At 44.1% G+C, this 63312-nt stretch overlaps 1 protein-coding gene and 1 pseudogene across 1 annotated transcript; one reads left to right on the forward strand and one right to left on the reverse strand.

Moving 5' to 3' along the window:
* Positions 1 to 17280: 17280 nt before the first annotated feature.
* Positions 17281 to 23957, reverse strand: LOC137165040 (collagen alpha-2(I) chain-like). Its single transcript, XM_067566142.1, has 3 exons — positions 23944 to 23957; positions 21374 to 22733; positions 17281 to 19894 (listed from the first exon to the last, which is right to left on the reverse strand). The coding sequence occupies exons 1-3, from the start codon at positions 23955 to 23957 to the stop codon at positions 19880 to 19882; spliced, it is 1389 nt and encodes a 462-aa protein (XP_067422243.1). The 3' UTR covers positions 17281 to 19879.
* Positions 23958 to 33450: 9493 nt separating this feature from the next.
* Positions 33451 to 34205, forward strand: LOC137165041 (rho GTPase-activating protein 6 pseudogene; annotated as a pseudogene).
* The last annotated feature ends 29107 nt before the right edge of the window (positions 34206 to 63312 follow it).

Genomic DNA, 63312 nt, shown 5'->3' on the forward strand with positions numbered 1-63312 from the left:
TTGCATGAACTCAAGCACCCTAATGAATACGTGAATCACCAATGAAAGCAGTCAAGCATGCAAGCACACGAGTGCTATACTATCTGCAACAGCTTCCTGCCCACGTAACTTGTGTCAACCAGAGTTTGCACTGTAGACATGCCTTAATATCTGGAGTCCTGGTTATAAAAAGGGACTTGTGACCTCATCCACGTTAGCTCTTTCTATGGCTCGTTAAAGGTGTAAGGACCTTTCCATACCTAGAGTGATCTCAAGAGATTACATGGAACTGCCCCCTCATCCTAGTTCTATAGTTACACTGTATTGTATTGGTAATTAATGACTTCTTCTGCAAACACTTTAGTAACTTCTTAACCTTTAGCACACAAGTAGTTCCTATGACTCCAAGGGAACTACTCAGATGTTTAAGGATAAGCATTTATCTAAGAGTGTGCAGGAGCAATGCCTCAGTTAGTAAGAGAGTTGGGTAGTTTGAGCCATTCCATGCTTAATTTTTATCTGCTCCAAAGTTCTCTAACCTTTTTGGTCAGGGCCAATCAAGCTACCAAACATAAGATGAGGACACATTTAAGAGGTGTGAACCATGCCCATCCACCTTAGTGAAGGTTCTCATGCTTTCCCATTTCATGTGACATTAACTACTGCTGACATTTCAAGTGCTGTAGAAGTACAGAAGTTTATGCTGCAGTACAGAAAGCCATGTATATTGCAATGTTACTATCACAGGATGACTGACCCTTTAAGGGAGTTGGGTCTAACCTGGCACTACCACACACCATCTGCCTTCCAGCTGATACTGTGAGGCCAGGGATCAGGTGATATCTTGAATATCATCTGGTCCTCATAAAAGCCAGCAAGTAGCTCATTTGAAGTGCAGGGAGTAGGAAGGTTTTTGCAGGAATCCACGGATCAGAAGAAAGAATTCAGTTCAGAAGCATCTCCCTGGTGGATAGCCTGTGGAGTGTAATCCTGCAAGAAGCAAGCTAGAGAGAAGAAGGGAGCAGAGAAGCTTATTTTAGCTCTTACCTTAAATCTAGATGGCCTTGGAGCAGCTTAGGAAGGAGTGTAAGAGCTGTAGGGAGTGGATAGGCTTCTGTAGAAGACTTTGGGTCGGGGGGAAGGGACATGATTGAGATTTTGAACTTGTGTTAAATGCTTGTACTTTGAAGAAATAAAACTGGAGCCCTGAACCAAAGGGGGACTGAAATCCTGTTGCTGGAGCATGTTCTTTGGTGCATTGGGTGATATGATAGCCCACTGGCTTATAGTTACCTTCAGAAATAGTTATCTGCTGACCATACATTTTCTATCTCCAATCTTGATCCCTTATCATCTGTTTTGCACTAATTATTGTACCTAAAGTCTCTCAGTCTCTCCTCTTATTCTTTCAAGGTGCATCTGTCTGTCATTTCAGTGTTTGCTAGTGGATAGTTTGATTATTTTCAGTGATCTCACGAACCAAAGATTCCTGAAAGGTCTGGTTAACATCCTCCCAATAGTCAAAGAACCCTTTTCATCACATGACCTTAACCTGGTACTGACAAGATTGATGAACTCACTTTTTGGGCCCTTGGAAAAGCACTGTTTATTCCATTAGTTACTAAAGACAACAGGTCAGACGCTCAGACAATGGAGCTATGCCAATTTATACCAAAGACCTGATCCAAAGCACAGTGAAGTCAAAGGAAAAACTCCCATTGACTTCACTGTGCATTGGATCATACTCTAGCTGAGGAGCTGCTCATTTTATTTAAAAAAAGAATTGAAACTCAAAACTATTATGCGATAGATTTGGTAATTTAAGTAGCTTTTAAATAGCAAAGTACTTCCATTTTTATTAAGAGAACTATATTAATTTTATTTTCACAGGTAAAATGTTGCACAACTAACTGATCCTGGAACATAATATATCAGGCATTAAGAACTGGGATTTAAATTTTAAGTGTCAGATTTTAAATAAAGCTTAAAACGAGATTTCTTTACTAATGCTTTCTTTATAAAGAGCAATACAACATGATTGTTCTTTTGTTCATGTATTAGTTCTTGAAAGAATATGAAAGGAACGTGATGTGATACCTTTAATCAAACCAACACCTAGCCCTTAAGGAGAGCCCTGTATAAAGCAAATGTCTAACACACTATTAGCAGAGATGATTCCTAGATTATGGATTTCAAACACTTCAAAATATGGGGGAGTTTGGAGCTGGGTTTTGGTTTGTCTCACGTCTCATTACAGTGACATGGTGGACCAACCACCAGATGCTTTTTGTCTGGTTTCCGATCTGAGTATTGTCTTAGTTTGCATCAAAGTGATGTGCTTCAGAGGTTCATATCTGATGGTGTGCGTGTTTAAAACAAAAAATTAAACCCTCCACAAAGTTGCTGTACCATTCTGTTGTTGTTGTTGGTTTTGGAGTGAGTTTCTTTAAATTGCCTTCTGAAATGTAAGAGCTTGCCAGACCAAGTGGGGCCCTGCTTATCAACGTAGACCAGGATGTTTCATATGAGAGAGTTCAGATGAGATTGCATTACCTCATCATTCCACATAGTCACCAGTGCCCACATAACTGCTTCTGGCAAGAAACTCAGAAGAAGGATTCCTCTGAGACATGGTTAAGTTACTACAAATTTAGTAGCTTGCTGTGGAAGAAATTGATGCTGATAAAATGTCAGGCAAATCTTTGCAAGCGCTATTTGTACGAGTGGGTTCCAGCAATCTCTAGCTCTCTATGGTACAATGCAGACACAAGATCCCATAGGCTGCCTAAGATTAGATTGTAAACTATTGGTGGCAGGGACTGACTTTTTGTTCTATGTTTGTACAGTGCCTAGCACTGCGGGATCCTGGTCCATGTCTGGAGCTCTTTGGCACTACAGTCATAGCTAAGCAATGACCAGTGCACTATGAATAGGTAATAGGAACACTGTTTGTGTAAGTAGGATTATTGTGACAATGATCTCCCCTGTATACAGCCATCACATTGGCAGAGAGTAGCATGGTGAAGACCCACGTGAGGGCTAGCTTTGCTCAAAGTACATTGAGTCCAAACAGAGGTTAAGTCTGACACTGTGCACCACTGGGAACACTTTTGTGTGTGGATCTGTGGCATAACAAGCAGGCTAAGGGACCAAACAGTGATATCACATGCCACATTTCTCTAGCGGAGACAAGGCCATGTCTTGCACTGTAGAAGAAAGAGCCCAACTGTTGAAAGAAGGCGTGTCTCATATTGCTCAACAGCAGCCACAGTAATGGAGCACAAAACATGTTCTCAAAAAGATAGTCCTGTCTATTTTTCCTTGGCCACAAAGCCCAAGTAGCCTTGAAACCAACCCTGTAAAGTGTGTGTGTGTGCAAACTTGGGATGATTCTCAGCAATAGTAACACACATTCAGAGCTGGGCAAGGAGCTTATTTAATGATTTGTTAGTCCTGACTGAGGAAACAAAGACTGGCTACAATATTAAATATCTTTAGCTTCACCTGAGCACCTTCACTCCTGTTATTCACCTTACATTTGAGATTTCTGTGAAGCCAATGTCCAAGAGCTAAATTATGGCTACCCCACCTGTGCAGGGAGCAGCTATAATATGTTGGGCTGGTTGAAAATTTTCAAAATCAGGAATTTGGATAAAGAACAGGTCAAAATTTTTGCCAAAATGTTGTCCAATTTTTCATCCAGCTTTAATACTTGGCTGAATGAAGTGAGGCCTACATTCAGTTTGATGGCATTTCTCTCTGCGTCTGTCTGTCTGTCTGTTTGTAACATGATTACTTTTGAATGCCGCATCTGATCAATTTCAAAATTTCCGGGAATGTTCTAGGTATCATTGGGCAGAACCCTATTGATTTTGGTGACAAGGGAGAGCACTCAGAGCCCCTGGCCTGAGTCAGGAATTTGGTGGGATTGCAGGGAGTCCCTGAAACAGAGGGGGATGGGAGGGTGCAACAAAGGGAGCTAGTGAAGTGGAATAGAGGGATGAAAGAGCCCCAGGTGTGTGGAATACACGAAGCCTACAGAAGTAAAAACGTGTGTGACTCTCCGCTCCATAATACCTGCACTCCCTGGGTGTGGAGTGGGGGTGTCCCACTGACAACAGGGCTCAATATCCCAGAGACGGCTTGCTTTGATAGTGGGTATGTGGCAATGTCTTCACCCACCTCATGCAGCAGTTTGCAGCTAGAGGGCTGTGCGTGGGAAGTGCATGCCATGTTTTTTCCAAAGGCGTACAAGGGCTGCTGCTGAGTACCTTTCCCCAAAGCAAGTCAGGAGTCACTGTACTTGCTTTTGGCCATCAAAGGTGTAAGATCTTCAGACACATTGTAGTGTATCTCCCCTCCTCCACTGTGTGGATCTGAGAAGCAAAAGTGGGCCCTTAAGAATTCAATCTACAAGTATACTTTAGCTGAGCTCAGCCCACCTGGGAAAGAGTGGCATGCCAAATTTCTGCCCCCATCATGGTTGTTCTAAATTATGCTAGTTTGAAACTGAACCTTTATGCCAACAGTGATCATTAGGTTATGCTGTAGCCATGTTCTCTTCACTCTAGTACATCTCTTGTGTTGGTCCAACATGGAGAGGGAACCATGAGAGAATTGTGTAGAGCCAGCGACACTGACTCACACACACCAAGGCGTCTCCCACACTAAGCCCTTGGTCTACGCTACATATTTATGTCGGTATAACTATGTCACTCAGGAATGTGGAAAAGGCACATTCCTGAGCGATGCAGTTATACCAGCCAAACTCCCAGTGTAGGCAGTGCTGTGTTAATGGGCGGGCTGCTTTCGTCAATATAGCTACCACCTCTCAGGGTAGTGGAGTACCTACGCTGATGCAGAAGCTCTCCCATTGGCATAGGCAGCATCTTCACTAAGCGTTACAGCGGCGCAGCTGCACCAATGCAGCACTGTAAGTGTAGACAAGCCCTAAATTAATCCTCATCCAATCTTCAAACAGCACAAAGGAGACTTTTCATGGACCAGGATCTGGTCCTAAACATCTAATTTATTTTCGCTTACATTTAGAATCCCTTAAGCCTATTTTTCACAAATACCAGAAGCTGTCCATTTATCAATTCGCTATAACAGTGAATTTATGAAGTTAGAGAATAAATCAAACAGCAAACTTACCAACTTTGTATATTTTCCATTAGACAACAAAATAACCAGCTAGTCAGTGTACAAGATGTTATTTAATTGAAAAAAAAAGGATCAAAATTAGCAATCCATCAAATTTAACTACCTAAATATATCACTACAGTTTATCTCCCATTGGTTATACAGTACAAAATATATTATCCTATTCAAATACTTATGCTATCTGAAAATACAAATGTTAATTGTTTTAGTTAGATAATGGCATAAAGGTAGTTGATAGAAAGAACGGACAGATTGTGTGTGTGCTCTCCCTAGATTTGATATGTATGTCTAGTTCATGCATGCATTCTAAGATAAACAGTTGCATTCCACTTTCCAGTTTGGGTTGCTGATAACTCATGATTTCCATTCCAATTCTCTTATTTATTTTGTTTATCCCTTCCTGTCTTTTTCCCATGGGAGATGGCTATTCTCGGCTAGAATTCTCCCAATTCATAACTGCAGTAAGTTCCAACTAATTTTTTTTGGCTAGAATGACAATCTATTTAACATGCTGATATGTTTTCCTAACACAAAAATTACCTACTAAAATTTTGCACAATGAAAGCACTCAGTATTTATTTTGTGCTACAGTTCATTATAACATCTAACAGCAGCAAATGAGAGATTACATTATTGCCTCAGGAGGATATGATGATTTTTGCTATTCAGGTAAGAAAGGTTTATATTTAGTATGTAGAAAACTAATTGATACCGATGTGAGTACATACAGTTAGAAAGATGTGTCCTGTTTTAAAAATGCAATAAATATTTTTTTGGCAGTGGAAAGTCTTTCTGGGGTATTATGATGATATGCAGCAAGAGAGTAATCAAAAGATTCCCCCTCTTACAAACTGTCTATGATCTATTTTGTCATCCATGTTCAAATTATCCAATTTAGCATGACAACAAATCCTGGAAGCTTAAGCAATTTACAGCACACATATATATCTACAGTAGTGATGGTAAATGTATGGCATAAAATGGAGTGCAGGTGGCACTTGCACCAAATGTATTTTAAGACTGTGAAAAGCTGGGACTAGTGATGTAACCAGCACACACAACACATCCCATGTCCACTAAGGGTCCGACATCAAGGAAGGCTACCTTTCAGATAGAAACTTCTAAATGGCATTTAGCTCTGATATTTATGTGGGAATAAAGTATAGCCTGGTCTACACTGGCAATGTAGGTTGATGGAAAGTGGCTTACGTCGACCACGTAAAGTATGCGTCTCCACTGGCATGTCAGTTCCGCCAACCTAAATCGCGGTAAAATTCGACTTAATAAAACCACCTCCACAAGTGGTGTAGTGCTGAAGTTGAATTGTGTAGGTCGAATGAGCATCAGTGTAGGCAGAGCGCAATGTAAATCAATGTCATTGGCCTCCGGGAGGTATCCCATAATGTTCCGTTGTGACCGCTCTGGACATTCGCACTCTGCTGCACCGTGGCCACGTGGACAGGAAACAGCCCCTCCCCTGAAGCCCCAGGAAAGTTTGAATTCCCAATTTCCTATTTTGTCAGCATGGAGAGAGTTTGTAGCTGAACTGCATATGATGACTGCATGCCCCAAACACGCTCCAGCATGGAGTTGACCTGAGGTGTTGGATCTCATCAGCCTGTGGGGTGTCTGTTCTGGCTCAGCTCTGAGCCAGCAAAATAAATTTGGATATCTATGAGAAGATAACGCATGGTATGGTGGAGAAGGGCCACAACAGATCAAAGAGCTGAGGCAGGCATATCAGAAAACTAGGGAGGTGAACAGTCGTTCTGGCTCATCACCGAAGACATGCCACTTTTATGAGAAGCTGCATGCGATTCTCGGCAGTGACCCCACCACTGTACCACCACGCAGCATAAATGCCTCCATAGAATCCCAGTCCAGGATGAATGAGGAATACTCTGTGGATAAGGAGGAGGAAGATGAGGAGAACAGGGGGCAGGTGAGCGGGGTATCCATTCTCCCTGAGAGCCAGGACCTGTTTGTTACCCCCAGAGCAGCCCAGCTGGACACAGAACAACGTGACTGATGCCGGGGAAGGCATATCTGGTGACTGTGTATTGCAAATCGCATTTCTGTGGTTATAGCCCCAGTGAACCTTTTTATTTCTTGGAAAAAAGGAGTTTGTGTTTTTGTGGGGATCTGGGTATTGGTCCACATAAGTGGAGGGTTACCCCCAGAACAGACTATTTATGTGCATGGGGATGCTCCGTGGATATCTCCAGGAAATTTGCAGAAGGTTTCTGGGGAGGGCAACCTTATTTCTTCTGCCAAGGTAGGACACTTTTCCCCACCACTCTGCTATTAAACGAGCAGGCCTCATTGCGGAACACAGCATAGCAGCATAAGGGCCAGGCCTGTACGCAACTGCTTGTAGCAAATCTTCCCTTTCCATTTCTGTGACCCTCAGGAGACTGATATTACACATCATCACCTAGGGAAGATGACGCGAGTTTACAGTACCCGAACAATATAGCCACTGTGTGTTATTCCCCTGCAATGGGCAGTGTCCTGAGCCTCAACACAGACAATTCCTAGCCATGACATTGTGCCCCTATTTTTTCTCCAGCAACACTTTACCCACACCCTCCTTCAATCTCTTTGGACCACCTCCTCCCAAACCGGTTTTTGGGATGTAAAGGGGAGCCCAATGATCCTGCTCCTTGGTTAAGTGTGGATTGGGGAATTTAGTGCTACTGAGACCTCACTATAATGGATGCAAGGGCCCCTTACTTACCATGGCTGGAAGGCCACTCTGACCCATGCAAAAGGCACAGAGTAGTATGCGGGTCTAGCTTTGCCTTGTGAATATGAAGGGGAGTTCTTTTTACATTGTAAAAAGTTTCTTTTCATCCATAGGTCCAGCTAACAGTGGAAACTTTGTGCTTTGCTTTCCTTACAGTGGACACCTCGGCCTTCACCCCATCTTCTACTCCTGCAGAGCGCCTTTCCCAGATCAGAAGGCGAAAAAAAAAAATCGGGATGACATGTTCAACAACTAATGAACGCCTCCGTTCATTGAATGCTGACACAGAGCTCAGAGTCAGGAGGATGTCATTGTCAGAAAAACTGAACATGGACATGGAAAACAGAAAATCAGCCCAGGAGCAGAAGCATGCAATGCAACAGGAGATGTGGTGTATTATGAGGGATCAGTCAGACATGCTGAGGTGTCTGGTAGAGCTCCAGAAAGAGCAGCAGCAGGACAGACTCCCTCTGCATCCACTGCAAAACGCTCAACCAACAAGTTATTTCCCAGCCCCCACCCTCAAGCACTCTAGGAGGAGGTTGAGCAGGGTGCAGTATGTGCTCCACTCCACACCGGTGGAGGGGGCAGAAAGAGGTGACAGCCCCTTTAAGAACTGGGAATGTGCATGCTTTGCTGTTTGCACAGTCACACTTTGCTCTGGATGCCCAAGCAGTCTTATGAGAATGTTAAATTATCATCCTTTCCCCCCCGCCATAACGGATCACCAATAAAACTTTATTGCTTTAAAAAACATTTATTCAGTCGGGGACTGTCAGCAGTGAAAGAAGGGGAGAGGAATGATGGTGCGAGGGTGGGAGATGGGAAGGGAAGGCACAGCACTGACAGAGATGTACATTACTGTGGTTCATTGCAAAAATGGATTTTCAATGTTTCTCTGAGGCTCAGCATTCTGGGGTTTTCTCTCACTGTAGCATTGGTATTTGGATGTTCAAAATTTGTGGCAAACCTATCAGCCTCCATGACCCAACCCTGTGGGAACCTTTCCCACTTTGTTTCACACGCATTATGGAGCACACAGCATGCAGAGATAACAGTGGCGATGTTGTGCTCACTGAGGTCTAAACTAGTGAGCAAACTACATCATCTTGCCTTTAAGCGGCCAAATGCACATTCCACCACCATTCTGCATTTGCTGAGCCTATTATTGAAATGCTCTTTCTCGTTATTCAGGTGCCTGGTGTAGGGCTTCATTAGCTAGGGGAGCAAGAGTTAGGCAGAATCCCCCAGAATCACTACTGACATTTCAACATTGCCAATATTTATTTTTTGGTCAGGGAAGAAAGTGCCCATCTGCATCTTTCTGAACAGACCAGAGTTCCTAAAGATGCATGCATCATGCACCATTCCAGACCAACTCACAATGATGTCTGTGAAACATCCCCTGTGATCCACAAGGGCCTGCAACACCATTGAGAAGTATCCATTTCAGTTTATGTATTCTGTGGCAAGGTGGTCCGGTGCTAAGATAGGGATATGTGTGCCACCAATTAGCCCGCCAGTTTGGGAACCCCATTGTGGAAAACCCATCCACTATGTCCTGCACATTTCCAAAAGTCATTACCCTTCTTAGCAGAAGTCTATTGATTGTCCTGCACACTTGCATCACAGCAGCTCCCATGGTGGATTTACCGACTCTGAAATGATTCCCAACTGACTGGTAGCAGTCTGGAATTGCTAGCTTCCACAAAGCGATGGCACCTCTCTTCTCTACTGCCAGAACTGGTCTCAAGTGAGTATTCATGCGCTTCAGGGCTGGGAACAGCTCTGCGCAAAGTTCAGTGAAAGTGGCCTTTTGCATACAAAAGTTCTGCAACCACTGCTCATCATCCCACACCTTCATAACGATGCAATCCCACCAGTCACTGCTTGTTTCATGGGACCAGAAGCGGCGCTCTACCGACAGCATGCAGCAAACGGGAATTGTTTTGCTCTATGGCTTGTAGGAGGGCACCTTCAGTAACATCGCAATTTTCAGTGCTACGGCTGCTGTCTCGCCCCTGAAAATACTGCAGGATAAGTTGGGAGGTGTTTGTGATGCTCACAATGATAGTGTCCATCTGAGTGAGTCCATGCCTCTCCAGCAATGGCGTGCACGTAGCAAAGATGGGTTTGGAAAAATGGTGTGAAAAAACATTCATCTGTTTGTTTTGGACAAGGGGGGGGGGAGCATGTTGCATCATGGGAGGACGACAACCTTCCCTAAAGGCACTGTGGGTAGTTGCACTATGGGATAACTACCTATGGTGCACCGCTCTAATTATTGATGCAAGCACGGCTGGTGGAGACGCAAAACCCCAGCTCAATGTGTGTGGTGTGATCACACGCCTCCAACTTTGTAAATTCGGCGGGTGAGTTGACTGAGATTAAATCATCTTCACTGCGCAGTGTAGACATACTCTATGAGGAAGCATTAGGAAACTCCACTGAGACAATTCTGAGCTACATATACATGAAAAACAGTAAAAACAATGAGCGTTCTGTTGCACTTTAAAGACTAACAAATTTAATATTTGCAGGCATAAGCTTTCGAGAGACTTCAGCTCTCTTCTTCAGATGCAGTAATACAGAAAATAGCTAACACAAAGGCATCTTATAGATATCCAGGTGCATTGAGAACAATGGGAGAGGTGGAGTCCAGTACCTAAGACCTAATGACGACCATTGAATAGGAGGTAAGAATGGGTGAGCATAGTAATTTACCTTCGGTAGTAAGACAGCCACTCCAAGTCTCTGTTTAAACCCAGTTTGAATGTGTCAAGTTTGCAGATCATTTCTAACTAAGCAGTTTCTCTTTGAAGTCTGTTTTTGGAGTTTTTTTGGAGAAGTACAGCAACTTTCAGGTCAGAGACAGAATGCCCTGGGGAATTAAAGTGGTCTCCCTCTGGTTTATGGATGTTATTATTTTTTATGTCTGATTTGTGTCCATTTATCCTTTTGCGAAGTGATAGTCCAGTTTGGCCAATGTACATGGCAGAGGGGCATTCTTGGCACATGATGGCATATATAACACTAGTGGATGTGCAGGTGAATGAGCCCCTATGGTGTGATTGATGTGGTTAGGACCAGTGATGCTGTCACTAGAGTCGATGTGTGGGCAGAGCTGGCAACGGGGTTTGTTGCAGGGATAGGTTCCTGGGTAGGATTTTTTGTAGGGTGTATGGTTGCTGGTGAGTATTTGCTTCAGGTTGGGGGACTGTCTGTAAGCCAGGATGGGTCTGCCGCCCACTGCCTGAGTGAGAGATGGATCATCTGCTAGGATAGGTTGTAGATCTTTAATGATGTGCTGGAGAGATTTTAGCTGGGGACTGTAGGTGGTGACCAGTGGGGTTCTGTTGTTTTCTTTGTTGGGTCTGTCCTGTAGTAGGTGACTTCTGGGTACCCGTCTGGCTCTGTCAATTTGTTTCTTTACTTCTCCAGGTGGGTATTGTAGTTTTAGGAATGTTTCATAGAGATCCTGTAGGTGTTTGTCTCTGTCTAAGGGATCAGTGGTTTGGACCCTTTTTTTTTTTTTTGCTCAGATAATTAAAAAAAAAGTGTAATTATTTAAACTTAATGTATAGTCCTGTATATTTGTGAGAGGAAAGGAACATACCAAAGCGGGATGTTTTCAACTCCTCACAACTACAGACAATAGTTTCTGTGATTGTTCTCACAGCCACGAGTGATTTTAGCCATCATCACAGTTAGGCTAAGGGTGAGTTAAACTGACTGATCTTTCATACCGAGACAGCTTCCTGGATATCAACAATTACAATGCATGGGGTGGACTCCTGTGCCTATGGAAAGCCCCTATAGGGCTGTGTGTGGGTACAACAGTATGCCTGAGTGTTGTAAAATGCAAGACTGGGGCCTAAACTCATACCTAAAATGCTGAGCCCTCTTCTTCAGAATGAGCCACACTCTTTTCCTGCAACAAAAATTCTCTTTAACGTTTCAGTCTGTCATCCATTCTTCCTAAAAGTCCAAGTCATGGACCAGGACTCCATCATGCTATCAGTGGTTCTTAACCTTTCCAAACTACTGTACCCCTGAAGCCTGAGTCCCACCCCCACGGGACTGAGGCATGTAACTTAGTTTCATGGCGCCCCTGTGGCTCCAGGCAATTGCCTTTCTTGCCACCCCCAATACCAGCTCTGCACTTGCGACCCCTCTAAAACCCCAGGTTAAGAAACACTGTGCTAAGTGCTGTAAAAACATAGCACTAGAAAGAATTGGATACGTTCATGGAGGATAAATCTACCAATGCTATTAGCCAAGATGATCAGGGATGCAACCACAAGCTCTTGGTGGCCCTAAACCTCTGACTGCCAGAAGCTGGGACTCAACGACAGGGAATGGATCACTCAATAAATGCCATTTTCTATCCATTCACTCTGAAGCATTTGGCACCAGCCACTGTTGGCAGACAGGATACTAGCCTATATGGACCACTGGACCCAGGGTGACCATTCTTACTTCCATGTTCTTATCAGCAGTTTTGGATTGTATAATCCATTCCAGGAAGGCCCTTCTCCCAGGATAACTATAAGTAAGAGATACTGCAGTCCTGTATAGCCATACTAACATGGAGCTAGAGGGGTTAGCACCATGGACTAGGTCCAGTGCAAAGACACTAGGCCTTCACACATATCCACAGGGCCCTCCAAATTCAGGGCAGGCCCTATGGTCTTTTCTGCAGAGAGAACCGCAAGGGATGAATTCTTCAAGCAGGTCCTTGGATGTTTCCTCTGAAGATTTCACTACTATGTGAACTTTTGATTAAAATACAAAATTAATCATGTTCATGAGCAGATGGGCGGATATCACAGCATGAATAGCTGATGTTTAGAACTTATAACATTGTCTCAGGGTGACTGGTCCCTTTAAAAGGATATGGGGCCAGCCGTTCCTGTCCTATAATTAATTAGCTCCTTCCCAGCCTGAGGGGTGGGGCTAAAAGGGTCAGGTAATAGTTTAATGGAGAGCTGGGCATTATAAAAGGACAGAACTCAATCAGGGGTTAGAAACAGAGGCAGTCGGTAGGCTCTTATGGGAATTAGCTATGGTCTGCAGGAGGGTACTTCAGGGGAACCAGCCTGGGACCCAGTGCCCTTTCCTGGAGCAGGAAAGGTTGTAAGGAACAGAGTGCAACACAGAAATCAGCCTAGGGGCTGAATGCTCTAGCCTAGAGCCAGAGAGACTCTTAATGGTAGCTTACAAAGGGGCTAAGAATAGGGCACAGAGGACAGGCTGAAGAGATGCCCCAAAGGTCAGAAGAATCTTTTGCTTATTTGGGTTTTTGTTATGGTGGAAGGGGTTAAGTTTTGTTTGTGACTTGGCCCTAGGGCCAAGCCACATCTCCAACACAGACAAGAGTGTGGAGAGCAAAAACCACCTACTTTGAGGAAGGAAACTAAAGCAGGGAATGACTGCAGTACCAGGCTCACTCAGCAGAGGGAGATATGGGGGCAAGCATACCTCACAACAAATATCAGTACCACAACTTTTAGTTGTATTTATTACCACACAAGTCATTCTTACGTGTGCGGTAATAAATACATTCTAGAATTTTGATATCTCATTTGTTAAATGACAATGAACATTTTCTACATCCTGATTGAATTATTCACTAATCCTAGTCTAAAATAATTCACCTAAACAAAGTTGAGGTCTTATTTTTAATACACAAGATTTTGTTCCAGAAGCTTTACATGGAACTAAAATGAGAATCAAATTAAACGGTGGTTGAATTAAGTGGAAAGCATTCTATGGCTACAACTGTTTGCAATTAAAAAAAACCAACTTTGTTTGGATGTAAACTTTCCCCTGCTGCACTAGAAACCCTAACGTAGGAATATTGTGCTGGGGCATGAGACATGGAAAGTGTTCATTAAACAAAGAGTAAATATAGGGAAAAAAAAACAATTAAAAAAATATTCAGTTTTTATTATTGAAGAAATTCCATCATAGAAAAAAATTTCTTAAAAATCTCATCTGTTCCTTCGCTAAATGCCCACAAACGTGCAGAACAGCAAGATGTTATTTTGGATCCGTGATAAACAGTATTTTCCAGGAGGAAAAAAAAAAAAGATCAAATACCAAATGGAAATGTGTTATGCCCCAAAAGGAGATTAGTCTGATGCCAGTGCATAAACTAAAGATGAATGTTTTATTTGGCTTGACTAATGTTTTGCGGGCTTTGTGATACTTTGCTTTACTGACTAAGGTCCAAACCTACAAACACTTACTCATGCAAAGAGGAGTAGAATCCAACCCTATACATACTTTTCTATCTTGACTGGCAAAATCATATAATACAAGGTCTAGATCTCTTATAGAAAAGGAGAATAGCACCATAAAACATCACTCACAGTTGAGCCATCTCAGAGTACTACTTGCTACTGTCCCTGCAAGAGCAGAGATAGCAAAGCTTAGACTTGGCACCTTTCCAGCAAACACTTGAACTGTGGGTGCTGACAGAAAACAAGCCAAGAGTTCCAGTGTGAAAGAAAAAAAGAGCACTTCAGAGTAGCAGTTGAAGTCCCATCCAAATCATATATGGTCCTCGCTTTGCCTCCCATATACTAGAGCTCAAAGGTTATCACTTCGCTAGAGTCAAGTGTTTGGAGAGCAGAGTTTCCCCAGATATAGCTCATTCAGCAAAAGAGAGAATGATAAGACAAGTCACCTTATCAGCCAGGTCAGGATAATGTCAATATTATTTCATTTTTCAAATGCTCAAAATTAATCTATCCAAATTATTTGAGAAGTAACCAAAGGTGTTTCTACAGTGAAGAAACGCCATTAAGTTGATGCTGCCTTTATTGTAACCTCACTCTTTTAACCAATTGACAGTATCTGCTAGCTCAAAGAAAAATCCCTTTGGCCACTTGAATTTTTCTCTGTCTTATGCTGCACAAGAGACACAATAGATTTGGTGTTGTGAGAGTCATGTTGCATCTGGCACTTCTTCTATTTTCAGAGTTTTTAATTTGCCTTTGGAACAACCATCAATGTCAAACCTGAACACTGAAAAGCACATCCGTGAAAACAAGTTCTCTATCTTGCTAGAAATCAGTAACAAACTATCTGCAATTATCTCAAGAAGTACATGCCCCTTGGTCCTGCTCGACTACTTCAAATACCATAACTCTCCAATGGTGCTGATTCTCCCAAGCAAGTCAGCTAATGCAAACTCAGGTCCCAAGCATTTAAAAATATTTCCAACGGGAGATTCCATCTGTCTTGCTGGGTGGTTGGGGGGGAGAGCATTTGTAATATTGTTTGACATCAGTATGTCAAAATCATAATTCATGTGAAATATGCCATGTCAGGTACTGTTAGAAAGGTTATAATATGCTAAGTCAGATGATAATGCTTATGTGCATGTGTTAAATCTGTAATGGAAGTTACGGACATATTTGAGATATCTGTATTTCAAATTGTGCTGCCTGGGCAACATTCCAGATAGGACGACGGCAGGACAATAGCTTGCTTAATGGTCCATTAAGACACTCACGGATGCAAAGGGCCAGGAAGAAAATAAAGGCATACCTGAAGAGTTACCAGGATTGGCCCATGTGACTCTGGACTCCATTTTAGTTCTTGTAATATTCCACAAGACTGCATGGCCAGGGCCAGAGGGTATATAAGGCCAAGCCATAGAAACCATTTTGCCTTTGTTCCTGTTCAGTTACTGACATATACCTGCCTCTGGATCAATTCCCTTGCAACTGAACCAAAGGACTAAGGCCCATGCAGGTGTTGGATGTATACCAGAGGAACTGTACAAGCCTGCATCTCCACATTTCTTCTAGAAACTTGATGTATATGGACTTTCAATCATTTGTATGTATCTGATTTGCTTTGACCAGTTAACATTTCTCTTATGGTTTATTTCTTTCTTTAGGTTTGGTTACTAAAGGATTGGCTGGCAGCATGGTATTTTAGGTAAGATCCAAACTTATATTGAACTGGTGCTGTGGGTGACCCCTTGGGGTCAGAGGGAACCTCTGTAGTAAAGGGAATAGAGTTCAAACAACTAGTCTCTTTACTGGACCTAGTGCTGATTTGGGAGCCAGGAGCTGAAATGCAGTAAAGGGGCTGTGTGTATTTGTATACTGGCTTCTATGGGGATTCAGCAGCACAGTATGTGGCTGGGTTGGGAAGTCTGGCTTCAGTGCCACCCACCAGTGCTGGGAGAATCTGCTCTCCGTTTGCAGCCTGCCCTGACCTTGGCATTTTCAGGTGGCTAGGCTGGGCACAGGATGGGTATCACCATCATATTTGGTGAAAGTTTGCAAAGAAAAAAAAATGTTGCGCAACCAAGTGGCATGGTTACTCACCAATGGCATGGTGACTTTAATGTCCCTAAGGGAAAAGGCCAGTCATGCCCATGGACAGAAGTCTTATCACGTGCCTGTCCACCAGAGAATAGCTGATCAAGCTCATCAAGGTGAGCCATATAAGTAACTAATTATTGAGGGTAGTAGGAGGCTGTTGAAGGCAGAGTTGAGTAAGTTCAGGGGGAAATTTAAATATTGGAGGGTAATTAAGTGTGGAAGCAGTGGTAAGGCTATGTATTTTCCCCTTTTGCCATAACCCCGAGAGGAACACCTGTACCGCTCCTACATAGTGCTTCTCCAGCAGAAGAGCCACGGATGATGGCATCAGTGTTAACAAGCCTTTCCCCAGTCAGCACCTGCAGCAATAGCTGTGGATGGGAGAAAACAATTGCTGAGCAGAGGAATTTCAACACAAGCAGGAAGGAGAGTAGAGAACAGGAAAATATGGCACCCAGAGCCTGCCTTCCTTAAGCACCTGGACAACACAATTAAAACATGCCTTTTCAGTCTCTAGTTATAAAACTACAAATGGCATTTTACAGTATTAGGTGGTACACTGATTACTGGAGTACTTGCAGGAGTCCTTGTTTTGGGACTTTCAAAGTATTACTGTCTCAAGTACAGCATGAATTATCCAAGCAGAACTATAAGCCATATCACCTTCTGGACAACAGCAGGCAGATCAGCAGGTGGTGTAACCTATCAGAGCTCCACGAGGTCAGTGGAACTAGGAGAATTTACACCAGTTTAGGATCAGCCTCCAGAAAGAACAGTTACTGCACTCAGGAAATCCTTGTAAAACACACACAGCCTATTACAAAGGAAACAAATAGCTCCGTGTCCAAAGTATTTTCTGCAGATGATCCTAGTTAAATTTCCTTCTATGCCCAAAAAGGTTCCGCTGCACCCTCACAATGAAAATAAAATAAAAAGGGTCCAAGAGACCTAATGCAAGACCAGGAAAAGGGACATGGGAAGCAGGAAGGCAATTAGAGGGGATCTGGCAATGCAAGAACCAAAAAAAAAAAAGTCTAAGGCTAAAAGTTAAGCACTATATTTTTATATAAAAAAATTTATTTAGATGAGGTCTCAAAACATTTTTAATATGAATTTACAAACATTTCAAGTTAGTGCATAATATTGTGACAACCAAGAAAGGGAAAACAGTACAGATAATGGTAGATTTTCTGAGACAGCCAATGGCATGGCCTCACCACTGTGCGATATAGTATCATATACCTAATATCACCTTGATCATATACCCTAGTATCTGAGGGAAGAGGGAGAAATGGAAAACAGAACACTGAAAAACCATATAAAATCATTAAGCCATGATCCAGCTAATCTAACTTTCATTGGCACCAGAGGATAACCATATTTTTATTTACAATTATATTATTTACAATGATATTTACAATGCTAGATATGCTATTGGGATACCTGAAAGAGTAATTTATGTCATCTCTAAGCGTGGTCAGGAAGCTAGGTATGTATGACTGCCCCGTGGCTTTTTTGAAAGTGCCAATGGAAGTTAATGCATTTTTTCCCCCAGAGGAATAAAAGAGGAAATATTGTGTGAATCTTATAAAATAACTGTCAAGAGCCTCTGATATAATGAATGTTGGATATTATTTCAATTCAGTACATGTTGTTGCATTTTTTCATGAAATGGCAAAGTTAACAATTATTTTAAAACTTTTTTTTTAAACAAGTGTAGTACATAGGTTTTGAAATATTCAGTTGTGATCTTTTAAGGGACCCCAACAGCACAAAATAGTTTGCTTGTATGAAAAGGGACTAGCTGGTAATTACAACGTTCACTTTAAATTTATACTTTCAATGTAGTATTTTGGTAGGATTTCCCTTCTGGAAGTTGTTTCAGACTCCATTCAACTGACGTTCAACTCATTCACCCTCCTGAATCTTTACCCTCTTTGGACAGTCTGTGCCAAATGCTGCACTGTAAGTATTCCTACTGTCCAACAAACTGGCTTGATTGTAGTCCATTGCTACAACTGCTGGTTGGGTAAAATGAATTTCCTATGTCTTCTTTAGCACAGAATGCAATGTATCAGAAGCAGAGGTAAATGGATGCATAAGAATACTTGAGCTCCACTTAGATAACATTGGAGTCAGGCTGTTGGTACCTATAAAAAATTCTGTATTTAACAAATGAGCACACATTTAAAATTTAGAGAGTTAGTCATATATAGTATATAACTCACCAATTTAGTTCGACTGCCCTTCCAACTAGCTTTCTCCTTGAATGTGGTATAAAAAAAATAGAGAATTACCTAAAATTTACCTAGACATAAGTTTCAAGAATTTGTCTCAGATGACTGCATTGACACCAACTATCAAGTTCAATACCAAAATATCATTTCTCACCCAAAACCTTAAAAAAGAGTTTCTGGTTTGCTTCTTTATGAAGTAAAGAGTGCCTCGAGTGTTTTGGGGTTTTAAAGTTCTTCTCATTTTTACATTTATAGTATCAAGTCTTGATTTTGTTCTAGCTGCCCTCTGCAGGACAGGAGAGATAGGGGGATACAAACATTACAAGAAACTGAAATCTAAGATGTAATCTTCAATCGCCTTTAATTGTAAAAGGAAGGTTTAGTCACACTGCTTAAAACTGAGTTTTTTATTGTTTTGTTTTTATGAAACAACAACAACAAAATATTCAAACAAACAGCTAGGAGAAAAGCTCCCTGGGAAAAGACAGCATTCCCTCCTGTCATTTGAGAATGGAAAAGATGTAAAGTTTATGGTGATGTTGCTATTCCATTTAGTTCTATAATCTTCAAGCACAAACAGACAAGCCACAACTTTTTATTTCTTGGAGACCTTCTTTATACATCATAAAGGAGCAATAAATAGCACAGGAAAATAAATGTTTTCTTTTTCAAGTCACCTATAAGTAAAGGAACTCCACCACACTTTTGTGCCTTCATCAGTGCCCTGCCATGGAAGCCTCGCACTTTAGGTATAGATCAGACCTAAGTTAATTATCCTGACATAGCTATTTCAGTTAGGAGTGCTTTCTTTTAACTTAAACAGTTATACCAGTATATGCTCCAGTGTGGATGCAGTTATATCGGTATAAAAGGCTTATTCCCATATGGGTGGCTACACTGGTATAAACCCTTTTATGCCAATACAACTACATCCATGCTAACGGCAGCTATACCACTTTAACTATACTTGTTGAGTTAACCATTTTTATTTTAGACAAGCCCTTAGTCTAAAATACCAACATAAACTGTTTAACTGAACCCATTTAAAAGAACCCCCCCGCTCCCACCACACACACATTTAACACTTTTGTAAATGCTAGTAAGTTCTGACAGCTTCCTCAAAGCCTTAGGAAAACTCTGCAAATTTGAGCTGAATCCTATTCCTGCTGAAATCAAAGGGAATTTTGCCATTGACTTCAATAGGAAGAGGATCAGGACCTCTGGTGCTAATACAACTTCTGTTCCATACCCACTATTAATAGTTAGAATAACCTATAACGGAATTAAGAGTCTGATTAAGGTTACATGCTGCAAATCCAATTTTTAACAAGATTAAAATATGTCTAATATGTTATATTTAGAGTACTCACATAAGATCTGCAGTGAAGTAAAAACTGATCTGCTACATTTCAGAAATGAGAAGTCTGAAGAGAGATGTCAGAACAAACTGCATAAGCATAGAGTATTATCATTACAAAACGTACTAATGCCACAATAGCTGCACTGGGAGCTATTATGGTATTCATTATTTGGTACACAGTCCATGGTATTCACTGCCACTGTTTTTGCAGTTGGCTTAGACAAACCAGTTTTGAGATGGTACAAAACATATGACTTAGTGTGACTGATTAATAACTTCTAGGGGATTTGCAAGGTATCTATTTCCAGATCATGCTAGTACAGTCCAATCCTTTAACAGCTCTGTGCCAACAGTCACTATAAAATATAATACAGAACAGAATAGCAAGGAATCCAAAAGAATGCACCAAAAATTAGTTTGCCTCCTAGGGTCCTCAAGACAATTTAAAAAGAATAGCAAATGTATTACTAAAGCTTTTCAACTAGCATACATTTGACAGGAGACTCAATATTCAGTCTTTGACCTTGAATATATCGCCTGCACTTGTCCAGTCATACTAATCACTGTAATGAAATCTCTAATGTACACAGATAAAACTGCTATATGTACCTGTGGAAGAGCTCACCCCTGCCTGAAATGGAATAAGCATCATCATCAGGGCAAACAGTCAGCCTGTGTACATTAGAGGTTGTACCAGTCCAGTTACACTGATGACTGTAATAATGACAAATCCTTAATGTAGACAAGGCCTTAGCCTGCACAAGGCGGGCTAAACCTTTTGTGGATTCAATCTGTTGAATCCCTAGTTTGACTTGAATTCTCTAATCCTTAGCAATGGTGCAAAAACTATGTCCACCAAAACTGTGGTTTATCTAATTTTCATTGATGTGCATCCTTGTCCAGCTTTTATCTTCCACCCCGCCGTCAGGTGCTAAATCCTCCCAAAATGACAACAGCAAAATCTCATGCACATTCTGTTTTGTTATATGAATAATTCTATCATTAGGAACATTTATTTTAAGATAATTAGAGAAGTCATTTCTCCTGGGGTTTTTTTATCCCAGATTTCTTGGGAAGCAACGTATTTTTTACAAAGAGAAAAAATTGATTGGGGGGGGGGGGGGGGGTGAAGGACACTCATTTCTGTTGAGTAGTAGCATATCCCTAAAAATAATACAAGTAGGGAACATATTTTGTAATAAGCGTTCTATTCTAACCTCCTGGAGCTATGTTTACACGCTACACCATGTGCATCAGTCAACTAAGAATCCATAGCAGACTTTTTTCAGCCAAATAATCTGTGTCTGTTTGAAAATCTCTAGTCTATTTGGAGTGAGGCCCTGTCTCAACTCGAGTGACATTCTGACCATTGCTTCTCTTCTGCTTTCCATGGTTTTTCTACGTTCCCTCCTTCCTCTTCCCCTTCCCCTTTGGATGCACAGCATGCATGGGCAGCACCCTGATGCCCCTGGCACCTGGTACATTTCTGCTTTAATGGGCACACAGTGTTGGAGCATGTGCCACTGTTGCAAGCCTGGCACACCTGACTTTTATCATCCATCCTGGGATTCTGAGGCCGCGGCGGAGCCTGCTGGTCACCCGCAGCCTGTAACTGCCTGGTTGCTGGTGGCTTCAGCGGAGCCATCCACTTCATCCAGAGCGTCAAGTCCACATCCCCCCAGGCCATGGTGGGGTCCTTGGCCGCCAGCCGCCTGAAATCCTCGTCGTAGTGCAGCCACGAGGTGCCGCCGTAGGTGGCGTGGAATTTGCGGATGACATCCAGGTATTTGAACATGGCCCCGCACCTGCTGGGGTGCTTCTCGCACAGCACGCTGGCATACACCAGGAAGGCGGAGACCCACTGGTCCAGCGTGTCCCCCAGTCCCTGGCCGGGCTCGTGCTCCGGGGCCAGCTCTGTGTGGAGCAAGGAGAACAGGTCAATGAACTCCCCCCTCCAGATCCGCTCTTTGGTGGCCTTGGCCAGCTGGTAGCCCAGGGGCCTGCGCAGCCCCACGTAGGGACTCGCTGCCTCCGGGCAGGGCTCGCCCTGGCCGGCAGGCGGAGGCCCCGGCGAGGCGCTCGCCGCTTCCAGGCCCTGGGGCCCAGCAGCCGGGCCTTCCGGGGCCGCCGCCAAGGCCGCCTGCCGCTCCAGCCACCGGGGGTTCACGTACACGGTCCTCAGCCGCGGCGCCGCCCCCGCTCGGCTGCCGCCGGGCCCCGGCTCCCGCGCCAGCCCGGCCAGCTCCCGGAAGATGCCCAGCGCGGCGGGCAGGCCGCAGCCCTGCGCCCGGGGGGCCGGCAGCAGGGCGGGGGCGGCCCACGGGTGGGAGCCCCCGGCGGGCCCCACCGCGCTGCCGGGCAGCGGCAGGGGCAGGGCCGGGGCCAGCCCCGCTAGGCCCAGCTCGCCCAGGGCCCCGGGCGCCTCCTCCCTCGGGGCCCAGCGAGGCGGGCCGGCCCCCGCCCGCTCCCGGGAGCCCCCCGCCTCTCTGCGCCCGGCCAGCGGCGCCCCCTGCGCCAGGGGCAGGCCCGCGGCTCCCAGCCGGCGGCGGCGGCGGCTCCTCCGCCTCCCACGTGGCATCGGCGCGGCTCCAAGCCCAGGGTAGGGCCGGGCCGGGGCGGCAGGAGCCAGCAGCGGCGGCCGCCGCTCAGCCAGCCAGCCCGCAGCCAGCCCGCAGCGCACAGGCTCCGCCAGCCCCGCGCCGCTGGGCCGCTGGGGCGGGGCCCGGGCCGGGGCGGACGGTGCTTCCTTCCTGCCTTCCTCCGCCCTGCCTGCAGCCGTCGGCCGGTCCAGGGCCCAAGGCAGGCCAGTGATTCCCTCCCCGGAACAAGGAGGACCCCGCAGGGCCGGCCCCGCCTCCCCGGTGCAGGCAGGGCTCAGCTCCGCCCGTTTCCGGCCCGCGGTGCTGGGATTCCCCAAACTTTTTTTTTTTTACACAAACACCCTCAGAGGCACCCTCTCCCTCTGACAGGGAGCTGCTGGGCTGCCTGTGTCCCGGCCGGGGTCCAAAGCCAGCGCAGTTGCCCTGTGTGGTGTAGACAGGACCCGGCTGTGTCCCCGTTTCATGTCCATAGCTTTTTTAACTTAATTCAAGACAGAGGGGTAGCTCCTGTCCACACAATGGAGCTGCGGCGTTGTACTGGGTATAAGCGGGTCCCCAAGAGACTCTTGTTGCAGTCAGGACTGTTTTAAGACCCCACTTGGGGAAGCAAGTGCTTGCTGAAACAGTTTAGCTATGCCTGGACTGTCCATCCCAAATCATGTTAAAAAAAAAAAACCACACACACAACAAGTTAGCTAAGGTGCTATGTACACAAAGCAGTTATGTATTAACCTAGTTCAAATGTGATTGTGGCAGGTGTAGGCTAAAGCGTGGTTTGGTTAGTCAGGATGGACAGGGCCAGTGTGAACTCCGTCTGTACCTGAGCTAATGCTTCTTTTAAAAACCTGATTATAACACAGTTTGGCTCCTGCCACACTATCCAGCAAACTCTGTTATAACTAAATACAGCTGTTAAGCTGGTTGCTTGCCTTATATAGATGTGGGTCTAGCTTGGTTAAAAACTAGGACCAGATGTCGATGGGTCCTTAGTCACAGGCAGCTCCATTCTACTGAGACTAAGCAGTTTAAAGGGATGTGGACCCATATCCTGAGCGGGGACCATTCATCCCACGACACGGTAGTTTACAGCCAAACACTTTCATGTGTGTGATACACAAGTGTGCGAGCTGCCAGTGATTTAGAGAACACTTCACAGTAAATGACATTTAAAACATTGCTGTGAGTTTTTATTTGCAGTGTCATTTCACTCTTTTTCTTGGTTAGTAAGACTTCATTTCCTGTTGGAGTTATCTGTTCATCTGAACCTCTTGGCTGAATAAGGTAATATGTTGGGAGTGTTTGATTTAGAGTGTAAAGCCTATTACTGAAAGACTATATCTAATCTATAACAAAAATATTATGTGGGGCCCCACAGTTATTCCCAATCCTTATTTATCTCATTTAAATATGAATTTGTATTCTCTGTAGAGAATTTGTGTTTTGAAATATAATGTCCTTATGGATCAGGCTCTAGCAGATGAGCTGCTGGTATGAGTGAAGTCTGCTGACATACTTTAGGGGTACCATAGCAACTTATCTGTGGAGTTCTGAGCCAGGTAAGGAGTTAGTAAATGCAAGGACTAAGGAGGGAGCCAGGGTCCTCCTATAATCAGTTTCAGTTCCAATCATGTCCAAGCCTTTCAGTATTGGGATGGCCCAGTCCTGTTCTCATTGAGGTCATTAACAAACTGAAAGGTATTTGAGCCTAAATGCTCAAAGATATTTAATCACCTAACTCCCATTGATTTCATTCATTTCTGTGATTTCAATGGGAGGTAAGAGCCTAAACACCTTTGAGGATCTGGGACATGGTTACTACCATGCATGGACGTTATGTTCATCCACTGTCTGCAGACTTGCTTTCACAGCACACCCCAGTCGAGTGGCAGTTCTGAACAGGGTTAGACAACAAGGTGGTAAAAACGCCTATGTATTGGCATATGCTACCAGTTGCACCATGGTGTAGACAAGGCAACTTAACAGACTTAACAACTCTTCCTTTTTCAACTAAGGACTAGGAAAGCTGGATTTTAGGTATCGGTCTGTTGTGACATCACTGTTTTATTTAAAACCTCCACTCATCCAATCAGTCCTCTGACAAAATTCATTCATTCAAGACTTTGAGTTTCTAATGTAAGAAAGAAGCAGGGAAGAGAAAAAAAACAAGTTAACTATATATTTTCTTAAGCCTATCTTGGTACATCCTACAGCAGTAATAAAGGGTGCAAATCCTTTTTCTTTTGCTTTCCAATTCATTTTAACTTGTTTAACCAAGTTTTAGTCACAATAGCAGAAGGCTCTGTGTTTAATTCCTTGAATGAATAAGTTCATATTTTGTAGCGACTTTTCATTCATTTTCTATAGTGACTATGAGGAAAAATTACTGCTGGCATAAGTAGATGCAACTCTGTTAATGGGTTTTTAAACATTTTGTTTTTAAATTCCTCTCAAGTAATTAAAAAAAACCCCAAAACCAACAACCTCTTACTAACTCTGGATTAAGCAAACTGGGGCATTAGTCTAATCAGAATTTGTTGAAAGTTTTGTACAGCACAATAATTTTTCTAAAACTTGTCTTGTACAGCTTGCTAGCATGTAGTAGTAGGATCTATTCAGTGTTTATACTGACTCTTTAAAGGTTTCCAGAGATTGAGGTTTTCTTGACTTTTGGTCCAGATCTTTTCTCGTTCATATTTGGTTAACTCCTTTTGAAAGTGTCATTCATATGCCATTACATTAAATAAATCTTTTTCAGTTCCGACAGTTTTAAGTAATATGTTTTTAAAGTTATGCATTATATGTTAGGTTTGGCTGGCTCTAGGTAATATGAGTTTAAAAAATAGTAATTTTCTGGTTTAAGATATCTTTTTGTGTTGGTAGAACTCAAATATGACTTTGACTTAAAAAAATAACAATTGGCAAATTCTGTGATCCAGTGGCACATGCAGGCTGGAATTATGATAGTCAAAGGGCCTTGAGAAAATATATCTTTAGGTAAGCAAGAGGATAATGGTTTCTTAGGTCTGTCTGCAGCATGGCCCAGGGCAAAACTCCATTTGTGGGGACTGAAGCTGATTCAGAATGAAACTGATGAGTGGAAAGGAAAAAGTCATAACAATCAACTTCATCCCTCAGAATTTCTCTCTCCACATTCCCATTGTGTTAGTAGTCCATATTAATCCTACTCTTTTTTTTCTTTTTTTAATATACATTTTAAAACTTGAAGTACCTTCAGACTCAGACTGGCTGGTCAACTATTGAATGAGATAGCAACAGGATGAGTTCAGACATTAAGATTAAGATAGGGCAAATAATAAACATTCCTTCTGGAGCAGGGGACCCAAGTAATAGTTCTTGCAGAATTTAAGCTTTCATTTTAAACATATTCAGATAACCTGTCAAATGAGAATTGGAGCTTCATTGTCTGTGCTGCTGTTCATAATTTACTAAAGACTGTAGACCTAGACCTACTCTACATTTATAGTGGCATAGCTATGTTGGTCAGGGATGTGAAAAACCACACCCCCTAGCATCATAGTTGTGCCAATAAAACCCCCAGTGTACACACAAAAGGGAGTTTCTGTTGGCATACCTAACATTCAGGTACTTGGTGTTCCTACACCAGAAGAATTTCGGCATACATTGCGTCTCCACTAGGAGCTATGCGCACATAGGCTCTGTAGTGTAGACATAGTCCTATGCTACCATTGAAAATTCTGTGGGCAGCAAAATAACCAGCAATCATGCCATATTACCAGCATAAACAGCAGTCAGTGTCATGTTACTGTTTCTTGAGAAAGCTGTAAGCAGCAGCAAAGACAAACACTAAAACTGTTCACATTGGTCTTTTTTTTGAGTTGCTTCCACACCCTCTGTTTTGACAATAATACCAGCCTTATCTGCTTGTATATCAGCTTCTCACACAAGCCTCCTGGCATCTGCCCTTTACTCACAGAACTCCTTCTCTAAAGTAATCCGTAAATCCCTTAGCCACTCCTCTTTCAGATCTTTCCTCAAAACCCACATCTGACATGAAACCTGTAAGACATCAGCTAACTAACAATGACTAGATGCGGGGGGAGGTGGCAAATGCAGACACTTGGCACCTACTTCATTGATAGCCTTAAATAAAACCCACATACATGTTCATATCATTGTATTTATTTGAGAGTGTCTCTCCCACACATGGTTCATATGTCCATTTTCTAAGGCCCTGATTCTGCAACTGCCTCTGTGTGGATCTGCCACCTGTGTGGAAGAGCCGTGTAAGCTCTTCTAAGCAAGAAATGGATCGTTGTTTATGTTTGTTCAGCACCTAGCACAACAGGGCCCTGATTCTGATTGGGGCTTTGTCCACTAGTACAACATAAATAAATAATAATAATAATAATGATGCAGAAGAATAAATAAACTGGAAGTGAGAGAAAGGGTAGAGTATCAGAGAAAGCTCCTGTAACTGCCAATAAGCTAGTAGGGGAAGGATAGGAATAGTAATGACATTCAACTACCAGGGAGGTCTGGGTGGGATAGAAAGAAAAAACAAAAAAACAAAAACGCTCGTTCACCAAGCAGGTAGAAGGGAGCTGGTCTTCAAATTTATCAGATACCTACTACCAAAGAGTCACGCAAAAGAGCAGAGGTCAAAAATAGCAACCTGATAGGAATCTTAGTACCTTTCCAACCAGGCTTCTCAGCAGCTTACAAATGTCCCTAAAAAAAAAAGAGGTTATCAACTAGTAAGTGTCTGGTACATTTTTCACACTCTGCGGTAATGGAGTTTGAGCTGAGTGGAAGTTAGGTGCTGAGCGGTAAATTCAGATAGTAGCTAGCAGAGGTAGAGTTAATAAATACGACACATTGACAATTTTAGTCATGCAGTAAACAGCAGGTATCAAAAAAGGAAATTTTGGATGCAGTAGTGTCATTACATTAGCAGGTTGTAACGAGTGACAAGATGTGCTAAAGAGCAAAGCAAAAATTGATAGAGTGGTTAATGAAGAATCCAAAGAGTCTAGATGTGAAACATGCAAGATTCCTGTTTACTATTGAATGACGATGAAGGATATATGTAGTGCAATTTGTATTCTGTTGCAGAGAGACATGCATGTCAGTTGAAGTCTTAAGCTTGGTCTCCACTACAAAATATTACCTTCTGAACATGGCTGTGAACATTTGTGCTGATAAAATGTGGACATGATGTAGCAGTCAACACAGATCAGGCCAAATCATGTTCAGCTTCATGGTTTCTAATAGTGTTTAAACCTTACTTGTTGAGCTGAGTTTAAATCACTGGTTGCAACCGTGACCTGGTCTGCACTACAGGGTTAGGTCAATGTAAGCTGCCTGGCATCGACCTAGCTGTGGAAGTGTCTCCACTTAAATTTGGCTCCCATCGATAATAAGTGCCTCTCTACGCTGATTTAGTAACACCACTTCTCTGAGCGGCGTAGAGTCATGGTTGATATAATTAGCTCGATGCAATATCAGTGTAGACGTTACTTATGTCGTCTGTTACTGGCTTTCAGGAGCTGTCCCACAATGGCCCAAGCTGACAATACAATTGTCCCTGGTGTGAGGGCATGCATTGACAGCACAAAGAGTCAAGTGTGCACGTACACAAGCAATTTAATAACTGTGGTGGCTGTATGCCTCTGTAAGTTAGATCAATGTAATTTTGTAGAACAGACCTGGCCTATGAGTCTGATGATCCATTGGCGAGTTGCTGAACCAGCACTTGTGACTGGCAATCCAAAATTGGATTACTCACTGGAGATAGGCAGATAGTATACAGGGCAGCCTTAAGTAGGGGAGATAGAACCATGGAACCCTTTCCCCACTTTGTGGACAAGTGCAAGGGGAAACAACCTGTGACCCTCTCAGGAACAGCAGTCTAGGCAGCCCCTTCCCCAGTGAGGGAGAATTGGGGAGGGTATGAGAGGAGATTCAGGCTGCATTTTACAACTGGATTATCTGGATGACAATGTCCAGGTGCATTTCCCAGAGAATTATTGGGGCAAGCATAACTTAATTCTGCTCCTGATGCAGCTTTAATTCCCAGCATCTCTACCTCTCCCACTTTCCTTGTCCCAGTAATGTTCCTTGATAAGTCTGGAGGAGGGGGAGAGGAAGAGAGCTGATAGCTGCAGCTCCATCAGGCATGCAGCTATCAGCTCTGCAAAGAAGTCTGCACACTGCAAATAGGTTCCAATATTGGACTGCTAGCACCCTGTCATGCAGTTCCAAAACCAAGGTCAAATAACTATTCATATTATATTTTCTTTTTGTTCCACATGTAACCCTTCGGCCAGGTGGCGCTGACAGCAACCGGGGCCTGGGTTCAATATCTAGGGGTTCCTCTTAACATTACAAAACAGAACCAGCTCTACCCCCATCCAGAAATATGGGAAAACTAAACACTACTCCCTGGCACCTCTAAAAGGCAATACTTCCGCACTCACAAGCACTGTATATAACAAAAGAAAACTTTTTTTAAGAGCAGAAGGAAGTCAGTATTAATTTGGGAAAATATTTTACCAATGATTCGAAAGTATGCAAATCATAAGTAAACACTGACCCAGCAGTAGTTTGGACAGTGTCCTTTGCCTTAGTTTCTCACATACCGGTGTGAAAGTCTGATGGACTAATGTCCTTTTAACAGACCACTCCATTGCACCACGTTCACAGTTGGTTGTCCAGTCAGCAAAGTCGGAGAATTCAAGGGTGCATTCACGTGGATTCCCCTCCCACGCCTGAAGTAACACCTCTGCTGTTGCTAACTGCTGTCACTGTTGTCTTTGTCACTGCTTGTCACTACCACCTTTGTTGCTTCTCACTGCTGTCTCTGCTGCACTTGTCATTTGTTGCCATATTTGCCACTGCTCACTGCTGTCTCTCCCATCTCTGCCTCTAGCTGCAAAACCAGCTCCTAATGATTTCAGCAGGTAGTAAGGAACCAACCTCAGACCTCAATGTTACTACATCCCCTGTGTTGTCTTTCATTACAAAAGTATCCCCACAGTTTATCAGTGATTTAAGCTCTGATAACCACTGAGCAGACACAAAGACTCTAAACCAAGTCTGATCATCTGTCTTTAAGCATGAGAAGTTAAAAATCAAATCTTTGAATCTAGGGTTCTTCAGACAAAGGCTTTAACAGCAGTTACTCACCCCTTCTGACTTACACTTGAATTTGGCATCACTACCCCTTGCTTAGCAAGTGAGGTTGAAGTTAGGCCTAAATGAAGGCATATTATGTACAGTTCTGCTACCCTTTACTCATATGATAAAGATAACAACATTTAACTGTGCATTCAAGACCAAAGTGAATTTTAAACCAACACAGCCAAAATTGATCACTTTGGCAAAGCAGGTCTGTCTGCTAATCACCCAGGCAACGTAGGTGTGTCTAAGGTCTGCTCCCGAGGTCTTTCCTCCCATGTTACAGTTCAAGGGAACTGAACCTGTATTTCTCCTCAGTGTCCCAACCAGGGCACCCATTCTCAGGCTTCTGACTCCCCTGCTATCACTTCTCTTGGGTGAAGATAGACATCTCTCTCCCTTCTGACCAGGGTATTTCCAGGCTGCACAGTCCCCTACCTTCACTGTGTATGTCCCAGCACAGATATTTTGCCCAAAGGCACCTGGTTGCTTTCTCTTCAGAGATGGTTAACCGGGATAATTGCTATAGTTATAAGTACCACATAGTTGTTTCTATGCAAGCCTATTTTATTCTTAAGGTAAAAAGTATTACAGAGAAAAAATACGAAAAACAATAAAATAACCTACATGCATGCTAATAAGCTTGTCAGAATTAACCCCAACCCTCATATGGATTCTGGCAGGCCCAGTCCTTCCAGCCCTACCCGAAGGATTAAGGTTCTGTCTGTTTGCTGCTTCAGGAAGAAGGTCATAAGATAAGTTGAAAACTAGGCTATTTGTCCAAAAAGCCTTTGCTTTGTCTGTTGGTTACTGGACAAACCCGTATATTTTTCCATGGGGATGGTTTCTCTGGAGAGGTTACAACCTGAGTGAGTTTGCTTAATCACCCTGGCTGTTCTCGTATTTACCCTTCTCATGGAAATACATATAACAACACATACACAATTGCATTTTTAATACAATGGACCCCAAATCTATTAGCCTAATTAAATCAAATTTAATTCCATAAAGTTCATTTTGTATATTGCAGGAAATTGCCTGCACATCCCTGTCAGTCTGTCACACCCCAGTTCATCACTAGGTGGCAAGAAAGAACTCATTCAGATGTTAGCTTATATCTGCATGAGACTGAAGGCATAAGTTAGTAAATTTAGCTTTATATAGAAACTTAACTGCAATGTTAACTATGGAGTAACAGCACAGCTCCATAATTAAGTAGGCTCTCATGAGAAGTGGGAGAAGCTTCTTCTAAAGACTTAAAAAAAGAACCCAATAGTGGATAAAGCACTTGAAAAACAGTGTAGAGAGAATCCTTCATTTGAAGGCTCAGTATGCCTTCTCTTTGTAAGTCCAATGGCCAAAAGCTTCAGAGCGGAAAGTGCTCTACTACCTCTATTGCTGAAAAGAGAAAATTCCTCTAGTGACAATTGGGAAGTCACCATAATTATACATGAACTTAGATTTCATGGGATTGTGGGCTCCCAGAAAAGCTTGAGAGGGTAAAGAGCTGGTTTTCAAGCAGGCAGGGATCTACTGAGGTCCCATGTGCTCTTGGGTCTTCTTTTGTGGGGTTTTTTTGCAAGAGGCAATGCAGGCTGATTACTATGGGGAGAGAAGATATAGAGGACAGTGAAGAACTAAGCATGCTCCAGTGAGGTCCTGCTTTTCCAGCACCTTAATAAAGCTGAATCACTAAGATGGGGTAGGCAGTTATGCCTCCAGACAAGCATCTCTCTTAGGACTGGAGACGAATATACAGAGAAGCTCTATTGCTACTTCCAGATCCCAGCTATGGGTGGAATTTGGTGGATGAGTGAGGTGGTACGCTCAAGGCACTGTTAATATCTGTGAGACATTCTCACTAGTGGGTGGGATGGGAATTAGAATGATTGCTGGAAATGGGGAGAATTTTACTCTTTATTTGCATGTGTGTGTGTGTATAATGTTGCTGTGTTTTTCCAAGCTCATGGCTGTGTTCCCCTTCCCCTAATAAAGATGTCCTTGTTTGTACACAGTCCCAGACTATGTTTTGGAGTGGGGAAGTTCTGCTTGTTAAGGGAGGTTGTTGTTTTCCCATGTTTTTGAGTGGGGTTAGTTATGTGTGCGGTTTCATTATTTGTCAAGAGTGACCCCAGATATATTGACCCTGGCCCTTTTTGCTGTTATTAATCATGTAGAAAAGGTTTATATGTCTTGAATTATAATTACTATAATAATGCTTTCAGTCTTACTTCTGTTACCCATGCCATCCCTATGGACTCTGGTCCACATGCCTCTTCTAAGTGATATTATTCTGCTGGATGCTGTCAATGAGAGGAAGCAGAGTCTGAACTTCCTCCCACTGATCAAACAAAATGGAAGAACCTTCTCAGTTGGTACAGGATGGCAAAAAAGGAACTCAAAAGCAGAGGCTTTACACCAATTCACATCAACTGAGGATCTGACCATATAGATATCTGCTATATGTAGAAGGCACCTTGCATGTCACAGTAGCCCTGTTTTTAAAATATCAAGGTGAAAGAGAGAGCACCATAATGGAAATGTATAGTTAGAAGCAAGGGGACCAGAGGACACACATCCCACTTATTCTGAGCAAATTTGTTCTCCATAATATTTATAAGAGATTATAATCAGATGGAAATGTGCCAAGTCACTTGATATGGATCATTTACTGGGCTTTATTCAACCACGTATTTGAGACAATAAGTTTAGGCCGAAAAAAAAAAGTGTTCGTTTTTAAACACCCACCGAAAACTCTTTGAAGCTAATTTAATTTCCAATATAACAAAATTCTAGCAAAATACTGGCAAATAAACTTAAATCGAGTACTTTTTCCTACGCAGTAAAACGATTTTTCATTTTACTCCCCGTAAGTAGCAATAGGTTCAGTGGAAGGTAAGTGACAAATCCAACCCCCCCCCCCCAAACATCATTCTGTGCTGTCGTCAGCCGGAGTACGAAGCAGCGAGAAAACCAGCCCTAAATTGGGCATCCCACACGAGATCCCCCCTGGCAGTCCGCGGCTCTGGGCGACCATGCTCTCGAGAGGCCCCGGCAGGGACAGCCGTGGGGCGAGCGGCAGGACTGCGTGGCAATTTGCAGAGCACCTGCTGCTCTATCAGACCTGGCTCAGCTCTTGTTTTAGGGTTCCCGACTCTCAGGAGCAAGGACCGTCATTGGTAACCGTGCATAACAAGGGAAGGGGCCAGGCACGTTCTGGTCTCAAACCGCCTTGTCCCGAAGTGGGAAAACGCATAACACGTGGAATGAAATCCTGGAGCTCAAGCCCGGCTCCCAAATGCGTAAACATCCTGCAATGAAACCCAATAGCTGTGGGATAGCTGACAAGGGACTACAACCAGCGAAACAACACGGGTGGCGGCGGGGGCGGGGGGATGAACATCACTTGCACCCAGGGACGAGGATGGCCCATTATTAGGACCTCCTTCCCCTAATCAGACAGGCGGCGGTTGGGGGAGGTGGGGGTCCTCTTCATGTGGTCACCGTGATCACTGGCAGTGCACTTCCCTGATGGTCACATGCCTGGGGAAGTTGCACCCGCCTTTGGACGCCCCCTCCCCTAGGAGTTCGCCCCGCTGAGCTGCGAGCGGTGCTCAGGGCTGCGAGGAGCTGGAGCGCCCGGCCGGGCTGGGGGAGCCCCCAGCTGCCCTCCCCTCCCGCCGCGCCCTAAGGGGACTGGGCTGCGGCGGGCAGATCCCGTGCGCCTCGCTGGCTGCCGCGCGGGGGGGGAGTGACTCTGGCAAGCTGCGATAAAAGCTCCCGCGGCTGCCGCCTCCTTCCCTCCCCTTTTCCCGGCTGCTGCTAACCCTGTCCATCCCCCCCCACACCCGGAGCCGGCGAAGTGACCGCGGCGGCTGCAGCCCCAGCGCACACAGGGCGCCCTGCGGCCAGCATGAGCCTCCCGCTGCCCGCGCCGGAACGGGCCCCCGCGGGCTCCGCAGCGCCAGCAGCCCGGCGCGGCTCGGGCGCCCGCTGATCCTCCAGCTCCGGGACCCGGAGTCGCCGCTCTCTCCGCGGGGACACACACGCCCCGGGGCGGCCGCCACCATGTCCGCCCAGAGCCTGCTGAACAGCGTCTTCTCCTGCTCCTCCCCGGCCGCCGCCACCGCCGCCGCCTCCTCCTCCTCCTCCAAGAGCCTCTCCAAGCGGAGGCTCCGCCAGACCCGCAGCCTGGACCCAGCCATCATCGGCAGCTACAGCCGGGAAGAGGGGGACGGCCCGGGCAGGACGCCCCGGGCCAGGGCGGCCGCCGGCGGCCCCTCGGCGGAGTGCTTAGCCGCCTCCTCCTCCCGCGCCCTGCTGCGCCCGGCGGGCGGCCCGCTCTGCGGCTCGCTCTCCACTCCCAGCACCCCGCTGGAGAAGTCGCCCTCGGGCAGCTTCCACTTCGAGTACGAGAGCCCGCGGGGCAAGAGGAACACGGCCTGGGAGCTGCCCTTCCTAGCGCGCACGCCCTCCGCCTCGGCCCTCAGCGCCCCCGGCGGCGGCACCGGCACCAACAGCATCTTTTCCTCCCCGAGGAAGTGGCTCCAGCAGCGGAAGGGGCAGCAGGCGCCCAGCAGCAGCCACCCCTCCGCCTACATCGTGTGGAAATCCGAGGTAGGACTCCCTCCCCCCCCTCCAGAGCCAGAGCCAGAGCCCTCCCCCTAGGCCAGCCGCTGTGCTGAGAGAGGGGGCAGGAGAGACCCTCCCCGCGGTATAGAGTTCCCTGGGAATCCCCAGCGTCCTCGGGTCCCTTCTGCCCTGAGGACAGGCTGCCTAGGTCCTACGGAGGTGGGTCTCCCTTTCCCTCAGGGGATTTCCTGCTCCTGCTCCTTACTGGGAAAGGGTCCCTGCTCATCTCTCTCTTCCCACGTTGCTGACCTATCCGAGATCTCTTTGTTCAGATATTTGGGGCATTTGGCTGCAGCTGCTATTAGAGGTCCAAGAAGGAGTTGTGTGAATGAGGAGAGTCCCATGGCTGGGGTTTCTGGCAGGTGCCCTTTTTGATCCATCAGTGAGGATGGGAGAAGACTTGCCAGATTCGGCCGACAGAGTGCACCTAGAGCGCTTAGGGAGAGTTTTGAGTGGTTGTGCTCTGCGTTTCCAGCCTTGGCTGAGTCCGGGAAAGCTGCGTCTTACTGGTGGTTCTTTAAGAACTGAAATATCTGTGAGTCACAGCATCTGAGTATTTTTCTTCTTATTTGTGCTTGTAGTAGAACCAAACAAGAACCAAGCATACAAACACACAGAGGATTAGAAATGTTTATGAGTAACTGTTGAATCAAGCATACAAACACGGATACACACAGAATTAGACATGTTTATGAGTAACTGTAGATATTAACTCTTCAGAAAAATCACACACAGTGTGTCACAGATATGTCTTTAAAGAATGTACAGGGGTTTTAAAGTTAAACTCGTTGATCTCTTTTGTTGGCAGGGTAAATTTTTATATTTGACGTTGCTAAGATTAATTCCATATATAGTTGTTTTGGGCACATAAAACTTTGCCCTCCCACTCTAATACCTCATAAATTTGAATATGTAATGGCTTCTAACAAGATAGGCACTTTTGTTTTAATGCGCACACCCAGTGATCTCCGTTTATCTGACCACATAGATGTGTTAGAGCCACATGAGGAGCCACCGCATTTCAAAACAAATCTAGTTTAACAATGCTAATATTTATTTGTTTAGTTTAGATGTCTTATGCGCTGTAGTTGTCATAGATAGTTGACAAAGCTATTAAAATAAGCTGGCATTGTTAATTGATTGAATTGGTTTGATTGATTAAGTAAAGCTGTAAACTACTTAAGTTAAGATATGGCACAAGTTCTCCTTTCTATTTTTGGTACATAGTTTTTATTTTGTTAACTATTTGTGTTGATAGTTTTTGATGCATTCAGATTGCAATTACAAGGTAACCTTTCTCCATAAGAACAATGAGGTAGAGATATAAGGTACATTTCCCACTCCTGAAGAAGAACTTTGTGTGTGGAAAGGGTGTCTCTGTCACTAACAGAAGATGGTCCAATAAAATATATTACTTCACCCACCTTGTGTCTCTGCTAGAGAGACATTCGGCTATTATATATAACCATCTCTATAGCAGCTAATGGAATCTCATCCATCATTCCAGTACTGATGTAGAATTCTTAAGTAAAATGCTTAATGTGAGTATGATTTGTGGTTCAAAAGGAAGCTGAAAACTATCATGACAGAGGAATACAAGATAATTGTAAGAACAAAATATAACAGTAAACATAAAAGCTCTCAACAAATGCTGTATGGTGACAAAGAACTGCATACTTGGATGTAAAGGAGACTAGGGATTTTATATATGGTTCGGAAAATAGAAACATTAAAAGTTTTGGTTAGAAGTTATTCCTAATTTCCTAGATGTGTTTACATTTTAAGTAGTTTAGAAGTTACATTAAGCAAACATCAAAGATAATGTATGGGAGTAGCGGCTTTAGTAGCAAAAACATGCATAATGAGACACTGGACAAAGTAATCTGGATTTTATATGACAGAATAAATTAAGGTTAAGAATGCATGTCATGATGAGTTCTGAACTGATAAATAACACTTTATATGATAATTAAAGTGTGTGGCTCCATTCCAGGAGTACCTAATCTAGTCCAGGATTTAGGCAGACCATGGTCCTCCATCCTGCAAGGAGATCTACGTAGGTAGATCCTGCATCCCCACCAAGCCATAGTGAAATCAGTGGGGTTCTGTGTGGCTGAAGGGATGTCTGCATGGAGGTCTTGCAGGATGGAGGCAGTATGTGGTGAAGCTGTGCAGCACAGGAAGTGTTCCTGCAAGCTAAAGAGCAAGGGGGATTGACAGGGTTGGTGTGTATCTGGCATCCTTAAATAAAGAATCCTTTTTTTCCCCCATTCATTAGTGGTCTTATAGCACTTTACCATGAGGGATTTTACAACGTGGGATGCTTAGTTGAACTCAGTATGGTTTCATATGCTGTATGTTATAATGCTGTTCTTTTCCTCATTTTTATTTGATTCCATGAAATGTGAATACTCTATATCTATAGCTAACTTTTATAAGGATAAGAAAATGAGTACCTTAATAAGAAGTCATCTCTTACTTTCTGAGGAAGTCATTTTGACAAGGGAAGATTTTTAGAGAGAAACAGATACACACGTGTTTAATGATGCACTTTATATGCTCTTTTCTTTTTTAATTTACCCTAAGGGTGAGACAATATGCATGAAATTTCAGTGCAAAGAAAGGGATTTGAGGACGCATCCAGCAGTTCAAAATACAAGTTTAGCGGCCCCAGTCCTTTAAGGAAATACATGTGTCCAGCCCTAGAGCAGACTCTTATGAGGCTTACTAGAGCTCTGTGGGAGTACAAGGGTCTGTCCATGTGAAGCCCTTGGCAGGACTGGGGGCTTGGAATGAAAATTTCTTTTCAACCATAGCCATAGCATTTGCGACGGATGAATGCTGGCAATGTAGAGATATGATACATTGAATCTAATAAGCAAGTTGACTTGGAGTTTGAATGTGAAAACTGAAGTGCATGAGGTGGCAGGGTTATATGAAGATCATTCCCATACAATAATAATACTTAACAGCTAGATAGCACTTTATATGGTCAAGGAGCTGTGCAAACATTAATTACTCACCCATATAGTCAGCCATTAAAAATATAAATAACTTTAATCTATATATTTAAAAAAATGTATGCAAGTAATCTTCCCATTGAAGAAATTAGTAAAACTTCTATTTACAGGCATTAATACTATTTCAACTATTGTAATGGGTATTCAGTCTAGTTTCATCAGGAAATAGTGTTTATAAATAAAGAACATTTAAATATTTCATATTTGTTATTTATTAATTAAAGACTTATTCCTAGTCTGGGAAAGAAATAATTCTGTTTTTACAGTGCAACACCCTACCTCTGGCAAAATAAGATGCTTTATATGTGAGAGTAGAATGATCTGAATGGGTGAACATGAGGTCATTATTTATAACACTGTAACTTCAAAATGTGCAAAATCTAAATTATCACATCCCTTATAAAATCATAGAATCACAGAATATTAGAGTTGTAAGGGACCTCAGGAGGTCATCTAGTCCAACCCCCTGCTCAAAGCAGGACTAACCTCAGCTATATCATCCCAGCCAGGGCTTTGTCAAGCCTCAGCTTAAAAACCTCTAAAGATGGAGATTCCACCACCTCTCTAGGTAACCCATTCCAGTGCTTCACCACCCTCCTAGTGAAAAACTTTTTCCTAATACCCAACCTAGACCTCCCGCCCTGCAACTTGAGACCATTGCTCCTTGTTCTGTCATCTGCCACCACCGAGAACAGCCTAGCCCCATCCTCTCTGGAACCCCCTTTCAGGTAGTTAAAGGCCGCTATCAAATCCCCCCCTCATTCTTCTCTTTTGCAGACTAAACAAGCCCAGTTCCCTCAGCCTCTCCTCATAAGTCCAGTGCTCCAGCTCCCTAATCATTTTTGTTGCCCTCCGCTGGACTCTCTCCAACTTGTCCACATCCTTTTTGTAGTGGGGGGCCCAAAACTGGACACAATATTCTAAATGCGGCCTTACCAATGCCGAATAGAGGAGAATAATCACTTCCCGTGACCTGCTGGCAATACCCCTCCTAATGCAGCCCAATATGCCATTAGCCTTCTTGACAACCAGGGCACGCTGCTGACTCATATCCAGCTTTTTATCCACTGTTACCCCCAGGTCCCTTTCTGCAGAGCTGCTGCCCAGTTCGTTGGTCCCCAGTCTATAGCTGTGCATGGGATTCTTCCTTCCTAAGTGGAGGACTCTGCACTTTTCTTTGTTGAACCTCATTAGATTTCTTTTGGCCCAATCCTCCAGTTTGTTTAGGTCACTCTGTATCCTATTCCTACCTTCCAGGGTATCTACCACTGCCCCCAGCTTAGTGTCATCCGCAAACTTGCTGAGGGTGCAATCTACCCCATCCTCCAGATCATTAATAAAGATGTTGAACAAAACCGGCCCCAGGACCGACCCCTGGGGAACGCCGCTTGTGACCGGTTGCCAGCTAGACATGGAGCCATTGATCACTACTCGTTGAGCCCTATGTTCTAGCCAGTTCTCTATCCATTTTATAGTCCATTCATCCAACCCATACTTCTTTAACTTTCTGATAAGAATACTGTGAGAGACAGTATCAAAAGCTTTGCTAAAGTCAAGGTATATCACATCCACTGCCTTCCCTACATCCACAGAACCAGTCACCTCATCATAGAAAGCAATCAGGTTGGTCAGGCATGACTTTCCCTTGGTGAATCCGTGTTGACTGTTCCTGATCACCTTCCTCTCTTCCAAGTGCCTTAAAATGGATTCCTTAAGGACCTGCTCCATGATTTTTCCAGGGATTGAAGTGAGGCTGACCGGTCTGTAGTTCCCTGGATCCTCTTTCCTCCTTTTTTGAAGATGGGCACTACATTTGCTTTTTTCCAGTCCTCAGGGACCGCCCCCTGTTGCCACGAGCTTTCAAAGATAATAGCCAATGGCTCTGAAATCACCTCAGCCAACTCCCTCAGCACCCTTGGGTGCATTGCATCCGGCCCCATGGACTTGTGTATGTCCAATCCTTCTAAATAGTCTTGAACCTGTTCCTTCAGCACTGCGGGATGTTCGCCTCCTTCCCATTCTGTGCCACCCAGTACAGTAGTCTGGGAGCTGATCTTGTCTGTGAAGACAGAAGCAAAAAAGGCATTGAGTACCTCAGCTTTCTCCACATCCTCGGTCACTAGGTCGCCTCCCTCATTCTCTAAGAGGCCCACACTTTCCCTAATCTTCCTCTTGTTGGCAACATGCCTGTAGAAATCCTTCTTGTTCTCCTTCACGTCCCTTGCTAGCTGCAATTCCAATTGTGCTTTGGTCTTCCTGATTTCATTCCTGCATGTTCGAGCAGTGTTTTTATAATCCTCCCTTGTCATCTGACCAAGCTTCCACTTCTTGTAAGCTTCTTTTTTGCGTTTAAGTTCGCCAAGGACATCTTTGTTAAGCCAAGCTGGACGCCCACCATATTTGCTATTCTTTCTGTACATCGGGATGGTTTGCTCCTGTGCCCTCAATAAGGTCTCTTTAAAATACAACCAGCTCTCTTGGGTTCCTTTCCCCCTCATATTAGCCCCCTAGGGAATCCTGCCCATCAGTTCCCTGAGGGAGTCAAAGTCCACTTTTCTGAAGTCCATGGTCCGTATCCTGCTGTTCTCCTTTCTTCCTTTTGTCAGGATTCTGAACTCGACCATCTCATGGTCACTGCTGCCTAGGTTGCCACCCACTTCTACTTCCCCTACCAAATCTTCCCTGTTTGTGAGCAGCAGGTCAAGAGAAGCACGGCCCCTAGTTGGTTGCTCCAGCACTTGCACCAGGAAATTGTCTGCGACACTCTCCAAAAACTTCCTGGATTGTTTGTGCTCTGCTGTATTGCTCTTCCAGCAGATGTCAGGGTGATTGAAGTCTCCCATGAGAATCAGGTCCTGTGAACTGGAAACTTTCCCTAGTTGAGTAAAGAAAGCCTCATCTACCTCATCCTCCTGGTCTGGTGGTCTGTAACAGACACCCACCACGACATCACGCTTATTGTTCTTGCTTCTAAGCTTAACCCAGAGACACTCAACTGACTTATCTCCAGTTTCATACTGGAGCTCAGAGCAGTCATAGTGCTCTCTAACATACAGTGCAACTCCTCCACCCTTTCGCCCCTGCCTGTCCTTCCTGAACAGTTTATACCCATCCGTGATAGTGCTCCAATCGTGAGAGTTATTCCAATCATGTTGTAGTTTCTTGACTGTGCCAGGACTTCCAGTTCCTCCTGCTTGTTTCCCAGGCTTCTTGCATTTGTGTACAGGCACTTGAGATAAGTAGCCGATTGGCCTACTTTCACAGTATGAATCGGGAGGCCGCCCCTGCTGCACCCTTCTCCTTCTGCTTCCTTGTGGTGTCCCTCTTCCCCACTTACCTTCAGGCTTAGGTCCCCGTCCCCCGTCGAAACTAGTTTAAAGCCCTCCTCACTAGGTTAGCCAGCCTGTCTGCGAAGATACTCTTCCCTGTCTTCGTTAGATGAATCCCGTCTCTTCCTAGTAATCCTTCTTCCTGGAACAACATTCCATGATCGAAGAATCCAAAGCCCTCTCTTCGACACCACCTGCATAACCACGCATTTACTTCCACAATGCGACGGTCCCTACCTGGGCCTTTTCCCTGAACAGGGAGGATGGATGAGAACACCACTTGCGCTTCAAACTCCTTTATCTCTTTTCCCAGAGCCACATAGTCCGCAGTGATCTGCTCAAGATCATTCTTGGCAGTATCATTGGTGCCCACGTGGAGAAGTAGGAAGGGGTAGCGGTCTGAGGACTTGATAAGTTTTGGCAGTCTCTCCGTCACATCTGTAATCCTAGCTCCAGGCAAGCAGCACATCTGTATGTTAGATGGAAAAAGGAAGTTCATACTAGATGAGAGTTTACTCAGCTAAACACAGGCATATATATGTAACTTCCAGTTTATTAGTTTTAGGATTATAAAATGAATTACAAATACTTTTTATTTTACTCCTACATCTTTGATATAATTACACTTTTTGGTAAGTGTTCAGAGAGAAACAATGGTCTAGTGGTTAGGGCAGTAACCCAGGACTTGGGAGACCTGCTCCACGTCAACAGACTTCCTGTGTGGCCTTGAGTAAGCCACTTAGTCTCTCTGTGTCTCAGTTCTCCATCTGTAAAATTGGGATAACAGCATTGCCCTACCTCACATGAGTGTTGTGAGGACAAATACATTCAAGATATGAGGTACTCTGATTCTATGGTGATGAGAGCCATGTAAGTACCTGAAGAAGAGGCCTAAATATTTCCCCTTATGCACAGAGCAAAGAGCTGGGCTATACTAGAGTGTTTCTAGAGGAGAAGTACATATTCTTCCTACCTCTCACCAGGCAATTCCATAGCTGCTTGCTCCAGTCTCCTTTGTTGTCAGGTGGGGAAAGAAAAGTAGATGGGCAGTCAGAGGATCTGCTTCCAATCAAATGGTAGGTATTAAAAAAATAACTTTGGAGTAGGATACCCTGCATCTGCCCCAAATCCCAGCTGTGTACTGATGTGCAGAGAGCCCCTATGGAAATAGGCTGCCACAGTGTACAGTATGTGTGAAAACCCTTGTGCTAGATCTTCATATTCTTCTGTCCCTCGAATTCTATTCAGACTTTACAGAATGTGCTATATGTGGAATCACCCGCTGATAATATACCTTTATAATAATTATGCATGTGAGGCCAAGCTAAGGATAGTGTTACCATTTTATTTCAGTTATTTGGCTTTGGCATTTTATAAATAAACCCTCTTTAGAATGATTTCTGAAGGTTGACTTGTGGCTTTGCACAATTTGACATTCACAAACATAGCTCCTGGAACTAGCGGTGCTGCCTTACCTCCTGGCTTGAAGTGGTTTCCATCATATACAGGGTTTACAGTTTGGTTCAATGGCTCTCAGCACCCCCACTATAAAAATTGTTCCAGCACCACTATTCACAGATGACTTTAAAAATCAAAGTTACGTGTGGGCCTTCAAGCTTCAACAGTAAACCATGCTAACCAAATAATATAAATGTATTAGGTATTTACTTGTATTTAAATGCATTTCAATGGCATTTATTTTGCTACAAGATCCTAATGGATCCGAAGGAGTTGTGAAAAAGAAACTCCTGCAACTCTCTAGTGGCTTTATCTCTTTTTACTTCTCAGCTCTTGCTTTCCAGCTCTTGCTTTTGCATTTGATGGTAACTGTATGAATAAAAAAGTTTTATCGTTAGTAAAAGAATATTTTAAGTAGAGCTTGTATTATGTATTATTTGTATTACTGTAAAACAGCAACAAGAAGTCTTTCCTTTCTCATATGTGATCTATTTAATTAAGGACCTAATCCTGGTTCTACTGAAGACCGTGGCAAAGCTCCAAATGTGTTCCTCAGTTTCCTTTCAGATGTCAGCTCTGCTTTTAGGAAATTTTCTTCACTTGCAAGGAAAAGCCTTGTTTTTAATTATTTTGTCTATTTATTTAATATTTTACATAGTTAAATGCTGCTTGTTTATAAGTAAAAGGTTGTATAAATACTTGGATTATGACTTAAGGCCCCAATTCTGCAAAAACTTAATTTTAAGCATCTGAATAGTCCCACAGAAGCTAAGGATGCATGGAAGTATTTACCACATCATGGTCTCAGAAGGTATATATCTTTTTAATGACTAAAGTACATTTGCAAACTGAAAAGTCTAGCAGTATTCAGAACTGAAATATTTGTTTTAATTATCAATTTATGTAAAGTTTGCTGCTTATTCTTCTGCACTTGACATTAGAATAGAAAATCACAGTATGAAAGGTATCCATTTTATTATGCTGTGGTGGCGAAGCTTCCATTTTTCATAGGTGCATCTTTCTAGTCAGTTTGCTGTGATAGGGTGGAAAGGGGGGAATACCCCTACCCAGGATTCCCCTACAAGATCTACACACTTCAAATTACAGCCTGATCATTCTGCTAATGTACTGTGTGTATTGCTGAGGAACAAATAGCGTAAACAATCTCAGCCAATGTACTGTTTTATGAAAGTTCTTGTTATAATAATGACAATACACCACTGCATACTTCTTACATCTGAAGCCCTTCCATTTAGCCTTCTGGATGTTGGGAAGGAGAAGGAACAAGGTTTTTCCCACTCCTTTTCCAAAGGCTCTGGACTGTAGCAAGCAGGAGAATAAGCTCCCCCACCTTTCCTCTTGGGTGTTGTGAGAGACACTCCATTATATACCCTCTCTCTCCGTTTGGATGGCCCTCCCTCATGAATAGCTCTAGTGCTGCTGCTTAGAGCTTTTCCAAGCACCAACAGAGTGAAAACTGGCATTATTTTTGTCAGTTTTCTTGCTGTCTGTTGGGTTGCCAGGTGTCTGGTTTTCAACCAGAAAGTCCGGTTGAAAAGAGGACCTGACAATGTCTGGTCAGTATTGATGACCGGATACATAAAGTCCAGTTACCTGAGAAACTGTCTGCAATCAGCTTCCATTCCGCTGCCAGGAGGGTGGGAAGAGCAGCTGCTGCTGTAGCTGGGAGAGCACTTAGGAACTGTCCGGCTTGCGCAGAGAAATGTACATGGGGGGAGGGATCCTGAAGTGCACAGCATTTTGAGGAGCGGGGCCAGTGGTTGAGCTCACCACTGGGGCCCCCTTCTCAGCCTCATTTGTGTCCTGCCCCCAGTGTGCTGCCCTCGTCCTGTCCCAGTCACCCCTCCACCCCCTGAAGCGCACCCCAGTCACCCCCCACCCCTGGAGAGCGGTCTCCCTTGAACATCCTGCCTCAGTCCCCTCCCCACTCCTAGAGCCCTGCTCAGCTGACAGGGGGAGGGAGGTGGAGAGAGCAGCAAGCAATAGGAGGGGGAAAGAGGAGTGGAGGCAGCACTTTAGGGGGAAAAGACAGAGCAGGGGCGGGGCCTTAGGAGGGAAGAGGCAGAGCGGGGAAGGTTCTGGCGCTCAGTGTCCCATTTTTCACAAATTCAAAAGTTGGCCAACCATTGGGTTTTGAAAAGAAGCAGGACAATAAACTAAGGGCTCATTAATGTCACTCTGAGCTGCTGGTTGGCAAAACTATGAACAGAAGCAGGGGCAATGGATCTGCCTGTCTATAGACGTGGAAGAACAACACCACTGCTTTAGTCTAATTATTTCACAATTCATCTTTGAAATCATAAGAGCTGATAACTTAAGGCATGATTTTCAGAAGAAGTGAGCACCCACAAATCCAGTTGAAGTTAATGGGAGCTCTGCATCATTGAAAATCAGTCCCTTAATATATTAAAAGCTTAATTCTATAGAAATCGATGACATCAGCCCCTGTTTCGTCACTTGCCAGCATTTCTTATTCACCTTATTGGGTAGGCAAATGGTATTTTCAAGCTTCATGCTCAGGAATTAAGAAACTACACTGAAGGGGATGGGGCACAGGAATACCAAGAAAGAAAAGAGCAAAACAAACTTCATTAGAAAGCTTTGTACAATTTAATACTATTGGTACTTGGATGGAGGGGTAATTTTGTGAGATAGATGTACATTTCCTTGGGGACTCCTGTGGATAGTCTCTGAAGTCATTGGGACAACTCAAATAAGTAAGGGCTATTGACATGAATATGAGTTTGCAGGATGAGATCTTAAGCATCAGTGATTACGCTGCTTACATTGCACTTGATTTTTAGACTCTGTTTGTTTTTAAAAAAAAACATGTTTAGATTGGGGAAAGCTTTTCTACAATAGTTTTCCTACCTTTGTCAGACTGCAGCTTCTGTGCAAAATTTCTAAATAAAAACCATCTCCTTTATAGGTTATCTGCAAAAAAAGGAGCATAGAGAGTTGTTGTCTTGTATACTTTGATAATTTATAAAGAAGACCTGAAAGGGGTATGTTTGTGTCTTAAATATTTTGCAACCTTTTTATTTTGAAAAATCAAAGATGGGTTATTGAATCTGTAGCAAAGGCATTCTTTCTCAGAAGTTTTGATCAGGCATGAGAATTAAAAAGGTGCCCTCTTAGTATCCACACTGAGGATTGTACTGGGGCTCTTCAGAGCAACAAGCAGAGGTGGCTACAGCCTGAGCTGAAGAGGCAAGGCTCTGTAGATGGTGGCTGTAGCAATTTATATCCTCTGCAGGTCTCCACAGAAGGGAAACTGAAACATACTACGTGCTCACCATGAGTTACATTAACAATTAATACAATTAATCCAGGGGTTTCAACTTTTTTTTGAAACTGTATTCCTATGGTCTCAAGGTTTCACCTGAAGTACCCATTCATGGTTTTCCCGCCTGGCTCCAGTGACATACCTTGGGTCTCCAATGCCCGGGGACTAAGCCTGTATTTGGGCCCCCCCCCCCAGGCCTCACTTCCCCCCACCCTGCCCAGGGCAGGAAGGGTCTCCACCTCCCACAAGATGGCACCCCCCCCCCAGCTGCCCCAGGGAGTGGGGGATCTGTACCTGTGTGGGGGTAAGGGAGGAGGGAACATGCCACTTACTTCCTTCTGGGTGGGGTGGCGGAGCCTGGCTCTGGCTGGGCTCTGCCCCCTCGGCACGTACCCACTGCGCAGCGCACGCCTCTCCTGCTCCAGCCCCACAGCCCGGTGTCGGCTCTGACAGGGTGGCCTCACCCCCCAGCCTGGAGGGGAGGGGCGCCAGGCCAGCCCTTCATGATGCACAGTGGGGACGGGGGGCACAGGAGGCTCCCAGCTGTGTGTCATGAAGGGCCGGCCCAGCGCCCCCCACACCCGTTGCAGGCCGGAGTCTGGGGGCCTGGCCTCCTCGGTACGTGACTACCCATCTCCCATCTGGGCGCACAGCTGGGGGGCAGGCTGCAGCCACCCGCCTAGTCCCTGCTCCTAGCCAGGGGGGTGGGCTGCAGCTGCCTGCCTCCCATCGGGTCTGGAGCGGGGCCCCACAAAGTGCAGGGCCCAGGGTGGTCGCCACAATCCTCTTGCATACCCCCATGATACTCTGAAGTACCCCCAGGGGTATGCGTACCCCCAGTTGAAAACAATTAAACAATTTGATAAGACCTTCCCCCTGCTCCTCAGCTTTCACTCTCTTGTGGTGTCACAGTGTTAATCATTCTCCAGTTGCCAGAGTGTAGAAGACCTGAATTTCTATTGTAAAAAAACCAAAACCCTAATACTTTTGCCACAAGTTTTTCAGTCCTCCTTTTAATTATTATAAAAAAGTTGGTGTGAAAGATGCACAAGCCTACATTTTTTTTTTTTTTTTAAACTTTGCAGGTTCCCTTTAATGTGTAGTGTAATATCCTAGAACGTCAAAGATGTGTATTGTGGCTGGAACAAAGCTGCTATTTTGAAATGTAACTCGTGCACTTCCTGCATTACATTCATTTTTGACTGAATCAGGAGGTTAGGATGGGAGGAGGAGAAGAAGCCAAATGCTCCTCCTGGTTAATAACAACTAAAGGAGGGGCAGGAGAGGAAAACTGAGATTCCAATTACAAGACCTTTATTAGCCAGAAGATGATATTCAGGGCTCAATCCTGCAAGATGTAGAGCACTCTGATCTCAAACTAGCAAAGCAGTTAAGGGTGTTTTACTTTAAGCAAGTGAGTAGTCCCACTGAAGACAAAGATATTTGGATATTTGGATCAAATAGTTTTTGATAATTTCTTTCAGTTATAGATCTTCAAAGCCATTACTGTTCTTCTTCTATCTATTTTTTCCCCTTAAAAATGATTAATGTCTATGCAAATACATAGCCTGCTTTTTCATTTGACTTTAACTTTTCCTTGCATTCCCCACAACATCTCCTGCGAGGTATTGTTCCATCGTGGTTCAGAGGGAGGGGTATTAAATAATCGGGCAGATGATGGTGCCTTTGAATGGTGTTGCAACCCTGCTGAGCTTCCCCTGCCGGATGGTCACCAGGTTGCTGTACTGGATCCAAACAGTGAATCCCCATGTGCTCTTGGCTTGCGGGGGCAGGGCAAAATTTAGGCACTGTCTCTGTGACTCCGCATCTCGAGGCACATGCTCCAGGTGTTGACCCTGCAGTCCAATTGCCTAGACCCTGAAACTAGTGCTGGTTCTCCCAATCCTCCCCATGTGATCCTCTTGGTCAGCCAAAAAGTTCTGTCAGGTGATCAGGGTCCCCCATCAGGTGATCTGTTTCTTGGCCACCACCCATCTGAAGTTCAGAGTGAGAAAAATGGTTTCATGTAGCTCTGCTGCCCTTTGTGGCCAACTTGTTCTATGGTCAAGGTAGTCAAATGTTAGAGTCTTGATGTTCCTGTGCAGAATGCGTTGCATGCATTGCATTAGCAATTGGCTGGTTCAATGTACATGGTACAAAGAGTAAATAATAAAATCAATCAGAATTTGAAAGTTTTATATATGTTTTAAGTATTGTAGCTGCGTTGGTCTCAGGATATGAGAGAGACATGATGGGTGAAGTAATATTTTTTTATTGGATCAACTTCTGTTGGTAAAAGAGACACTCTTTCAAGCTCCAATGAGCTCTTCTTCAGGTCTGGGAAAGTTCTGTGGAACTCAAAAGCACTGTTTTTTCACTAATAGAAGTTGGTCCAATAAAAGATATTACCTCACCCACCTTGTCTCTAAGTTTTACATAGACAGATTTCCTAGACTATCACAAAGGGATACCCTTGAATGTCGCTTGGTACATGAGGATTTAAATTTGCAACTCATATTGATGCCCATCTGTACAGAAGTTCAGACTATGGGCCAAAGGTGTAAAGCACATGTTTGTAAATATGGGTTAAATTTTATTAAAAACACTATCGTCTTGAATTTGCACAAAAAGATCATGCAACTCCAAAGCAAGCAACTGATTTGTTGAATCTGGTCCACGCTGATGTCACAATGACTGAACATTCATAAACATTGCTGTAAAAGAGAGAGGTTGCAATGTTTCAAACCACTTTTCCTTTGCTATTTTTCAGTTTTTAATTTCTACATATCACTGCATGTTCAGCCATGATTGTATTAAATGCTGGTTTGCAGCACTGGCCTTTTGTATCTCTGAAAGATTATTTCAATTTAGTTACCCATTTTTTGAGAGTAAGTTGGTGAGAAACCAGTCAGCAGTCTTCTCCTCAGTTTTTATTTGCCTGCCTCTTTTTCCCTCTCTCTGAAAGAGCTAAAAATATTTCTCTTACAGGAAATGTTTTTCATTCTGTTATGTCTTTTGCTTCCCGTAGGAGGTATTACTTCTAATTTATTGAATAAACCTTTTGGAATTGCGTTCTCATAAGAGCTTATTCACAATAGACTCTTTTGGATATGCTATCCAGGATATCTCACCTTCTCTTGTTTTGAGGAGAGATGTAATCAGTTTTACAGCGACTTTAAACATTGGGAAAAGCTAATGCTTACATGAACTATGAAGGTTTAAAGATCAAAAGGAAAATAAAATTGTGCATGGTTGCTTAAAGATTAACAAATCTGCAGTAACTTCTTAAATTTCATAATATTTTTTGATATGTTTTTGTTCTTTCCTACACTATGAAGAAAAGTTTATTTTTTTCCATTGTTTTAAATTAATTCTGGCCAAGATTTGGACCACAATGTAATTACCGTAATTGTGTGTGTGTGTGTGTGTGTGTGTGTGTGTGTGTAGAAAGACTTAACCCTCATGATAACATCCTGTATGAAAGTTAAGTATGTTTGGTTGTTTTAATATGAATATTTTTGTGTGTATGTTTGCATGTGTGTTGCGGGTGACATTCTTATGACCCAAAGAAAGACCCTATTCTACACTACACTATGATACAACTGTGTGGTTGTTGTCAGTTGAATTTTGTGATTTTAATCTGAGAAAATACATGGTTTGACTTTTGTGAGGCAACTTTACTGCCCCGCAAACATAGCTGATCCATGTTTGTGTGTCTGCATCTTTAGCTATGTCTACACGTATGGTGGTGTGTACACAACAGATACTGCACAGCTTGGGTCTAAATACCATTGTAGACCATGAGGCACTGCTTAGGTGAGTAGTGTACAGACACACCAGAGCCTTAGGGTATATAATCCACATGGCTATCTATGAACCCAAGCAGTGCCTCCCCTATCTACACTGCTGTTTTTAGCAGTGTAATGTCACGCTGCCAGAGCCTTTCCCCACCGCAGTGAAAGACTCCAACAGCAGGGAAAGGCTCTGGCAGCTTCCTGCTCCTGGAGCCTCTCCTTGCCACAGGGAGCTGCCGGAGCCTTTCCCTACCACAGGGAAAAGCTCTGGCAGCTGGGATAAGGCTCTGGCAGGAGGGATGCAGTAGAAGAAGGCTCTGGCAGCTCCCTGCTGCTGGAGCTTTTCCTTCTGCTTCCCCCCAGCCAGAGCCTTTCACTGCCATGTGTAGCTACACACCGCAGTGTGAATGCAGCCTATTTTTCACTGCGGTGCATAGTTACGTTTATCCTCCACACACCACAGCAAGTATAGACAAGATCTAACATGCTGCTTAACCAGGTTTTTTGTATCAGGATGTTATGCAAATGTCTAGGCAGCTATCTCGGCATGCGGTAAAGTACTTGGAGAGCAGGCACAGAGCTGCACTAGCACTCTCTGATGTCCTGATGCACATGCAGCTAGGAGGAAGGAAAACTGGACAAATGGATTTCATAGGTGTGGTCAGAGGCTCCTGCTTCTGCTTCCCTGGCTTCACTCCTGGCATCTGCTTTGTGGTTCCCAACTTCCAGTTTGTCTCCCGTCTCTGACCCTCTGGTATTCTGACCCAGCCGACTCTTGACTCCCGTCTCATGACTGTGGACTCTGGCTCCGACTATGAGGTCTGGCTGCCCACGACCTGCCGTGAAATTCAGTCTACATTGTACAAAGAAAAAAAAAAGAGTTTTGAGATAGTTACAGGCCGGCACCCATTTGCCAGCCTAAGATGAAACACTGCTGGTCACCATGCTTACTGTGTATTGCTGCCCCTTGGTCTGAGCGGTTAGCCAATATTTGGAGCAGTGCTGGGTTGCTTCTGTTTAAAGGAAAAATTGATATGAGTCAGGTGTTTCTTTGGTGCAGTCCTGTTGATTTACAAAGAATATACACAAAGTCGTGTTTCCCTGAACACAGTCAGAATCAAATACCAGGAGCAGTTTCCTTGTTCAGAAATCCAAGCCTGATTGCCAACATTCGGGGAGGGATCACTACCCCACTGCACTCTGCCTCAAGCTCTGCTCCAGGCCTGCCCCCCAGTCATGGCTCCGGCCTCAGCTCCCAGCCACGGCCCCTGGCCAGGCCTTGGTTCCTGGCCACAGTTCCTGGCTCGGCCCCCAATCCTGCTTTCAGCCTTGGCTACCCACTCCTGGCCATGGCCCCCGGTGCCCGGCCGCTGTTCCCTGCTCAGCTCCTAGTGGCCGCGGCCCCTGGTCACTGATCCCTACTTGGGCGTTGGCACCCTCACTCACCATGGCCCTGCTCCCAGCCTCAGCTCCTGGCCCCTGGCTGGCTGCTGTTCCCCACTTGGCCCCTGCTTGACCCCCAACACCCCTGCCTGCCATGGCTCTGCTCCCAGCCTCGGTCCATGGCCACCTGCAGCCCTCCCAGCCATGGCCCCTGCTTGGCTCCAATCTTGTCCCTGTTCCCAACCCCAGTTGCAGGGGTGGGGGGATGCGGACAGGGTAAAGGGAGGCATGATCTAAAAAGTTTGGGGACCACTTCTCTAAACAAAGGGGCATTTCATTGCTCCATCACTTAGCCTCTATGAAAGGTGCCTAGCCTGGTGCACCTATCAGCTTCAGCGAGGACTGTGATTGCTCATAGATCAAAGACATGCCTGCTGGCAGCCACCAACACCCTCCAATGTAACCGAATTAACCCGACCAGGAACTGGTTACACACTTGGTGAAAATAGTAGTGTAGACCAGGCCTAAAAGTAGTTTTCAGAGAGCAGAAAGAGTTGCAGTTTTCAGCCTTGTGTATAATCGGGGGTATGGGTCTCCATTATAATATCGTTATCATAATAATATCAGATGATAAGTAAATAAGAATAGAATTACAATGACAATCACATTTCTATACAGATATTGTAGGTACAGCTTAATTAACTTTCCCCCTGCAAATCCCTTCCCCATCAAAAATGCGGAAAATAGTGTCCTTCTCTCCCGTCACTGTGTTGCTAAGGCAACCAACCATTTTGGTCCTTGATCTGATTTTTTTTCCTGATCATGACTCATGTTAGCTAATGTGTTGTAATATTGTATATTCCCTAAGGTAACATGATACAACTAGCAATACATGAGCCAGTCCTTTATCGTTTTAATATAAATATTGGACAGTAAAATCATGAAGATGTGTATTGTACTGTCATTATTCATTACTTCTTATAGTTGGCAACACAAAGTGTCTGGGATCCTGTACAAATGTTCTGATTCTCTGCATTGGTTTCCAACTGAGTGCTGAATCTAGTACAAAGTCCTGTTACTCATCTTCAAAGTTCTTAATGAGCTGAGGCTTGACTACCTCAGGGCTACTTCTCCCGCCCCTCAAGTTCAGAAATATGGGAACCAACAGGTAGGATGTATCTGATCCCGTGCTGAAAATGAAGCTTGCTGATGACAAGATGTTCTTGTTGAAGAGTACCTGCTTGTGCTGCTCTGCTGGAGGAGGGCAGTATGAACACCATGTTTTGATTGCTTCAAAGCACAGTGCAAGACTCCTCTGTCTGTACAAACCCTCCCTCAACAGACTGGCAGATGAGCTCCTTCTCTCATCCAATGCTGGCCTGCGCAACAGAACTTTTTACCTGTTTTCCAGCACCAGTACAACTACATTGACATTAGCATACAGGCTTGGGCATTTTCAGCACAATGTCATAAAAACCAGAATGCCTAAAGCCTGATGTATAATAGTGTTAACATTGGTGCAGCTACACTAGTGCTCGAAAACAAGTTTTTCTAATGTAGACACTCCCATAGATAAACTCTCTGTGGGTGGCAGAGAAAGGCAGTCCCTCTCAGGGTGCTATAGAGAATTTAATCTGACTAGGATGGTATGAATTTTAATCCTCCTTGGTCTTGATTCTCCCCTGCATTGTCTCTTGTGGTAGTGTCACTTAGTCTGAGTAAAATGTGTATAAAATGCTTACACCATTCTGATTTGGTAATTTTTTACACCCAGATTGCACCAGAATAAATGATTCCAGAAGGTACTGGGCAGGAGACAATCAGGCCCCTGTATTTGGCAGCTAGATATAATAGTGAATGGGGAAATATACATAATTTATGTTTAAATAACAGGAAACCTCATTTCTGCCACTGTGGGATTACAGCTGTCCCCTCCTCCCTCATTTCAGTCCCATCTCAAACTGAATACGTCTGAGTGGCTGCAGTGCAGGAGAAATGATGCTTATTAGCTGCATTAGCTGAGGCCTATGTTGAGAGAGGTCTCTCATTGCATGGTTCTCAGAAGCTGCTTTTGTGCTAGCATTTTTGGGGGAATCTCCTACTGGCAGTAGCACAAATGTAAAAAGAATATGGGTGTTTTTAGAGTTGGTTGGAAAAATTCTGATGACTTTTTTTTTTTCTTCTTCTGCATTTTCTGATTTGTCAAAATTGAAATGTTTTATGGAGACTATTCAATTTAGGCAAAGTTCTGACAGAACCTAGGCAGAGGTCTGATTGAACCCTGCCTGCCAAGTGGGTTACAAAAGTTGCTTGATTTGCTGCTAGCTTGCTTGCCTGGCTCCTCAGTAACCCACCTACTAGCTTGTATCAGAGTTGGGGACTCTAGAACATCTAGGGTTCACAGTTCTAGGGCAGCCTACCTTGGAGCCAGGATTCTATTACTTTTTGCAAGGATCTTCAAATTGTTGGCGTTTGTTCCAAAACAGAACTAAACGAAATATTGAAATCCATCACCAAATGGAATTACCTTTCTCCATGCAGTTCTTATGGGTTTTTACCTGGTCTCCTTGTACTCAGAGCAGGCTTAATCAACAAAGTGCCAAAACCACCTCTTTTTCAAGATGTGTGTGAAATATTATTTGTAGAGAGTGCTCCTAAACACACAACATAATTATACCCCGTGCATATAATGGCAGCTTAATTTTGTATGACTTTCATTCAAACTGTCATCCAAAATGTTTTACAGAGGTAAAAAATAAAATTAGAGAGAAACAGCACATGGATGGGAAAGGAAATTGAAAGGTGTATGAAAGGGAGAGAAGATCTCTTCAGCTGAGATTTGAAATGAAAATTTCAGCAGATATACAGAAATAAAAGTGTGGCAATATGACAATGCATAGAGTGTCTATTTTATATTACACAGCAACAGTTTAACCTCAGATTGACCTTGAAATTTATAAGCTAAAGGGGACAGTTATATAACTAAACAGAAATTTGGAGATATGGGCTATACAGTCCCGAGAGAACAAGAACAAAACTGATTTGCTGAACCACGTCCTTCCACAGTTCTATTTAAAGGTAGCACCATTCATGATTTACTACTGTTTTGTTTTGAGCTTCCAAAATATGTTTTGTAGGCAACATGGTTTTCCATGCCTTTTCCCCCTCTTCAGTAATGATCTCAGCAAGTCTGCATTCTACTTCAAAGTTCTATAAAATGAGTTAAATGTGGCTTCCAACTTACTGTATGAAATTGATCTAGGGTAACCAGCTAGCAAATGTGAAAAATCGAGCAGGAGGTTGGAGGTAATAGGCGCCTATATAAGAAAAAGCCCCAAATATCGAGACTGTCCCTATAAAATCGGGACATCTGGTCACCCTAAATTGATCTGACAAAAGATCTTGCCCACATTAAAACAAAATCTTAATTGCCTGGGATCATTAGACATTTATATTTATCAGCCTTAGGATTACTTTGCTTAGAGCTTATTTCCTGTTTTTTCCTTCTCTCCATTTCCTTTCCCCTTAGCTATATAATCATGGTCTACAGGCCTCTGTGCCTCTCTGCTTGCTTTTGTATCCATTCATGAAATCGTAAAGTGAGAGATGGAAAAAGACCTATTAAGTCATCCTGCCTCTCTCTTTACAAATGTAGCATGTTCCCTACAGTAAATTTCTAGTGTCTTCTCCTATCTTGTTCTAATTGTCACATTTGATGAGGTTTCCATCAGTTCCTTGAGACAATGTATCGCACTTTAATATATTTTGCGGTAAGGCAATTTTTCTGAATATTTAGTTTAAATTTTCCTGTTCCCAGTTATTCCACTACTCTTAATGCCACATTCATGCCCTCTGCCTGTTTGGTATTGACACCCTTCAAGTTTCTGTAGAGTGACGTGCCCAAGCCTGACCCCTTCAGTCCTGATTAGTTAACCTCTTTATCTCCTCTTTTTGTGAGGACCCATGGGTCTGGGACCCAGGTCTCTTGGCTCCTGGGCAGCTGCTGTGTCTACACCACCACCCGGCAGCTCTGGTGAAGTAGGGAACAGCAGCCTATGAGCACTACTGGTTCAAGCACCATTGTGTGTCCCATCTACAGAGGCCTCTGCTGGCAGAACCAATCACATTCCCTGATTGGCCCAGGCATGCTATTTAAGGCCAGGATACACCTGGAGGCTCTCTGTATAATCAGGCAGATCCCTGGCTTATTGCTGCAATCAGACCTTGCTGTGCACTCCTGATACCTGGCCTCGTTCCTGGTCCCCTGGTCTGCTCCTGACTCCTTGCCCTGCCTTGGTTCCACTAACCTTACTTTGGCTGACTCACCTAGCTCTGAGCTGGTGTGGCTCACTGATCTCAACTTGATCCTCCAGTGACACTCGTATGGGACTGCTGCTTCTGGCCTCTAGGCTGAACTTGGATGATGTTCTCAGGCCCCAGCTTTCACCCGCGCCCCTATAGCTGGGGTCATGATACTTTTAATCTTGTCTCATAATCTTTTCTTTTATAAATAAGTTTCTGCTACCCTCTGGAATGTTTTAATTGCTCCTCTCTGATTTGCAAATATCACTGGTTATATGGGGCCCACTTTTAAATGCAGTATTCCAGCTACAGTTACACCAAAGCGGTAAAGAACAAGAGTATTAACGCTCTTCCCCATTATGGGATGCCTGTCTGTGTACTGCACAATATTGCATAGGCCTTTTTTTTTTTTTTTTTTTTTTTGCTGCTATATTGCGTGGCAAATGGAAGTCTGAATTGCTGTCATTATCATTGTCACAGTTTCCCCCGCTGTGGTCCCTTAAGGGGCACCCACTCTACGCTCCTCGTTCCTCAGTCATCACCTCTCTTGGTGGAGACCCACATCTCTCTCCTTCCTGGTTGTGGCATTCCAGGCTGCATGGTTCTCTGGCTACACTGTGATATCCCAGGCAAGCCAGGCCAGCATCTATGTTTTGCTTTTTCTCCAGAAGGTATGAACAGTGTAATTGCCGGCAGTTCCAAGTTACCACATAGTTCTTTCTAAGCAAGCACATTGATTCTTAAGGTGAAAGCATTGCAGAGAAAACATATTAAAACAATAAAAGAACCTACATGCATGCTAAAGAGCTTACCAGAAGTCACCCCAACTCCAGTCTCAGGCTCTGGAAGGTGTCATTCCTTCAAAACCCACAACTGCTTTTTCCCTATGGTTTCAAGTTCATAACTCTTTCAGATTCAGAAGTAAAGCAACTAGCTGGGCAGCTCAGTTTTTTTTTTTATACAGTTTGGGTCTTTGATCTTGGCCTCATCTAACAGGTGATCAGCAGACAAAGATCCCTTTCACTGGGCATAGCTTCAAAAGGCTGGATTTTTGCATAACCAGAGGTGGGGAATTTGCATTTGCCTCCCCTGCCTAGATGTTCCCCAGGGAAATTCATACTTATTGTTCCAAAAGTCCATTCTTGACTGGCCCATTATTACAAAATCCTTTAATCATCCAGGCCTTGTATCTGTCACAGTCATATCTAAGGATAAGATTTCCAAAAGGACCTAAATAGGTCGCTTTTTTTTTCTCCTAGGTTACTTTTGAAAATGGAACTTAAGCTCCTAAGTCACTTTGGTGCTTTTGAAAATCTTATCCTAGGTCTCTTACATCTTTACAGAAATTCCTATCAGCCTGGAAAGCAAGAGCAAGGCAAACCACACTTCAAACTACAAGGCACTTGCCCTCCTCACTGTGATGTAACTCACCCATCCTTGCATGTGTATATATACCTACCAAACTGAAATTTCCACTTCATGCATCTGACAAAGTGGGTTTCTGCCCACGAAAGCTTATGCCCAAATAAATTTGTTAGTCTTTAAGGTGCCACAGGACTCTCGTTATTTTGTTAATGGTGACTCGGTGTGATGTTACAGCTCAATGATGTGTTATGCTGTAATTCTCTGTTTTTCAAACTGTTTAATGGAGCCATTGCTCGTAGTTTATAGAATAAAACAGTGATGGTGCACCCCCTGGGGGGGGGAATGGAGGAAAATTTGGGGAGGCTCATGGTGGGGTCCCGGCCATCCCCCATGAGGGGCGGAGAGCACCATGCTTACAGCCCCACTCTGCCCCCAGACCAGTTCTAACCCCAGCCAAACTCCACGCCATCCCCAGCCCGGCTCTGCCCTCCTTTCCACGCCGCCCTCCCCTCCCCCGCAGCTCCACCATCAACCCAAGCTCTGCTGCGGAGGAAGCTTTGACTGTGTAGTAATGGAGGTGGGGCATGGACAGATTCCGTCACTGGTAAGGAGTTGTGCGACTGAAAACGTTTGAGCACCACTGGAATAAAATATTTTTAAAACGAAAGAATGTAGAATGGGATGTTGGGCTTGGCATGAACGTGGGTCATTGGGAATCCTTCCGATAAAAAGGACTTTAAAATGAAAACTCACTTCAAACCACAATGTCGTCTTGATTTCTGTTGGGGAGATCTTGCCTGCCCCTCTACAGCTGCAGAGGGCACAGACACAGTGGGGAAGTTCTAGAATGAGGAAGGTGGCTTGGAGACATGAACACAGCCTGCTAGGAGATCAAGCAGTTGGAGGCCAAATGCAGCCAGGAGTATTACACAGAGACCCATTGGTGAGCCACTATTCTGTGTCAGCAACTCTTGTGAGGCCTGATGTAGTCACTGCACCTAACACGCTGTTGTCATGATATACACCCAAAAGGTGGCATGGAATATAAATAATTGGAAAACTAACAACTCACTGATCATTAACATTCTTGTGTGATGTATGTACAAGATGTGTACTAAGAGTTATGGATATGTGATAGAATTATGTTCCTAAAATACATTTGGTAAGCAATGCGTAAGCCCAGTTTGCCCTGGACAAAGGAATGTATATTTGCTTGTCTGACCAGCCTGGGGTCAGGCAAAGACAATGTGGATACATTTTCATGGAAGGTAAACAAAGTTAGCAGGCTAACAAGTGGGGAAGAAGACAGCATGGCAGCTACACCCCAGCAGGAGACAGAAACTTTGTCTGGGCTTTCTTTTCGGAAAATACATCTCAAAGGTTTACTGGACTGTGACAGACTGCTGGGTGGTAACTCCTTAGCCAGCCCTCTGTCATGCCAGCCCCAGCTAACTAAGGTGCAGTAGAGTTGGTTAGGAGGATCTGTACCTGATTAGCGGATAGGAGGCAGCTAACAGGCTGACTGAGTACAGTTTATATGCCGGCCAGAGGAAGGAAAGGGAGGAGCCCAAGGGAGTGAAGAGGTTCTACCTGTCTCATATGGAGCAGAGATGCTCCAGAAGCTGCTAGCCCTAGCTAAGCAGTGTGTGAAGGTGGTGATTGCATAAATGCATGGTAAATAAACTGCACTGGTGACTGCTAAACCAGAGGGTCTTTGAGTCATTTGTGAGCTGGACAGTGGCTGAAGTGAAGGGGCTGCGGCAGAGCATCCTTACATGGCCAAAAAAAGAAGGGAAGAGAATCCACTGTTATCAATCACTTGGGGGATTCAAGGGGCCAAAGCTCTTGAAATCACAGACCATTGGGACTTTTAGCCAAGGGGGCTGAAGGAACTGAATGTAGGTGAGAAACATGCTTAGGCAAAGATCGTAATTTGGAGAAACTAAGTTTTAGTTTTAGAAGTGTGTTTTTCTTTTTGGTTGTTTTGTAACCATTTCTATCTTTTATTCCTTAGGATTAAGTGATACCAAGTATTTGTCCTTTTGTTAAATAAACTTGTTTTACTTTTACTATAAACCAATTCAGTGCTGTGATTGAAATAAGAGTGTTTGTCAAACTCCAATTAAATTAATGAGTTGCAGTGTATTGTCTCTTTAACAGAGCTACAAACTTCTGTGAGTGTTCCAAGAGCAGGCTGGACACTGCATAGAGACATCTCTGGGCAACTCAGGAGTTGAGGTTTACAGTTCGTTACCTGCAAGGCAAGGTTTGGATTGGCAGAGTCTTGAGGAGTTTGTTGATAAGGCAAACTGGTGTGTCAGGGAACTGTCACAGCTTAGCAATAGCAAACTCTGATTTGCTCAGGCTGAGAGGGATAACATAGCAACTCATAATTCTGGGAACCTCAGCGGATTGTCACACTGGCAGATGGTTCTGGGGAAATTTGAGAGTGGGAAGCTGTTGGGGGTTGCTCTGCAAACAATAACAGGGCCGTGGAAGCCAGGGGTGATCTGCAGGCTTGTACGTTGGCTGTTGGTGTTAGGGCTGTGAGACACAGCAGCATAGCATTTAAGACATCCAGAGTTGCAGGGCAAGTGGTGGCATAACCTCCTCTTTGGTCAAGGTTGAACCCCAAGGTGTCATACTGGTATATATGAGAGTAAGCATGTTCAAACTGAATCCTCAGAAGTGGTGACCATGCTTTGGGGAAAGCAAGTAAAAGAGTTAGAGGGGTGATAGAATATCTTGCTGCTAAGGGTGTACATCCAGGGGCAGTTTTAGTGGGTGTTCATGTATTCAATTGTGCCAACAGAAATCAGGAAACCAAGGGTGCAAAAACACCCTGTGTGCAATTCCACTTGCAGCACATGGTTGTACCGCTTCTGACTACATCACTGCATGTTGATGTCAGAGTCACGTGCTGCCACAGAGGTCTGAAAGGGCAAAATCTGCCAGAAGGGGCACTGGGGAGCGGGGGGGATACCACTGTATGTCCCAGTCTCCAGGCAGCAGGGACTCAGGGGCAGGGTTCTGTGCACATGGCAGGGACTCTCCTTGCTCTGCGTAGTCAGGTCTGGATGCTGAGCAGAGCTGTCTCCCCCACTGTGTCCTTGGCAGGGTCTCTTCCACCTCTGTGAGTAACTGGGGTTGGCCCCTCACTGGGCCATCTCCTTATGTTTGGGATCCACCCTGTCAGGGTGGTGTGTGGGAGGGGCTGAGATTCCACCCCTAAGTCCTAGCATACAGCATCCGTGTGTCCGTCTCTGTCACCATGTATGCATCTGCATGTCGGTCTGCCTCTTTGTCAAACAAATGATGGACAATCATAGTGCACCCATTGATTTGGGAAGCTACATCTGCCATATGTCCAACATTTGTGAATGGTACAGTTAGACTCCCAGCTGCCTTTGGATGGTCAAAATAGCAGCTGTGACCATGGCTGCTTCTTTTTAACATCTGTATTACATCATGAGGCTGCAGCCCTTTTTTTCAGATGCAGACTTTGTCGCCGTGGTTCATGCTTGGAACTAAACTTAAATCCGTTCAGAATTTGTAGCTTGTTAGGTGAGGCGTCTTACTGTGAGCACGTGACACCAGGGCTCTGAGATCCACACTGGCTGTCTATTGGCTTCTAGAAGGTATTTAAGTTTTTGCTTTTTGTTTCTGAGTATTTTTAACCAATAAAGCCCTACTGGCCTGGGACCATACTACTGAAAGAACATCTCTTTCCCCATGTCATGCCATAATAAGATCAGTGGGAGTAGCTGAGGTAGATCTCCATTGGTTTGAGCTAGAGGGCTGGTGGCAGAGTGTTCTTCCTGAAATCCTTTTCCTTTTCAACGTTATTACCCACCACCGAAAAAACCTGATAATGAGCCCAACATAGGACTGTCCTCTATCTCTTGATCCAATCCCACCTTTAATGCCCCGGAGGGAAAGAAAGGACTTTTCAATGTGCCCACAAGGTTAACATGTAGAAAGCAAGGATGGAATTGCAGTAAAGGCATGAGAACGAGATCCAGGCGACCTGGATTCAGCTCCTTGCTCTGTCACGGAAATCTGTGTGACCTTGAACAAGACACTTAATCTCTCCATTCCTCATTTCCCTTCTGAAAAATAGAAACAATATTCCTTTCTCTCACCCACTGTCTGTCTTGTCTATTTAGACTGTAAGCTGTTTAGCGCAGGGACTGTTTCTTACTATGTATATGTATAGTTCCTAGCATAATGGGGCCTGAACTTGGTTGGATTGTCTATGCACTACTGTATTACTAATGATAATTACTAAACACACTGAAGACATTACAGCCCATTTGTCCTTCCCAATCCTCTTTTTGACCTTATTTAAACAGAAGGGGTAACATATGAGTAGTAGATAGAGTCCAGCCTAGTTGTTTGCGAAGGGGAATCCTGAGTCAATCAGCATTTTCCCCTTCTCAGTTTCCAGCTGATTGCTTCAGATCCTCAAGGCTTTTTCCTTGCAGCAGTCGGCACCAGATACAGCTGAGGATAAGACAGGGCGTTTCTGCTCCTCCTCTTTTACTTCCCAGACTCAAAGGGACCTTTTGCAGTCTTATGACATCAGTCTACTTAGTCCTAAAATTTGGAATCCGGACAGTCTCATTTTCTGTACTACATTTGATTGTACTGTCTTCATCCTGTATTCTCTTACCACTGCACGTTTCATCTCCCTGACCTCAACTCTCTTCCTCCTGCCCTATCCTTTTTTTACATTTATTCCTATTTCCCATCCGCTCCCTATTCCCTTTGCCCGTTCCCCTTTCTTCTCCTCCATTCCAATATTCTATTTTTATAATATAAATAAAGCATTAGCTAAACAAAAATCTCTTGCCAAAAACCACAGTTTACAAACTTAGTAAGATGGTTACATTACACTCTAAGCAGCCACACCAATCTTGTGACTCTTGTTCTTCTTTCACCATTCCCACCCTTTTTCTTTTATCCATTTATGACATGTCTTCATTTAGACCAGTGGTTCTCAAACTTTTTTTTATGGGTGACCCCTTTCACATAGCAAGCCTCTGAGTGTGACCTCCCTTTGCCCCCGTGGGCTCCCCACTCGTCCCTTGACCCTAACCCCTACAGGCTCCCCACTCCTGCTTCTCCTCAACCCTTGCACTGTGCCCTCTTTGCCCCTAACCCCTGTACCTCTCTCCTGGGGAACCTGACCTGCATGCATGGAGCAGCTGGTATTGCTGCTCACTCCCACCTCAAAAGCTGCTCCTCCAGGCACCCCAGGGGGCTGTGAGGGGGAATGAGGAGCAATGTCAGGCACCCTGAATCCAGGTCACTTTCCTCACTTGGGCTGCGTAAGGGGAGGGCAGAGACCAGCAGCTCCTGATGCTCACATCACAGTACTGCCCAGATGGGGAAAGTGACCTAGATGTAGGGAGCCCTGGGATTGCTTCTCACCTCCCCCCTCACAGTCCCCTAGGGGGATGCAGGGGAATGCTAGGTGTGTGTGTGTGTGTGTGTGTGTGTGTTTGAGCAGTATCTGTGTATCACCGCTCACCCTCTCTCCCCATGTTCCTCTGCCAGGTGGAAGCAGGGAGGCTCACAGTCCTGCACCTGGCCAGGCTCAGGGCTCACAGCTCGCAACCCTCAGTTTGAGAACCAATGATTTAGACACTGATCCTGCAAACTTTTCAACATATGCTTAACATACCTCCCATGGGTAAAGTTAAGCTTGTACTGAAGTGTTTGCAGGGTTGGGATCTTTGACTGCAGGTTCTAAGAGTAAGGATTGTGTTGTCTTTGTGTTTTATGTAGCATCTCCTATAGAGACTATAAACCTTTGGGGTCCTGTAAAACAAGATGGCAATCTCACTGGGGCAGGGACCATTCTTTTGTTCTACATTTGTACAGTGCCTAGCACAATGGGGTCCTGGTCCATAACTGAAGCATCTAGGGGTGAAGGCAATACAAAGAATACTAATAGCAGCACATTTTATCTTTAATGGGGAACCACAATATAAAAATACATTTTATTTATTCTAAAATACAAAGGATAATATTTGTATTGGGCTTTTTTTTAATTTAAAAAAGATAAAACAAAAGTAACTGACCAATCAAATAAGAAGCTATCTAGACAATGCAATGATGTAGATTAGGATTCTGATATGAGTCCTCCATTTGACTACATGAGAAATCAAGAGTGTTCATAATTGTTTTAAGGTGCACTTTTTTTTTTTTTTTTTTAAATTTAAAGTAGTTTTCCTTATTTCTTCATACAGTTATGGAAGCTGTATTTCTTTGGTCTCAATCTGCATGTTCTAACAGGAACTTCTGCTGGCAAGTACTAGTATAAAGGCAGTTGCTGCAGAAAGATAAAAACCCTATTCACATTTACACTAATAGTGAAACAGTGACAAGTATTTCTAAAAATGTGTCAGTTTTCATATTTGGAATTAATAGCTATTTAAGGTACCACAATCAGTTCCTGTAATTTTCCACGTCCAGGTATAATGCCAAGTTTTAACTCCTGAGTGCCCCTACGTGGTTCTCTAGCTAATATTTTGTGCGTGAGCACCAAGGGCTTTGTTATGGCTGTGCAATCAGCAGACTTCCTGATCTTTGGGGGAGTGATCTAAAGCCCACTGAAGTCACTTGAGAGACTGCTTTTGATTTTAATAGTCTTTGGATCAGCCTGTATTTACTGAACACAAGGAACCGGCATAGAAAGAGTGATTGGCGTTCTGTCAGGAATAAATAACGTTTACTCAAAAGTGCAGCTTCCTCACAGCTTAATCCAACATACTGAATGATCAAGAACTCCAATCCTGCATGCTACTTGAAGCCATTACATTCATAAATATATAAAGCTTAACAATATAGTATGCCTGACCTAAATGTACTGCAACATTTGGCCATATTATAGCACTTCTCTTCTTAGATAGCTTGCCACATTCTAGAAGATGGCATGTGACATGCCTTTCACATTAGGCGTTACATTACTTTATCCCCTTTCATACCTTTTTATATAAAAACAAATTCTATTCTTTTTTTCCCCTCCACAGTTGCTATTTCGAAACAGTTAACTAAAAATAAGAATAATTTCAGTTTTGTGCATGTCATGGATGACAGAATTAGGATAATGAGTCAATATGGCAATCA

This window comes from Emydura macquarii, unplaced genomic scaffold (assembly GCF_026122565.2).
Source record: "Emydura macquarii macquarii isolate MOO-44397 ecotype Brisbane River unplaced genomic scaffold, CSIRO-AGI_Emac_v2 contig_2734, whole genome shotgun sequence".
Lineage (NCBI taxonomy): Eukaryota > Metazoa > Chordata > Testudines > Chelidae > Emydura > Emydura macquarii.